We start from the raw sequence: 70,428 nt of genomic DNA, 5'->3' as shown, positions 1-70,428 counted from the left end.
TATCAGGATGACCAGTATCAGGAGGTATTTAAATTCATGTTCGTCTTGCATGTTTAGAATAGTGAATTTGTTCAAGCTTTTCTCAAGAGGTACAGATCAGTTTAGGTCTATGGAAGTTGGCTTGAATTTCTGGACTGCCTACTGCTGAAAGCCTGGTCCCAGTCTCCATACAGCTTCAGGAGCACAGTGTAATTCTAGAGTTCAATGGCTTCAGAAACATAGCAAAGTCTAGAGGCGAATCAGCAGATGGAAGTTCTAAAGTTGTGAGAATGGAATAAATCCAATTTGCCTCCTGGTGAACCTATCGGAGATAAAAATCAAATTATGCTCCTCCCCCCCCCTTTATAACAACCTGGGAGCGTCTGGCCCACCTGTTGCTCGCAGGTTCTAGGTGGAGGAATATGACACAAAGTTGCTCACAAAACTCATTTGCTGCATCAGGCTTCAGCCCTCCAGATATTTTAGACCACTGCTCTGAGCAGCTCCAGGCTATGGCTGATGTGCGTTGTAACCCTAAAACATCTGGAAGCCACAAAGTTGGCAAAGGCTGTGATATACAAACAAGGTGGGAGCTATCTCTCAAAATGCACACACTACAAATACAAACTATTTCCAAGCCTCTGTTATGGTCAAACTTGCTAAACTTCCAAACAAGAAGCTCTGAAAAATAAATTCTCTGTAGCAATGCAAAACATTAATTTCACGAGTGCTTTAATGGAAACCGCAACAGAGAAAATGGGCTGCTCCCACACTGGGGCTTTCTAGCACTACTGATGGACTGGGTATAATTCAACATAGTGCTAAGAAGTTTCCGGATGAATCCTTAAAGCTGGCTCTTTCAAGACTTCCCTCTCTTGTAAAGTGGCACTGCCCACCCCATGGCTCCAGATCCTATTGAGCTTAATATAGTACAGTGGTACCTCAGGTTAAGAACTTAATTCGTTCTGGAGGTCCGTTCTTACCTTGAAACTGTTCTTAACCTGAGGTACCACTTTAGCTAATGGGGCCTCCCGCTGCTGCTGCGCCGCCGGAGCACGATTTCTGTTCTCATCCTGAAGCAAACTTCTTAACCCGAGGTACTATTTCTGAGTTAGTGGAGTCTGTAACCTGAAGCGTCTGTAACCTGAGGTACCACTGTATTAACCATGAAAGACAAAGGTCAAGTCAACTTGATAGTAGTCAGCACAATTGTAGCACAATTATTCGCATCTCCAGACTGTAACAACTGAAATTCATCCAATAAAACATGGCCAGAGCTTGCTACAGTCACTTCCCCAGATCGTCTGGATTCATTTCAAGCTAGTTTAGGCCTACTTTGGGGACTGAAATGGCTTTGGGCAGTTCCCAATCACACTTTGATGCACCAATGATGCATAATGCAATCAGACCTGGGATTATGGGAAGGGCTTTCCTGAACTATGTTATATAACCAGTGAGATTTCTACTAGGGAGACATGATGCTCAGCACTTCATTTCTTATATTTCCCTGCACATTCACCCAGCAAGGCAACCTCCTCTGCGATGTCTACTTCCTTTGTGGAGCCTTAGCTGTAATTCCACAAACAGTTAACACAGAAGGACAGAGAGCTACAGTAGTGAAGAGGAGCGACCCAGGCGTACTAGGGCAACCTAAAGGCAAGACCAAAAACAGGGAGTGAGCAGCATTTTGGAACTCAATGATTCAGGGCAAGGGTGGATTTTCCCACCCCCTGAAGTTCACTTTGACAGGCGGATGGAGCCATCACCTGCCAATCACCTGGTGTCACTTTGATAGCAGGAAAGCCAATGATTCTTTTTCACTTGGCAGCCCAGCTTGAACTCAAGAGTACCCTACTATAAGTGGGATTTGCAGGCACCACCAGCTCCCTATATTTTAGCATCACATTAGATATCACGGGCAGAAGCATGTTACATTGCTCTGATGGACCCTTTAACAAGCCCAGGACAAAAAGCAGCTTTGGGAATCATAGAAGTGTAGAGTTGGAAGGGACCACAAGGGCCATCTAGTCCAACTCCCTGCAATGCAGGAATCTTTTACCCAACGTGGGGCTCAAACTCACAACCCTGAGACCAACAGTCTCATGCTCTACCAAGTGAGCTATCTTTCAGGGTGAAGACAAGGAAAAGACACTCAGGAGGAGAGGAGCAGCATGGGTGTGTTAGAGAGAGAGAGAGAGAGAGAGAGAGAGGGAGAGAGGCGCTTTGCTCCTGCTCTTAGTCATCTTTTTGCACCGTGGGGTTCCAAATAAAGGTTTACCTGCAAAATGGAACTGGTTCAAGATATAATTTAGCATAGCTGAAAAGGTATATTAGTATCGTGTATTAGTATCCTTTCCTTTTCAGAGAGAACAGAGAAGGGACTGAGGTAGCACTTCACACTCTAGAGTAGGTGTTGAGAACCTCAGGCCTGGGGACTGACTGTGGCCCTCCACACCCCTCTCCCCAAGCTGCACCCCCCTTCTCAGCCACCCCCCTCAACTGCCCTGCTTTGGAATGTGTCCTTGAGCTCTGCTAATGCCCTCTGGGTGAGGATAGAAAGTAGTTTATGGTACAGAGGTGAGATTTAGTTCCTTTGCTCTGGCCAGGTACCTCATTGGCCTGTGGCTCCTGGAAGGTTGCACAGAAGGAAATGTGGCCTTTAATTTGGAAAAAGATCCCCCAACCCTTCTCGTGGGGGGTGGGACTTGATGAAATGAAGAAAATTCAGTCCATTTCTGTAGTGGAAACTATCTTGTGCTCACTCCAAGCTAGAAAGCTCTGGTGTGGAGAAGAGATGGCCCAGGTACCCTGAGAAAAGCACGAGAGTGAAGCACACACAAAGGAGACAGTAATAGATGAATCCACTTGAGGCTAATTATGATCAGAAGCAATTGCTTCTGTGAAGATGTTGGAGGCAAGGAGAGGTAAGGAAACATGAAAGGTTAGGGAGGGTGAACTAATGACCTTTGAGTGGCACAAAGGCACTTGAGGAACAGCACAGGAGAGAATGCCAGCCACACACTGGTCAAGCCATGTAGTGAGTGGGTTGTTTTAGGGTGATACCAGGTCAAAATTGTGAGCTTATAGGACACCATGCTTCACTGGGGTATGGCAGCTTCAATAGGAGGCATCCATGTATTTTTTTAATAGGAAGTTTCAGCAGTCTCATAAGCTAGGGAGTATGTTAGAGAATTTGCATTGGTTCATGAAACCTTCACCTTTGGTACTGCCATAGGGAAAGTGGAAACTGGCAGCTAGTAAGAAGCACAAGACCTTTAAAATCATTATTACATGGAGGTGTGGCATCTCGACAGAGCCCCTTCCTTCGTTCCACTTAATGTCCCAACACCTCACCAGGAAGCTAGCTCAGATAATCCAAGAATTAAAAAGGGGGCACAGGGATTCAGCCTGCCTCAACTCCTAACAATCTGACTTCTCTATCTAGCTGAACTTTTTGTGGCCCTCCAGAAGTTGCTGGACTACAGTTCCCATCATCTCTGCACTATCTACTAGCCATGTTGTCTAGGAATGATGTGAGCTGGAGTTCAATGGGTTCCCCACTCCTGTTGTACATGAGCAAAGGGCCCTGCATCTCCTCCCTCCTCACCCATTTACCTGCCGCCTGCCTGTACCCCCAACTTCTCTCCCCTCCAACTCTTAATATTCCCACCAAATGAGACTGGTATCCATGAGGCATTGCAACAAAAGTCTTCCAAACTATCATTAAAATAATAATAATGGTGGACCACAGTACCATTGAGTGAATTCTGAGATGCTCAGATCCCTTTCGTTTTATTTCCTATTATGTACCACAGCTGGGGTATCTCACTTGCCAGCATCCAAGAGGCCACGTGTGCACATGTGCAGGGGGCTCCATAGCAAATCTACTGATGCAGAAAAGGCATCAACTGAGGTAGAAAGGACATCAATTCCCCAACAACAGGACATTTCAACTCTCCTTGTTGTAGGCAGCCCAAACTACCCAGTTACAAGAGAGAAACCCGTGATTGCATTGTGTGTGTGTGTGTGGTCATCCTTCTCCCCCCCCCCCCCTTCTGTTTTCACAATATAAAACCCCCTCCATCACCTTGAAGTTGCTGGGGTTGGGAAAATCCAGGTACCTGTATGATTTTGGCTCCCATGGGGCCACCAAGAGCTTGGGAAGGTTTAAATGCGGAGGAAAAGTGGGACTGACAGCGGGTCAACCACGTCCCCACACCAAGCAATGCTGCTCCAGCTCAACCCCCACGGCTTTTAAGTAAGTACAAATCCGTCTGTCAGGGGGACAGCAGGCCTCCCAAGTTACGTGTTGTTTAGCCCGGGCAGTTGTCAAAAACAGCTGTGCCAACCAGCGCCTTTTTTTAAAAAAAAGCAATGACCCCCGCCCACTCTCTTCGGCTTCTCCCCCACCCCTGCAAAATGGAAACCCTTTGAAATATAAAAGGGAAACGAGGAAGCGGATGAAAAAACAACCCAACCTCCTACGATTCTTGCAGCAGCAAAGTGTCAGCCAGGCCCCAGGAGGGAAAGCGAAATAAAAGCCGCATCGTCATACGAGGCTTAGGAGGAAAGGGGTGGGAGGTGAGGAGAGAGAAACCACCACCTTTTGTCCAGTTTTTAAAAACGAAACAAGTTTCTGAGTGGTTTTCCACCCCACCAGTGAGGGGTTGGGTCGGGTCCACCCTTTCAAACGTTTGTGTGCAACAGCAGCCCACAATATGCGTTTGTAACGGGGGTGGCGGGGAGAGTAGATGGGAACAACGGTGGCGTAACCAGGGCGAGAGGTGGGGGCGGGGACTGGAGCCGGGGGTCTTGTTTCCCCCCCCCTTTTTTTCTTCCTCTTTTTCTTATTATTTTTAAACTTCGATTCCCTCAGAGCTTGACGCTTTCCAGCAGCCAACAAGGAGGAGATTGAGCGCAAAGAATGCGAGACAATAAAACTTTCTCCCCCTGGGTTGTCAACTTTGCCCTCCAACGTGAGCTTGGGGGGAGACTACAGCGCCTCTTACAAAGCACTATGTGTACTCAGGGAGAGAAAAAAGAAGGGGGGGGGGGGAGAAACACCGAGAAAGGCAGGTCACGGCCCTTTCGCTGCTCGGCCTGCCCGGGCTTGCCTGGTAAAAGCAGGAGTTTTCCAACACCAAAGCTTGTGGGCAGGACTCTTCCCCACCCAGGCACCTCAAGGCCTCGCTCCATTCCCGGGGGAAGTGGCGCGCTTCCCTCCCTAACTGCAAAACCACAAGCGAGACCAGGGTGGGGAGGAGCGAGCAGAGCTTGCCAGGGGTTTTTGTGTGTGGAGGGGGGAACGTGGTGGAATCTTATTTGTTTGTTTAAGCCAGTCAGTTTCACAAAAAGCGTTGAGGGCTATTTTCCAAAGCGGGGAAGAAAGGAAGGGTTTTTTCTTCCCTGTGTGCGCGAGCAGAGCAAATGCATTGCAGTTTGGCAGCTCAAACAAGAATTGTGCAACGCAAACTGTGCAATGGCCATCGACCCTGCTTGCTGCTTCTTTTTCTTCCATGGCCATGCAGCTAATTCGGGTTAGAGCAATTTGCTCCCCAGTCCCCAGTTGAGGCGAACGCAACCCTTCTAGACAATGGGTTAGTTGCAGGCTTCTTCGGATTAGGCAGGCCTCTTGTTGGTAGAGGGCCTGAGCATCTTTCCCACGGGTCTGGGCTAGTGGAAATTGCCTTTTCCCCAACAGCAAATGAGAATGTTTTGTTCTGGTGTGTGCACAATCACTTCCCGCCTCCAGAACACCTGACCAAGACACTTGAAATGACTGGGGTGTCCTATGGGGTGAGGGACACATTCCTCTCTCACACCCCTGCATCCAGGGCCGTCTTACCCATTAGGGTTAGTGGTGCCCTGCGCCATGGCACCCACCCATCAGGGGTGCCCAGCAACAGGAGTCTGGGACCGACCAGGCACAGCTTCGATGGCATGCTGGGTGGCGGCGGCGGCTCTTCCTATGGCCAGCTGCGTTCTCTTGCTTCCTGCCCAGGAGAGCAGGCAGTGGCAGCGGCGGCACGCAAAGCTACACAGCGCCCTTCTCCCTCTTGCCCGCCCCAAGTGGCAAGTGAGCTTCAAGCTACCCAGCGCAGGGGGCAGGGAGGATGGGGAGGGGGGCCAAGAACGTCACCCTCCGATCCTTCCATCGAGGAAAAAGTTGGAGGAGGGATTCATTCAGATTTGGGGCGGTGGGAGGGGAATGCTGGGGGGGGGGCGCACTACCATTAGGACTCAGTTTGGAGGTAAGGATGGACTTGAGAGCGTGTTCTCCATGTTGGTGTGGTTAAAAACAAACACCAACAAAAAGTCCTTTAAAGACGGGGGCGGGTTTTAAGGTCCTATTGCTTTGGAATTGAGGACTTCATTAGATTTTCTTCATTTTATTTTGTTCTAAGGGCTTGTTAGAGATAATGTGTAAGCATGGTGTCAGCTCCCCTAAAAAAGGTCACAACTCTGGGGAACCTTTCCTAAAAAAGGTCAACAACTCTAGGAAATGGGGGGTGGGGTGGGCCTCAGCGCCGGAGGGATCTTTGCACCACGGCGCCGGATATGCTTAAGACGGCCCGGCCTGCATCTGCCACTTTGATTCCATAAAAACAAGAATCACAGAGCTGTAGAGTTGGAAGGGACCCTAAGGGCCATGTAGGCCAACCCCCGGCAATGCAGGAATTGCAACACAGAGTTCTCCAAGTGAGCCAGTTCCCAGGAAGCCAAACGCTGGCAATGATTGTGGAGAAGTTCCCTGGGCCCGGCTGGCATCAGGTCTTCCCCACCCTTCTGTACTGCTCGCCCCCTTACCTGGGCAGGACTCTCTTGCCTCTCTGTAGCTCTCTACATGGCTGGCAGCCATCCTGCTCCTGGCGAGCCAAGGCGCCATCACTCCTGGTCAACGCATAAGTGGGGATTCCCTTGCCCTGCCCTGTTGTATCCCCACCGGCTCCCCTGAAAGTTCCTCAGAGAGAAAGATAATGCAGGAAGATGCGGGTTGCAAGTTAATGGCCCCCTGAGGGCTCCCCTGAACGTTCCTCAAAGTCTCTCAAGGGTGCCCCGGTTGACAACTAATGAACTAGTGAGATCCTGTCCTCTGTTAGCCAGGAAGGATGCCTCTCTTTATTCTTAGTATTGTAGCACAGCTTTGCCAACTTGGTGCTGCCATCTGTATGGGGCTATGACTCCTGTCAACCCTAGCCAGAATGGCTGTAGTCCCAAACATCTAGAGGGCACCACCAACTTGCAGAAGACTGACTGCTGTAGCACCTGAGTGCTCTCCGTCGTTTCCCTGCTACCATCACAGGAGTGGTGCCCATTCACAGCTTTCAGCAGGCTGGTGGCATTGCCTAAGCAACTAGAAGAAGAAGATTTTGGATTTGATATCCCGCTTTATCACTACCCAAAGGAGTCTAAAAGCGGCTAACATTCTCCTTTCCCTTCCTCCCCCACAACAAACACTGTGTGAGGTGAGTGGGGCTGAGAGACTTCAAAGAAGTGTGACTGGCCCAAGGTCACCCAGCAGCTGCATGTGGAGGAGCGGAGACGCGAACCCGGTTCCCCAGATTACAAGTCTATCGCTCTTAACCACTACACCACACTGGTTCTAGCAATGGCTGAAATCCAAAGGGGTTGGTCTGTGTAGTTCAGCACTCCTCCAGATGTAGTTCCAGGATTCTGTGGCATTACTGAGGCTTATGGAATCACACAAGGGTAAACTTGGCCATTCCTGGTCCTCATCTGGATGTCCATATGCTTAGTGGGGTGTGGTTGATTCACTTTCAAACAACCACCTGGCTTAATTATAGCTGCAAGAATTGAGTTAGCTGGTAAGTGGAAATCTGTGGATGCAGTTTATATGGTGAGCTGGGGAGAAGATCAGGGATGGGAAGGGAGCCTCTCCAGAGGTTGTTGGCAGAGGTGTTCCAAGGCTTCCTTGCACCCTTGGCAAGGAACTGTACTGGCGCACGCACACACACACATGCCGTCCTATGTGCCCTTGGAGCCCCAATGGGCACTTGGATGACTGGGGAGGGGCCCTGCAGGGTTGCTGCAATGGCCCACATCACCTCTGCCAAGGTGCCCAGAGGAGCTTACATGCCTCACCTGGCTGTCCAGTGCAGTGGAGGAGCGGTTCAGGGAGTGTGCTGGTGTGCTCCTAGCCACTCCAAGCCAGAGTGATTTTTGCACACATGCACCTGGACCTGCGTCCTTTGCAGGTACCAACCTGACCAACCCCTAGGTATGTATGCCCCTGGTTGCTGGGTTCCAACTCTCAGCAGGACCAGTTGTCGGGGATGGTAGCAACTGGCGTCAACAACATCTGAAGGACTACAGGTTCCCAATCCATGAGGTAGAGCGCATTTGTAGAGTCAAAACTGATTGATCTTAATGATGTAAGAAATCTGAACATGACCGTAAATAAAAGCTTGCTGCAGCTGTAACAAGAGGTTTAAATCTGAACATGTATGAGTTGCATGCATTAGGGACAACCCTCTGCCCCCCCCCCCCATTCATAGCTCCCTTTGTAAGATTCATTTCATTCCATCCAAGTGCTGTGTAGCTCTTTCTGGAGCCAGCAACAAATCTACAGCATTTCAGAGGTTGGCTCCTTCTTGGGAAAATAATGACTGTGCAGAGGACTATTGAGGAGCAAAGGTTCAACACAATACAATGGCCCGTCATTTGGATCAGCATGATTATTACTTTTCTGTTGCTTGTTTACCATATTCCCCCAGCTGTCCTGCAAACTATCTTCCTTTCTCGCTGGGCAAACACCAACACCTCAAACTGCTCTCCCCTTCAGAGGAAAAATATACACATAAGCCCTCCTCTTTTTTCCCTCACTGGTTCTTGCCATCCTTTTATTTGTTGCTCTTTCTCTTCCATTGAGTACAGGGGTTGGCACAGAGCCATCTTGGCAACAACCTGCTTTCACTTGCTAATCATTCTAAATATTGAAAATCAACGCCTAGAATAAACAGCTCTGCAATGGGGCCCAGTCTTTGCTCAGTTTGGAAATGCTAATCTGCCCAGCTTTTGTTTCCTTCAGGAGGATTTGACGCCTTGCCTTCTGAGCAGGTCACAGCTGATGGTTCCCCAACCCCTACCCCCCCTTTACATTTTTTTTTCTCATCCTGAAAATTCGTCCCCTTCTAACATTACTCACTAGGGTGGGAAAAAATAAGGAATGGTGCAGGGGAGCAGAAGGGCTGGACACATGGTGCATAGTAATGAAGAAGTGTCCAAAGTTGAGGAATCCAGCTTCCAGTGCAGAGAAGAATCCAGAAATTCAGATATGTTGTTCAAATGCCCCTTTGCTTGGCAAAATGAAGCCAGAGATTTCGTGGGAATGGGCTCTTTTTCTTCTTCTTCCCCTTTGTTCTTTTTGGGAGTTCTTGTGCTTGTTCTCATCAGCTGGATAGTCTACATTTTAGGCTCTTAAAAAAGCAGCAAGTGTCTTGGGCTACAGTTCTAATCCAGGACCAAATGGGAAATGTTGAAGCTTAATAGCTTCATTGTTCAGTTTTGTTCCTCAACCAATTTTGGTTTGTGGGGCATTCTAGCCCAGCCCGCCCGCCCGCCCGCAACTGCCATAGGATTTACTAGATAAGAATTGCTCTCATATCTGAAGCTGAAGTCCATTTCACACATTACGCAGAAGCAAACTCAGGTTGGCCACTAAATGTGCACTCAACAGATTGCTGCAGGCAGAACTCCCCAACTAGTACACCTGCAAGATAATGTACTGCAAGCTTGTGTTTTAACATCTTAACTTAGGGGAGGTGGCTATGTAAGGAATTCAACCAAGCGCTAAGGAGATTGTTCCCCCAGCATAAGGATTTCAGCTTGCAAGCGGAATGATCTCCCGTCTATTCATGTGCTGTGTTCTGGGGTTTTTTTTGACCCATACACTGAACCAATAGGTAGGTGCAGGGGTGGGAGAAGAGATGGGAAAGCCCCATTGCACTAGGAGAAGTCCTTGCATTGGCTTCTGCTAGTGGGACTCATTAGTTGACTCTAGCCCGTAGCTCAGTGGTAAAGCCCATGCCTTGAGGAAGACATCTGTCTGGAACCCTGGAGAACTGCTACCAGTTCATCTACTGGGCTAGATGGACCAATGATCTGACTTGCTATAGAGCAGCATACACCTACAAAATGAAACTGGGTTTGTAAAGCAACAATATAGCTTGCCTCGGATACAGGTTACATTTGACTTATTTTCGGTGTTGTATCATCTCACAACATTTGCGAGTGACACAATTAGCGCAAGAGACAGACAGTGGAATCCTAAGTGTGTCTACTCAGAAGTACAAGTCCTAAGAGTTCAGTAGGTTTGCTCCCAGGCAAGTGTGTGCAGTGTTGCAGCCTCAGTGACATGTTTTGGTGTCTGATTTGAAAATAATCTATCACTGAATCATGTTTATTATCCTACCACTTCTAAAAAAGACCCAGCACTGGAAAAGATCTCATGAGTTCCCCAGGCCATTCATATTGTTGTCACAGCTGGAGAGCGGATCTAGGAAGGATCTACTAGGGTTTTCTGTTTTATTATCATTGCTTAAGGTCTAAACCACTGAGCCTTGGGCTTGCAGATCGGAAGGTCGGCAGTTCGAATCCCCGCGATGGGGTGAGCTCCCGTTGCTTGGTCCTTTCTCCCGCCAACCTAGCAGTTCAAAAACACATCAAAGTGCAAAAATAGCCCTTCACTTCTTAAATAGTATTCTAATACTATTAGAGTATCAGAATATGGAATACAGCCAATGATAATCTAGCTTGGTGTGCCACAAACAGGAGAGATCTCTCACAGGCTTGAAGGCAATACCTCCATATTGAGTTGCCAGCACTTGGGAGGGGGGATCAGCTTCTGTGCTTTTAAAGAGGTTTGCTTTGCAGTCATTAGCAGGTAACTGTGCCTATCACATGCCATTAATTTCCTTTCACCCACTTAAACGGGGTGTTGTTGTTTTTGCCATTGTCACAGGAGCAATCTGGGTGGACAGTTTGCAAGTGTCTAGTGCTTTGTATTTGAATGGATTGAACTTCTAGAGGTGTCTTGCTGCTCACAAAAGTTTGCACTGCCCTTGGCTATGCAAGAGAACTTCAGTAAAGGAAGCCTAGATGGTCCTAGAATGCCATTTGGGAATAAAAGGGCTAAGGTATTTTCCTCTGGTGTTGCATAGAGACTGAATTGGCAGAACTAGGAACCAGACGGAGGTTTCCTGCATCCAGAGGCTATCAGCTCACAGCTGGCTTCTTTTCCAGAACACTGTCATGCATTAAATCCTAGATCAGGCTGTGACAGTAAATCAGTCTTGTCCTCTTCACTCTTTATGTCTATTCCTCCTCTGTTGGATGACATTAACAAAATCCTCCTAACAAGAGGGATACTTTCCCAGTTGCCAGTTCCCACATAATATTAGTTCTGTTGCAGGTTCTCAAGGGAACAATGGAAGTTCCTGATTTTCCACATGCACACATACCTGTCTGTTTGCTTTAAATTGCATTCCATCCCCACTTCATACAAATTCAAGGACAACCCATGACCTTACACAGTCGGTCACTTGTCCTGAAATCATAATAGCAGCCCAAATGAGAAACCCCAACCTGATTATTTTAAAATTCAGGTATGTATGCATGATAATCATGGTTATAAATGTATATCTGAATGCTTACAGTGGCCTCCACAGGTGCCCCATGCTGGTGGCATTTCATTTTACTTTGGCCCTTCAAATCAAAGCTGCTAACCTGCAGCTTAGGTTCAAGTGTGCTTCAGATCTGCAGTTTACAGAGCCTAGCACAAAAAAGAACACCATCTGCTGTGGCAAGCGTGTGTGCTCAACCCAATCTCAACATCATTAGCTCAGAGCACTGTCTCCAGATAGGGAGTTTCCAACCCAGGGGATTTGCAGAGAACACACTGTGCCAGTGCTTGTGTGCTAGGCTTTTTTCTTTTTTCTTTTTTTTGGGTCCCTGTAGAGAGCAGTGTTTCAGGTCAAAGTATTTTCTCCAAAGCAGCTGTGGGACCGTTTGATTTTGTTTTCCAATGCTGGATCAGCATGCGTATTTACAGCTATGATTTGGATCCTTCATAGAGGAAAGAGGGCCCAGAGATTTTGAAGCTATCTGAAAGGTTGCCAACTGACCATACTGGTCTGTTCTCTGGTGCTTAACAGCTTTAACTGCAGAAATCAGCAGGTGACACTTTTCACAACATTATACAGATATAAGCACCACCCCCTGCTGATATCTATACAGCAAGCTGCTGTTAAAGGCAAGGGAAGGGCAATTTAAAAGTTGGTAACCCTACCCATGCATGTGTGTGCTCCATCTTCATTTTAATAGATGCATTTCTTTGTGACAAAACAAGCTATTATTTGGCATATATCTTAACATGTCGTTAAAAAACCCCAGCAGCCTTAAGGGTAAAGGTAAAGGACCCCTGACAGTTAAGTCCAGTTGCAAACAACTCTGCGGTTGCGGCGCTCATCTCGCTTTACTGGCCAAGAGAGCCAACGTTTGTCCACAGACAGTTTTTCCGGGTCATGTGGCCAGCATGACTAAGCTATTTCTGGCAAAACCAGAGCAGCGTACGGAAACGCCGTTTACCTTCCAGCCGGAGCGGTACCTATTTAACAAGTGGATTTAACAAGTGAAGGGCAAATGTGACTTGAATGCGCCCTGCATCAACTGCTGAGCGTAGGGGCTAAAACCAAGGTGGGCTGAGAGACAGATAGCCAGGTGAGGTTCTGCCACGTCACTGCGCTCTGCTGGCCTGCTTGGCGGCAGTCGAGATGCACGTCCTGCAGAGTGACCTGCCCCAGGGAGCCCGGCTCCTTAATTACTTCGCCTCCTTCCTTCCGCGTACCTTTGGGAGGCCAGAGAGGTAAACAAATATAAACAACATCCATGGCATCCAGCCGTTAACTGGCTGACGTGCTTCTCGGCCGAGGCAAATGTGTGGCACAATGAGGCTGGCAGGCCAGGACATGCCCATGAAAGGAAGAAGGGGCTTGGGAGAATGAGGCTACCAGTGACCTGAAGCCGCAGGTGCAGCCTGTCCCTTTCACAGCCAGCATGCCAGGAGAACAATTCCTGTCAGCTCTGGCTCCCTTGGCCCACACCCTGGTAGACACAGTTGTAGTGAACATCTCATGCACCTGTTGGCTCAGTAGGTGTGTGTGTGGTTGCCAGTGTATTCTCAGAGCCTCTAGAGGAGGGTCTCAAGCTATCCCTTCCACCCTCCCTCCCTCCCTCCCTCTCTCTCTGCCCCTTGGCTTGTGCACTGGCAACACCCTAATGTGTTCCTCCATTATTTACTTATGGGATTTATAAACTGCCCACCGTTTAGAAATATTGTGGTGGTATGTCAAAAGAGAAATAATACAGTGGTACCTCGGGTTACAAACGTTTCAGGTTACAGACGCTTCAGGTTACAGACTCCGCTAACCCGGAAGTAGTACCTCAGGTTAAGAACTTTACCTCAGGATGAGAATAGAAATTGTGCAGTGGTGGTGCGGCGGCAGTGCAAGGCCCCATTAGCTAAAATGGTACCTCAGGTTAAGAACAGTTTCAGGTTAAGGATGGACCTCCGGAACGAATTAAGTTCTTAACCCGAGGTACCACTGTAAATGCAAAGTTAAAACAATAAGAATGCATTAAATCTGTCTGTACTCTGTGTTTGTGGTGTAGCCCCTTTCAGCAGTTCTATGGTGAGAACCGTTAGCTATCTACTGGATGCCCCTTCAGGATTAGTTCCTAGGGGGAGAGGGGGGAAACCCTTTGATCCGACAGATGAATTACTGTAGTGCTGAATTTTGGTGAATGTTAATTCTGGAACAGTATTTTTCACCACCAGTCCCAGGAAAATATTTTCTCCACTTCCAAAATGTGACCCGACTTCACTGTCCATCACTACATTTGTAGGTGGGAAGACCCTTCATAAAGGACAAATGGTCTTCCGCATGGAGCCCCCCCTCCCGCCCTCTGATCCAAAGGAGTGTTACATTTAGAATGCCAGAACAAAAGAGAGATGAAATGTGATAATTTGTGTGAAAGATGGACTTTCTTTGGAACTGCCCATCTTGAGGTTGAGGAAAACTCAAGGTGCAAAGGTCTGCTTGCTGATGGTTCCTCTCTTTCCACCCCCCGCAAAAAGGGTTCTGGTACATTATTATATACTCAGCATGGATGTATTAACATCTGCCCTTCAGGATTTCAAAGATGAAAAATAGAAACACTTGTGTGTGTTGGCATTCTCACTTCAAGGATTATTGCTTGAGCCCACACTGCATTACACGTTGTTGAAGGCACTTCTCTGCTCATGGTTTATGCTGTGTTTATTTAATCTGCAATACAGCCTGACCTTCACCAGCTTCCAAAGGAACTTTCTTTAAATGCATACACTTTCTTAAGAATGTTTAATCTTGAGGTGGATCTGCTTGTATTTCTGACAGAATAGCAGGCACTCAAAACACATTTACCAACATTTGCTATCGGGGTAATTAGCAATGGAGAATACAGAAGGAAAACGGCGAAGTGGCATTTTTAGTTCATGCAGGGTTTGAAGGGTGAGATGTCACAACTTGTGAAACTTATGGTCGTCCACATGGTGCCAGAGTGCAATTTCCATCATTCCTGGCCATTGGTCATACTGGCTGGGGCTGACAGGAGTTGGAATACAACAACATCTGAAGAGCCACTGGTTCCCACTCCTGTTCTAAGGCAGAGGGTTGAAGAGGGGTCTCTGTGAACAAGTGTCTTTTCCTCTGCTCACTAGCAAAGCCAACAAAGGGTAAGTGTGCAATAGAGGGTCACTGCAGGAATTCGGCTACAGGAATCTGTGAGGCATGCATGCCTCATTTGCTTGGTTTGCAGGAGGTAGTGCTTTGCTGCGGCAGCTTTCGCCACGAGACACATTAACAAGGAAGAGTGTATAAATATCCAAAGGTCACTTTGCTCCATTGTATCAGAATATGATGAGGAGCTGCTTAGATCCGTTCGCAATTTATGAATGATCTGGCCATACTCTCAGGTTGTGCAGGGCAGGAGCTGGAAAAACCTGAGGAAATTGCATACAGATATCACACTGCAGTAAATAAATGTGCAACCAATCATTATCCTTTTACCCAAACAAGTTGACCATTTTTTGTTTTGGTTGTTTGACAATTGTAAATTGCAAAAATTATAAAAAAGAGAGGGAGAAAAAGTTCCTTCTGTCTACTTTCTCCAAAACAAACAAATAAACAAACAAAAAACCAAAAAAACAAGTGAGTTGTCTGTGTGGACTTTAATGTGGGCTGGTGGGCTGCTGTCAGGATTATTTCCCACTGCACAGCAGTTTACTGGTGGAATCAAGTTGGGACAATAGAGATGCCATAAGAGGTTCTTTAAAGAGATGCTTTAGTTGAGATTTCTACATTGCAGGGGTTTGGACTAGATGACCCCCAGGGTCCATTTCCAACTCTACAATTATATGATTCTGTAAGTTAGATGTTTTGACAGCTCTATCCACTTCTCCATGATAGTCTGGAGGACCAGCAATAGAAACAGTACAACTCCAATGCACGTAAACCCCAGTGTTCAATAAACACCTGTATTTCCCATTCTATTGCAAGTTGTAATCCAAAACATTTAGTGGGTACCAGGCTGGCGAAGGATGATCTAGTATTTATCATAACAAGAAGGATAAAACTCTGTATTATATTGGTGAGGCTTTTGAACTCTGAGCCTTGTTTCTCTTCCCTCCCTTAAATCAGGGATGCTGTTATTGTCCACATGGGAGAGAAGAACTGAAATTTTCCAATGTTTTGAAAACCTTGAGCTCATGATTTTCTGGGTAAAGAGTAATTGCCCTAAAAGATGATGACCCAGGTGAGATGGATAAGATTAGATTGCATGAGGGGAGGGGAGAGGAGATGGGAAAATGGCATAGTGGGCTCTCAGGCCGCCTGTTCTCACGCTTTGTATCACTGGGGAGGCGTCATGAGGTCACGCAAGGAGGGGGGATTGCAGGGAGACTGATGTGTCCTTGCTTGCAGCCAAATAATGAAGGTTTTGTGATTTTATGTTAAGCCACGTGAGGCTTAAATAGTTCTTGAGCTTCTCTCCCTCCTATTTGTCAAGCCCAATCATTGTTAATGCAAAAAGAGGAAGAGGCATTTGCAAAGCAAATGAGCATGCTGGTCAATTTAGGTTTCCACAAGTTAGAAGACAATTAACGAAGGTACTGCTGTATAAGCTGTGTAAGCAAAAATGCCCTAAGTTTACAACGTCTCAGGCAGAAAAATGTCTTGATCAGGCCCTGGACCAGGTGCAGAGCTGAGGTAGAAAATGGCAAGCATACAGGTTGGGAGATAGAAAAAGGCTCTAGGTGCTAGTAGGACAGGAAGAGAACAGGACCTGTATTGTGGAAGACCCAGATCTAAATGACTTGTGAACATTGGTTTCATCTACCGGTAAATATTGAATTATGGTGTTGGAGGAGACTCTTGAGAGTCCCATGGACTGCAAGAAGATCAAACCTCTCCATTCTTAAGGAAATCAGCCCTGAGTGCTCACTGGAAGGACAGATCGTGAAGCTGAGGCTCCAATACTTTGGCCACCTCATGAGAAGAGAGAACTCCCTGGAAAAGACCCTGATGTTGGGAAAGATGGAGGGCACAAGGAGAAGGGGACGACAGAGGACGAGATGGTTGGACAGTGTTCTCGAAGCTACCAGCATGAGTTTGACCAAACTGCGGGAACCAAGAACTAACTTAGTTGGTCAAATCAAATCAAAATCCTTTATTAGGCATAGCACACCACACATACATATCATACTTAGTTGGTCTTTAAGGTGCTACTGGAAGGAATTTTTTTTGTTCAAACTGCGGGAGGCAGTGGAAGACAGGAGTGCCTGGCGTGCTCTGGTCCATGGGGTCACGAAGAGTTGGACACGACTAAACAACAGCAACAACAAAATATTGCCAGCTTCAGATATAAACTGCTATGGTTTCATCTTGAAATACGAAGCGTCTGCTAGCTTTGGATAGGAACGGAAGGCAAAGAAAGCATCTTTCAATTTCTGCATCACCCTATTTCTCACAACAAAGTGGAATACGGTGACATATCAGCGGAGCCTTCACCATTGTGTGCCCATCAACCTCAGCTGTGTCAATTAACTGGGGGAAATTCTCAATCTGTGATTATACGCTTTAGTTGATCTACTAATTATCTTGATTAAATCTTGCCGCTGTAATTATTTCATTTTGCAGCAAAATAGGATCCCAAATGTGAGGATCAAATGACTGTGGCTATTTTTAGCCACACAATAAGATCAAAGTGAATGAGTCAGCCAGAAAGGCCCCCTTGTCCTCCGACAACATGTGAACCTGGGGGATTCGTCACACGCAATCCTGATCTGAAGACAGCATCTCCCACAAATGACATGAGTCTCAGTAAACATCCCAACGATATTATTTTCTTTCTTGCACAACGCAGTGCCTTTTGGCCAAACAGTACTGACAAACAGGTTCCCTAGTCGTTGTATAGACGTGGTGGCATGCAAATACACTTGCCTACAATTCACTTCTCATGGTGGCAATGAAACCGCTGCTCTTTGAATGAGAACCAAAGAAGTACAGGCACAACCTAATAGATATTCATCAGGCATGCCCTTCCTTGGCTCTCTGAAACAGTATGAAGTATGCTTTGGGCTCTCCGTAAGGCTGTCTGGTGGTCTAACAAATTTATTCGCTTCATGCTGTGAAAGGAACTGAAAAGCTCCACCCTACTTTCATATTCCCTTTAAAAACATAGAGCCTAATGAATAAAATTATAATTAAATTTGTATCTCACACTTCATTGAAAGATCTCCTGGCAGTTCACAACATAAACATACAAAATGAAAAGACAAAATTCACAATAAAACAAACCAATAGACCCTCTCCTGCAAGCACCTTTTAAAAGGCCAGAGAATGTTAAAAAGCCTGGTTCTAGAGAAATGTTTCTGCTTTAAATAGATATTGTTGTTGCTTTTATATAAAGAGGACATATTCTGAATCCACATCCTCTAGGCTCCATTGTGTTTCCCTTGAGATCATTGGGGTGTGTCACAGTGGAGTGTTTATGGCCCTCTGAAAACCTCGGACCCTCCAAACTATGTTGGCAGAGAGGGTCCTACCAATATTTGTGAAGTGCTATGGGTGTGGACAAGGCCATAGGCTCTGGATGCTGTCAAGGTGGTAACATGTTCTGAAAGGGTCTCCCTGAGCAAGACTTTCTCAGTGGGCTTATCTTCTCCTTGTGCCCATTGGTGGCCTGCACGAAGCCACTGTTCCTCTTCCTCTGAGCCCAATCCTCACCATTGCTTAGAGGGAGAAAGGTAGTCATGAGAGCAAATAGGGACAGCAGCAACAAGGAGGAGAAGTGGACATACTGTGGTAAATCGGGTTAAGTACTTAATTCGTTCCGGAGGTCCGTTCTTAACCTGAAACTGTTCTTAACCTGAAGCACCACTTTAGCTAATGGGGCCTCCTGCTGCCGCCGCACCGCCAGAGCACAATTTCTGTTCTCATCCTGAAGCAAAGTGCTTAACCTGAAGCACTATTTCTGGGTTAGCGGAGTCTGTAACCTGAAGCATATGTAACCTGAAGCGTATGTAACCCGAGGTACCACTGTACTGGGATCAAACTGAATATGAAGCAAACAGTTCAGACCCAAGATGCTGTGGCAACAGTTCTCTGGAATTCTGGTGAAGGAAGCCCCAGAGCTGTTATGTTTTCGACATCAGTTGATAGCTTTTCTTGTAAGTCTCCCCAGTTATCTATTCCCCCCCCTTTTATTTTTTATTTTGACAAAGTAATAATAATAAATAAGTAAGAATAAAAATGTGCACCCCACCACCGAGACCATTCCATTGTAACTATCCAGCCTCCCAAAATTTCAACCCCTCTTGAGTTGGTTTGACCCCTTTCCATTTTACATATTCTACTAACACTTCCCATATCTCCTCAAAATCATTTCTTCTGTGTATTCCTTGTCTTACCTTAATGGCACATGTTAATTTATCACTAATAGCTATATCCCACACCTCTTTATACCATTCTTCCATTTTATATTCTGCTTGCCCCTTCCACTTCCTAGCTATCATAATTTGTGCAGCTGTCAATAAATTTGTGAGCAAGTCCTTCATAGTGTGTGAACCTTCCACCACATTGTAAATTGATAATAATGCTACCTCTGGACTTTCGGTCAGCTTTAACTCAGTGATTTTTGTTATCTCCTTAAACACCCTTTGCCAGAAAAATTGAACATATTTACACCCCCACCACATGTGAACATAATTCCCTGTTTCCTGACATCCCCTCCAACATAACACCGAATATTCCTTGTTTATTCCCAGGGGAGCAGAAGGAAGCAGTAGTGTGTCAGCTCTTAAAGAAAACTTCACTGGATCCTTTAAAGGTAAAGGTAAAGGTACCCCTGCCCGTACGGGCCAGTCTTGACAGACTCTGGGGTTGTGCGCCCATCTCACTCAAGAGGCCAGGGGCCAGCCCTGTCCGGAGACACTTCCGGGTCACGTGGCCAGCGTGACATCGCTGCTCTGGCGAGCCAGAGACGCACACGGAAACGCCGTTTACCTTCCCGCTGGTAAGCGGTACCTATTTATCTACTTGCACCCGGAGGTGCTTTCGAACTGCTAGGTTGGCAGGCGCTGGGACCGAGCAGCGGGAGCGCTCCCCGCTGCAGGGATTCGAACCGCCGACCTTTCAATCGGCTGCTGAACAGCTTGGTAGGTTTCTGGAGGAAACATTGGCTTTAGATCCATTTCAGTCCGGGTTCTGTCCTGGTTTTGGGACCAAGGCAGCTCTGTAGACAACTGGATTGAGGCGGGTTGGTACTGCTGATTCTCTTAGATTTGTCAGTAGCCTTTAACATGGTTGATCATGATCTTCTGGACCACCTCCTTGCCGACGTAGGGATATAGGGCATAGCCTGAAAATGGCTGTGCTCCTTTATCTCTGGTCGGGGACAGAGGGTGGCACTAGGGAGGGAAATGTTGTCGCGCCACTCCTTGGTGTGTGGAGTGCCACAGGGCGCAATCCTCTCCCCGATACTTTTTAACATCTTTATGCGCCCCCTTGCCCAGATTGTCCGAAGCTTTGGACTGGGTTGCCATCAATATGCTGATGACACTCAGCTCTATCTGCTAATGGATGGCCACACCAACTCAGCCCTGGACACACTGACCAGATGCTTGGAAGCTGTGGCTGGATGGTTTCGTGGGAGGCGATTGAAACTAAATCATTCAAAGACAGAGTTCCTCTGGCTGGGTCAGGATGGCATGGGGATGAGGGATCAACTCCCTTCTCTTGCGGGGGCCCAATTAGTGCCGGTGCCTTCTGTTAAGAGTTTGGGTGTAATCCTTGACGCCTCCCTTTCCAAGGAGCCGCAGATTACAGCAACAGCCAAGACGGCATTTTTCCAGCTTAGCTGCATCAAGCAGTTGGTCCCTTACCTCTCCCGCTCCGACTTGGCCACAGTGATCCATGCGACGGTCACCTCCAGGCTTGACTATTGTAATTCGCTCTACCCGGGGCTGCCCTTGAAGCTGTCCCAGAAACTCCAGCGGGTGCAGAATGCTGCAGCGAGGTTCCTCACAGGGTCTCTGCCATGGGAGCATATTCACCTAGTGCTTTTCCAGCTGCACTGGCTCCCGGTGGAGTACAGGGTCGAATTTAAGGTGCTGGTTTTGACCTTTAAAGCCCTTCACGGCTTTGGACCCTCATACGTATGGGACCGCCTCTCCCGATATGCCCCATGGAGGACCTTAAGGTCCATAAATAGCAACACCCTAAAGGATGTCAGATTAGCCTCAACCAGAGCCAGGGCCTTTTCAACACTGGCTCCAGCCTGGCGGAACGCTCTGTCTCATGAGACCAGGGCTCTGCAGGATCTGATTTCTTTCTGCAGGGCCTGTAAGACAGAGTTGTTCCACCTGGCCTTTGGCTTGGAATCAATTTAATTCCCTCCCCCTCTTTATTTTTTCCTTTCTCCTTCTATGTTGGAACTCCTATTTGGGGACTTCCCTGGCTTTTTTCTGGCCCATGTAGGACCAGTCTGGATAGTTAGCCATGGTGAAGACTTGATGTTTTTATCCCCCAAAATGTTTTTGATTGCGTTCCACTGAAATGAGGTTGTATTTTAATGTTTTAATGTATTTTAATCTTGTTTTTTAAGCTGTATTTCAATTAAATTGTTTTTATATTTGGTGTTAGCCACCCTGAGTCCAGTCTTGGCTGGGGAGGGCAGGGTATAAATAAATTATTATTATTATTATTATTATTATTATTATTATTATTATTATTATTAGATTTAAATATATTTTATTTCTGCAGCTTTTCATTCTTGGTTCAATACAGTTTTATGATCTGTATTACATTTTATATTCTGTGTCTGTACATTACTCAGGTATACTCTGTCCGATTGCAGAGACAGTGTGGAAAAAGTGAATAGAGAAATGCTCCCCCTCCCTCATAACACTAGAACTCAAGGACATCCATTGAAATGGAATGTTGGACCATTCAGAACAAAAGAAAGTACTTCTTCACAGAGCGCAACTATGGAATCCGCTCCCACAAGAGGCAGTGATGGCCACCAACTTGGATAGCTTTTAAAAAAAGGATTAGAGAAATTCATGGGGGATAAGGCTATCAGGGGCAGCTAACCCTGATGGCTATATTTCACCTTCACTGTCAGAGGCAGAATGCTTCTGAATACCAGTTTCTGGAAACTATGGAAGGGGAAGAGTGCTGTTGTGCAAAAGTCCTGCTTGCAGGCTTTTCTTGGTGTCTGGTTGGTCACTATAAGAACAGGAAGCTGGACTTGGAGGCCTGCTGGCCTGATCCAGAAGGCTCTTCTTATGTTTGTATAAATTCTGAAATTAAAAAATGAGATTGATGCCCTCAGCAGAGGACGGTGTCTTGCCACAAGTGTCAACATGTCAACAGCCTGGTTGCCTTTTGTAAATGGAATGGTGGAGGTGCCATTTTGTCCTTTGCCTCAGGCAGCAAAATGTATTGGGTTGGCTCTGTATAAGGTAAAGGTAAAGGGACCCCTGACCATTAGGTCCAGTTGTGACCGACTCTGGGTTGCAGCGCTCATCTCGCTTTACTGGCCGAGCGAGGGAGCCGGCGTACAGCTTCCGGGTCATGTGGCCAGCATGACTAAGCTGCTTCTGGCGAACCAGAGCAGCACACAGAAACGCCATTTACCTTCCCTCCGGAGTGGTACCTATTTATCTACTTGCACTTTGAGGTGCTTTCGAACTGGTAGGTTGGCAGGAGCAGGGACCAAGCAACGGGAGCTCACCCCATCACGGGGATTTGAACCGCCGACCTTCTGATCGCCAAGTCCTAGGCTCTGTGGTTTAACCCACAGTGCCACCCGTGTTCCCTGGCTCTGTATACTATGTTGCAATAGCCCAGAACTATGAAATGTTCACAGATGGCGTTGGTGTGACATGTGAAGCATGATTCAAAAGATTATATTGTGTTAGACTGATATATGATAATTATCATAGCCACCACATTCGTGGCAGTTGTGACAGCCTGGCATATATAGATGGCAGAAGGGGGGAAATCTCAAGCGTGGATCTCCCCCTCTGAAAATCCAGGATTTTTGGCAGAGTTATTAGGAGCATAGTGGGCCCCCTTCTGCCCTAGTAGTTCAGCAACTTCTCTGTGTGGCTCGTAAGAGGCCAGCCGTGGGGCAGCTAATTTCCGCTCTTTTCTAACCCTCCTTCTCCTCCTCTTCCAGCTGTGACTTTGTTGCTGGGCTCCTGTCTGGCAAGAATTTGGCTCTTCACCTTTTATCCTCCAGAGTGTTTCTTTAAGGAGGACGAAATATGTGGTGCTTTAATCACTCCCCTCCCTCCTCATGCTTCTCTGGAGTAACAGCCTGGTTTCTTCTCAGGAGATATAATGCTTTGGCCAGAAATGAAAAAACTCCGGCCAGTAGCACAACAGTAGCTCCTGCTTCCCTGTTCCAGTCCTGTCCTCACCCTTTCCCTAGTCAAACACTCTGATGCTTATGGTCAGATAGTAACCAGAAAGTCCCTCCCCCAGGGGCTTGAGAACAAGCAGAGGAAAGAAAAGAATGCAATGTCACAAAAGGAAATGAAGCAGGCATTCCTTGCCTCAAAATCTGTGTTCAGGTAAACCTCACCTAGTTGGACACCAGCTAGACAAAAGCACGATACCCAGGAATAAAGAGGTGTGGGTGTAAAACAGGGCCCACACCTCTTAGTTATGTATGTGGAATATACGTGGCTATTCTTATTTTAGCCAGGAAAACATCATTAGGCCATTAGGTTGGTTTGTACATAACCTAGGGTGATTTGTAGGGCTGAGGGCCCATGTTCCTTCCTCTTTCCCCTTATGAGGGGTGCCATGTCCTAGGGGCCAAACTGTTTTGCCCCCCCCCCATATTTTTGTGGGGCGGGGTGGGTCCCCCAATGGCAGTGGCAGGAGCAGCAGCAGCAGCAGCAGCAAGGGGAGCTGTCAGGCATGCTGGCGCTGCGTTTGGCTCTGCCCCTGACACCTCCTGACATTGTATGTGGAGCCACACATGTAAATTTTACCTTTGTGCAGTAAGCTAGTTTATACACACACACACCTACCTCTTTATCCTCCATCCATGCAAGTGAAAGGCATCATCACAGATTGGGGACACATTCCAAGGGCACATTCCAGCCAGGCAAAAACACTCAAGGAGGGTGCAAAGAAGAGATGGAGAGGATTGTTACTTGAGAGAGAGTGTATGAGGTGAAGGGAATCCCATGAGTCAAATCAAGAGGACTGGGGGGGTTGCATCTGGCCCCCAGGGCTGAGATTCTTCACCCCTGCTGTGCATGTTTACTCAGAAGGTAGGCCCACTGTGTGCAGTTGGGCTTACTCCCAGGTAAGTGGGCAAAGAATCATAGAACTGCAGAGTTGGAAGGGACCACAAGGGCCATCTAGTTCATGCAATGCATGAATCTTTTTGCCCAACATAGGGTTTGAACCCACAACCCCGAGATTAAGAGTCTCATGCTCTACCAACTGAGCTATTCCAGCCCTCAGCATCTTGTGTGCTGTTAAATAACAGTTAAAAACACAATGGCAAAAAGTTGGTGCCAAGTGGAGCTCTCCCATTCTCATACCTGCATTGGTGGGGGACAATGTTTCATCAGATTGCAGCCAGGGAGGGAAGGGATAACCCCCATTCCTTGTGCCCCTCCACATCTATAACAGAATAAAGAAAAACTAGATGTAGCTGTAAACTACACATTTAATGCAATGTGAACCTTGGCTCTCACCACTCCACCTCATGATAGGGCCAGTGCTATTCCAGCTGATACCTTTCCTTACAATTGCTTTCTCACGTTGTGTCCCTAAACCAGTTATAGGGGAAGCTGCCTTCTGAACAAACCCTAAAATACATGTACGGCATAAAATGGAGTCTGGGTAACTGACACCTCTAGCAAAAAGTTTTCTAGTATAAGCTGGTACACTGCTGAGTGCACAGTCTATGAAACAATTGTACAGTGAATAGGATTACTGGCTTATTTCACAGAGGCCTAATCTGGAATAACTTTCCGCTTGTAACATCTCCATCTGAAAGAGTCAATGAACTCCCTGCCAGGTAGTGTATTTCCCCATTCTCCAACACATTATTGCTGTGTGTGTACTGCTGTTTGCTAAGTGGATTAGGAGTCAGGACATAGTATTTACTTTTATCTGAGTTGCATCAAAAATAGCTTGCCCCCTACCTGAAAGGAATGTCCCAATTAAATTACAAATGGCATATCCTAAGTGTAAGGACTGAAGTTTGATTGATTGGTTGGAACAAACAAAGCATTCAACCCTCACTATTCCCTCTTCAAAACTGGTACATAGGGGACACCTAGTGGAAAAGACATGTTGGTTGAGTACATTAAAAAACGAGCAAACCCCGGTTTTAGCATGTCACTAATTTCTTATTGCATTTGTAATATCACTAAAGTGGCATCTAATATTTGTTCCTTCTGTAAGAAGTAACCAAGGCTTACTGGTTGCAAAAAGCTATATGTTGTTACCCATTTGAATGCCTGAAGATTTGTGTCAAACCCCCCCCCCCCCATTCAGTGTTTAGAACCTTGATTACAAATAATGCACCCTTGTTTTTTCTCTCTAAGCATCCAAGCATCTTGGCATCTATGCCACAAGAAAACAACCACAGAAGGAGAATTGTCAAGAGGAAGCTTTTTGAAGTGTACTGATTTGAACTCCTAAAACAAGAGATAGTGTCTAGGGACTTATTCCCATCTCCATGTGCAGGGATTACAGCGTTCAGCTCTTTTTAATAATAATTGGCTTCATGTGAGTCAGCTATACCTCTGCAGCAAGTTGGGACCCAAATGGTCCTTTAACTGCCCATTTTATATCTAGAGCAGAAGAAACAGCTCACAGTGTACAACAGTAATGAATGTCCTTCTGATTTATTGTGGTGTTTTCCATCCAAGAAACGCAACACATGTAAAGGGTATGTGTTTGTAATGTGTACAATGCCCTGTGAGAATCAAACAAATGCAGCAACATCTTTTGCTTTAAAATTGTTTATTTCTATACAACTCCTTAGATTTGAGGACATTTTCACTGGTGACCCTTCTGTAAAAGTAGAAAGAAGTAGCACTGAATTTAGTGGAACTTAACTGGCTCAGGCCATCGCAAAACAGCTCTGCTCTTATGCATCTTTACTTAAAAGTCCCACTGAGATCAGAACCACGTACACCCAAATCAATGTGTGCCTAGGAGGATTCCTTTGTTAGTGCAGACTGCAGCTCTTGTGATGGTTCAAGCAATACCAAAGAAAGTGGCAGTTAGAACTGTGAGCCTGATAGATACGGTCCAGCATTTGATGGGAGGAAAATAGAAACTTTTCTTTAAGGTGAATGGTAACAAGCAAGCTGCATCTACAAGAGCTAGTAATATGCTATTCTAGGGAATTCTTGAAAATTAACATTTCTGCAAAGCTGAAGAGCTCACTTTCACATTTAGATGTTTATGCAACATCTAAATTTTAAAACCTTCGTAATTTCAAAATACAGCACACGTGCATGCAGTGCTCTGACGTCTAGTTCCCAAGTAATATTAGTATCTGTGGCTGGAACACTTTGAAGTTTGCAAAGAGCTTTGCAATTTGGGTCAGAATTATTATTATTTTTTTACATTTAACCAAAGCCATTTGAGAACTAGGCAGAATATAGACAAATCTGTATATAAGGCAGGCATATGAGAAAAGGGTACCCAGTTACCCAGTTAAGGCTATTCTTAACCTAATGCAGTCGGCTGAATAATTAAACGAATATGACCAGGTAACTAAACCAAGCTTGCTTTTCTCTGTGGTGTGAAGCGACTTAGGTACAACTAGCTCCACTTGTTTGGAGCAAAAACAGATTGCCACTGACTGCCGTCTCTGGGCGGCATCAGCTGCCTCTTTTAACATGGAGGCAGCCTGACAGCGTCCTCGGTTCTCAGGATTCCAAGCCCAGCCTCCTTCCGCGCACGCGCACTACCGCACCAAGCTCTCAGAACTCATTTAATCTCTCAAAAGTTCCGCGCGTTCCCCCCCACCCCACCCGTACGCGCTCGCGGGGCGGGGCTCCGTTCTGTTCCTGTCAGGTGGCAGCCTATCGCCCGCCACTCTCAAGATGGCGGCCGTCCCATGCCGGGAGAGGGCGGGGAATGAGGCGGAAGTGAAAGCGGGTAGTGTTGACAGAGAGCTATAGCTATTGAAGCGGCCTTTGCCTGCGGAGTTGCTGAGGGGGGAGAAGCGCCTTGGTGTCAGGATGATTCCGACGGAGGAGGCGTCCGCCCGGAGGAGGGAAATAGAAGAGAAGCTGAAGCAGGTGGGCGGCACCTCACTGTGCATCCCCCCCCAGCATCGTCCTCTCAGCCTCGCCCTCGTTGGGCTGAGGCGTCGGGCCCTGCTCTGCCCCCCCCCCGTTTAAAGTCTCCCCCCTCCAGCCTCGGTTCCCCCTGCGTGGTTCACTGCCTCCCTCAGAGACCACAGGCCCAAACCCCTGCTCTTACCCTGGGACTCAGTTCCACTGAGCTCAGGGAGGCTTACTTCCAAGTAAATACAGGACTGGGTTGTGAGTGATTCCCTGAAACCAAGTGGGGGGTAGGGAGGTGGGAGGGAAAGCCCACTACATGGTAAGATTGCCACTTGTTTACTGTACTTCCCCTGTAAACTGCCTGTGTGACACCCTGAAATAGAACTATTTTCTTGGTTCTCTAAATGAAGGGAAAATCCTCCCCTGTTAATTGTTTTCTGTGCTTAGCGGCACAAATAAGCCTGGCTGTTTTGTTTCTTCTTGTCCTTTACACGTTGTCCCAATAACTGGGTGGCTTCCAATAATAAAAGGCAAGACAGGATCGCAACACTAAGGAACTGATGCAGCAGAAAACCAGACAAAAACGAGTGCAACCGAGTTCGCAGCAGCACCAAATTATTGCAGACATTTAAAGTCCAAGAATACTACAAAGATGTAAAAATCAGAAAACGGTGTTAAGGCTAAGAAGGTTGACAAGCCAGCATTTTCGTGTTGCACGAACATGCTCCAAAATGTTTAGAGGTATTCCCAAGATTCAGGAGTACAGCCTTCCCCAGCACCCTTGACAAGAGAGTGTTTCTCTAAAGCTCTGTGGTTCAGAGAGCGTTGTGCCAAATTGGAAATACTTTAAAATATCATGAAAAGGTATAATGGTTAAAGCTGCTTTTTAAAATTTTGTTTAAATTCATACCCAAATCTTGAAAAATTTACATTAAAACATATAAAAGCAGCACCCTGTTACCATTTTCCAAGTCTGCTAAGCATCTAGAAAAGTAGTTCAAGAGCCAGAGTAATGGGTTGTGTCTTTCCTCCTCTCTTGCAATGACAGGAAGAAGAAACATTATCTTTCATTAGAGATAGTTTAGAAAAAAGTGACCAGCTCACAAAAAACATGGTAAGTTTGCATAACATGCATTTTATTTTAAAGTGGAGCATAAATATATTATAGGGCAATCCTATGTGTGTATGTACTGGGAAGTAAGTCCTACTGAATTCAATGGATCTTATTCCCAAGTAAATGTGCCTTACATTGCAGTCCTAATACATGTTAACTGAGAAATAAGCTGCATTGAGTTAAATGGAATTTAACTCCCAGGTAAGTGTGCATAAAGATTGCAGTGTAAATCTCAGCTTATGTTGTGTTTCACTTGATGGAACTGCAAACTAAAATACAGCAATGCAGGTGGTTATTGCTGAAGGAAATGGACCCCACTGTGTACATGAAATATCTCTGGTTTTGTTTTTTAGGTTTCCATTCTCTCATCTTTTGAAAGCCGTCTGATGAAGCTGGAGAATTCAATAATCCCTGTACATAAGCAGACTGAGAATCTTCAGCGCCTGCAGGAGAACGTTGAGAAGACATTGTTCTGTTTGGATCACGTTATAAGTTATTACCATGTAGCAAAAGACACAGAGAAAATTATAAGGGAAGGGTGAGTTGATTTTCAGGACCCTCAATATCTTTGTGAGGTCTGTTCTTTTTTCAGTGTCAGTCTCTTCACCTGTCTTTTACCACCATGAATAATCTAATTAATTTTAAGAATGGTGGTTGAATTACAGAAGGTAACTGGAGATAGGCATTTTAAGTTATAAGAAACATGGGATCCCCTTTTATTAGGAAAATAAACCTGACAGTGGTTATGAGCAGGCTTTCCCCAGTTGTCCCATTGGTTTTAGAAAAATATCTCTGAGGAGGTACATCAGAGCACACCCCTTTCAGGTTTCAGGGGATGAAAATTCAAGGCACAACTGTTAAATATCACCTTTCTGGTCCAATATAAATTGTGATCATTTTTAAAGCACTCTGCTGTTTTATGCATGCATTTATTATTGTAGATTTCATCACAAAACCATAGAGTTGGAAGGGACCCTAAGGGGCATCTAGCCCAAACCCTTGCATTGCAGGAATCTCAGCTAAAGCATCCATGGCAGATAACCATCCAACCTCTGCTTAAAAACCTCCAGTGAGGGAGAGTCCACCACCTTCCAAGGGTGTCCGTTCCACTGTAGAGCATTAAACATCAGATGAATTGTTTTATATTATTTAGTGTTGGTTTAAAGCACATAGAGCAGAGCATAAAGGGGGCTAAACTATATAAATAAGGTCATTTTGTTGGAGCATAGTGAAGTGATAGCCTGGTTTTTCCCCCATTGAGGACTTCAGATAGAGGCAGTTATTTACCCTTTGCCTAAAATTATCCCTACCACTTGTCTAGGCCAATGTCTCAAAGAAAACTGTTCTACTGAAGCTGGTGACCTGGCACCTAATGACAAATCATAGGTCCAAAGGTTGTTTATTTGGGCTGTAATGTATGCCAGCTATCCTTGTAACTTACATACTTTAATTCCATCAGTGATGGCAGACTTTCCTGTTGGGAAGAAAAATTACAGGATATTATTATTATTAATTATTATTATTATTATCATCATCTGGGAGAAAATGGTAAGCCAGCTTCATAGGGATTTTATGGTAAGCAGTTGCCTCTTCATGTAGCTTTGTTGTTGAACCAGATGTATTTTTAATTGCAGCCCTACAGGAAGATTGGAGGAGTATTTGGCCTGCATGGCTAAAATTCAGAAGGCTGTGGAGTATTTCCAAGACAACAATCCTGACAGCCCAGAGCTTAATAGAGTGGTATGTAAAGCAGTTGCACACGGGACTACTGACCTACAGATTCATCTCTCTTCAGAGCTCTCCTTGCTTTTTCCATTTAGGCTTTGCTCTGTTTGGAAGCAAATATCAACACATCATAATCTCTCTGAAGATAGTTATCCAGAATGACATATGAGCACACCTACATTTTGTTTTTGAGCTTTTCTCAGAGAAGCAGCCTCTGCAGAAGCCCCAAATTGTCTGTGTTTAAACCCTGTGTTTTAAAAAAAAAAACATGCACCAAAATGTTTTGATACAGGAACTTATAAAATAGAAAATGGTGCTCACTTGGTATTTCCCTTCTCCTTTACAGAGCGATTTATGCCAAATAGTAAAAAATGGATTTTGAGCAGATGATTTTAAAGTGGGGGGAAATACTGTATAGTACCGCTGGGAATCAGAAGTGGGGAATTCAGGCATTGTGGCCATTGTGAGAACAGGATACTGGGCTAAGATGGGCCATTGGCCATTGGCCTGATCCAGCAAACTTTTTTTGAAAAAGTTCTTATGCCAAATCTCTAGCTTAGGAGGTGAAAGAGCTATCTGGTAGTCCTGCAGGTGTGTCTTCTGAAAGGAAAACAGACATATTTGGGTGCAAATGCACTGTGCAGAAGCCGAACAGTGCTGTTTTACCACCTTAAAACCAATAGTTCTTACAGCTAATCTTTTTCATATATGTTATTCCAACCAGAAATTGTTGTTCGAGAAAGGGAAGGAGTCTTTGGAGTCTGAATTTCGTAGCCTTATGGCACGACACTCTAAACCAGTTCCACCAATCCTTATCCTGGATCTCATCACTTTGGATGATGAAATGGAATTGCAGGAAGATGTGACATTAGAACACCTCCCTGAGAGTGTTCTGCAGGACATTGTCCGTATTTCTGGTTGGCTGGTGGAGTATGGGAGGAACCAAGGTAAGTCGTGAAGTGATTAGTTGTCTTTCTTTTTCTTCCTTTTAAGCTTCAGGCAGTCAGCTAAGACCTCCTTATCTTGCTAAGCTTTCAGTGTGGGTTAAAGTTTGGTCTTGCTGTTTTTATGCTGAATTAATTTTCTTCTCTTCTTGAGTTTATTGTATGAAATTGATCTGAATAGTTTGGACAGCCTTACTGCATTTCGTGCATTTTAAGACATCAGCAGTAGTTGAGGTTACATTCTTCTATAATATTTGAATTAGTTGTTGTCACCTCATTTATGATACATGAACATATTCTAATATTTGTTTCCCCAACTGATCCTGTTAGCTTTGCATAATCCATGCAACTCCCAGGATTCTGTGGGGGAAACCACGACTGTCAGAGTGGTATAAATGTTCTTTAAATGTATGGTGTGGTTTGTTTGAGCCCCAGTTCAGGCATAATGCAAAGCCCAAGGATCATGGCTCCTACTCATGAGCGAAGTGGAAGTAAACCATGAACCTTGGCTTACCAGGACATGCAAATCAATACCACTGTGTGGCACAAATCTTCAAAGCCCTTATTTTAAAGTGACTAAATTTGCATGTATTATAAAACTTGTCAACCTAATACTAAGATCAATTATGGCTTATGCAGCAAAGGTGCATTTTTTAAAAAGTTTGTGTGTAGTAGGCAAAGATGCACAGCTGGACACTCCTGCCCTGGGTCTCATCTGTTGTTTTTCATCTGTAGTTATAATTCTACTGTGTGCACTTGTGCACTGAGCCTGAAATAGGCTCATTGATTATTTTTTTCACTTCACTAGTCCACAACCTTCAAAATCCCCTGGGTGTCTGTTTTTTGTATGTCTTCTGAGCAGAGGATGGTTATTTTTGTGATGATATTGCCAGTAGATGCAGGCTAATATGGAATAGAAAATGAAAACGTATCCTCTGCCCTGCATAACACTCCAGGCGGAACATTTTGTGTGCCAGCTTTTAAAAACAATGCTAAGCATTAAAAAGTGTTCTGGAGTTCATTATGCTTCATCTATTCTACACAATCTTGTTGTAATCCTTATAATGACCCTGTTTGATATATTACTATTAACATTAACATTATCATCATCATCATCATCATGATCATCATTATATTGAGAATGAAAGAATGAGAAAGGGTAGTAGTCTATTGCCTACACAAATTCAGAAAGGTCAGTTTACTTCTAAGGTGTTCCTGCTTCTATAAAAATTAACTGTCAGCTACTATTCTGAAATTCCTACTGTGAAACTCTAATTGCTCTTTGTGATTATTACAGTAATGTATTATTATAGTACTATGCGTATACACTGACTATTAGTTACTACAACCCTAATCTATGAAGCTCTCTTGTAGCCTGAACAAACCCTGTGGGCACCAGTTGTATGACATGGTTTTTCTTGTGGTGCAGGATTTAACTGGCTGTTTGAGGAGGAGCATCTGTCTGCAGGAGCCCAGAGAGGAAGCCTAAAGAGGGAGCACAGAACGGGGTCTTACACCAGCATAGCCTCTAGGGAGAGCACTGTAGGGCGAGAATTAGAACACAACCGTAGTAAGTGTAGGAAGCTTAGATTTAGAAAGCATCTGGGAGTGATGTAGAATACAAAACTACTTTCATGTGCACTGAAAAGAATTCTATAGCTTTTTTACAAAGTAACTATGGTCTAAACCACTGAGCCTAGGGCTTGCCAATCAGAAGATTGGCAGTTCGAATCCCTGCGACAGGGTGAGCTCCAGTTGCTCGGTCCCTGCTCCTGCCCACCTAGCAGTTCGAAAGCATGTCAAAGTGCAAGTAGATAAATAGGTACCGCTCCGGAGCGGGAAGGTAAACGGTGTTTCCATGCACTGCTCTGGTTCTCCAGAAGCGGCTTAGTCATGCTGGCCACATGACCCGGAAGCTGTACGCCGGCTTCCTCAGCCAGTAAAGCGAGATGAGCGCCACAACCCCAGAGTCGCCCGAGACTGGACCTAACGGTCAGGGGTCCCTTTACCTTTACCTTTCAACTAGTAGAAGTGGTCTGATTTTACTGTAGTAGTAATATGTTGTTGTTGTTTTTTTAACATATTGGTGTTAAAATATTTCTATCAACAACTAATGCAATTTTCAAACAAGTTTGCTTTGTTTTTCTTTTTTCAGCAGGATTTTTTACTAACTTAGTATCTACTGGCTAAGCCACACATTCATATGAATAAACCTTAAGATGCACCAGACATGCATTTTGATGTACTGATGAGGTTTCTTTTAAAATCAAGTTTATTTCAATTCATACTAAATAAGCAAGTTTTATCTGAACACAGAATATAAAATTTATAATTCAAATTTATGGATTATATTGTTTGAAGATTGGGGTTCGTTTTTCCATTAAGCAAGAAATGCTATCAAATTTTAAACGAAATTATTTTTGATTCCCTCCCATCACGATAGCTTTGATAATATCAAATGTCGTTTGGAACAAAAAAAACTAACTGCTGATGTACACTACTAAGTGCATGTATATTTCTTCCTAGACTTCATGAATGTTTACTATCAGATCCGTTCCAGCCAGTTGGATCGTTCTATCAAAGGACTGAAGGAGCATTTCCGGAAAAATAGCTCTTCCTCGGGGGTTCCATATTCCCCTGCCATTCAGAACAAGAGGAAGGACACACCAACTAAAAAGCCCATCAAAAGACCAGGTTAGTCCGAAGTGTTACATGCCAGTTCCTTAGATTTGTTCTGGAAGCTCCAGTCTTAATAGTCTTGCTTTTTAATCAGTCTGTTCATCTGATGGAGTTCTCTTTGTCTTGTGATGTTTGTTTTTCATTGGGTATTTTCTAGATGTTTTCATTTTGGTTGGATGCCTACATAAATTTCCAGGTTGCTGTGAAGAGCTCCTTAAATAAAAGCTGCATTGTGTTCTTTTCTTTCTTTTTTTAATGAAATGGTTATAAGGAAAGTGATGTATGGAGCACCCATCCTTCCCTGGACCACTTCCAAGACTACCCATCATATTTCACTGGCCCCAGTAGACATGCTTGCAGATACAGCAAGCATTTTAACACACTCTATGAATCTAGACGGAAGATCTGTGAATCTAGACAGAAGGTTTTTGTACTGTGTTCCTTGAACCATCAGTCTCAGCAAGAGTGCCCAGGTCTCATTGGGGGCAGATGGGCTCTGCTGTTGTCATTAGTATGAAAAAGCTAGAGTCTGTTATAATTCCTCCATTGTCACAGACCGTGCTGGCTAAAGAAAATTGCTTTTTTTGCCAAACGTTCATGCACATATTTCTCAAGTGTAGGTGCTAGAGTGATTTCCTTCATGGAACTTCCCACTGCCCACTGTTGGTGATGTGGAACCTCAATAAAATTGCAAAATAAAATTCCCTTTGCTGAACTTTCAGCCACAGCAAGTACTGTGTGGAGCAAAGGGCTTAATTTTAAGGGTTCCTTAATTATAGCAGTTGCTGTAAGTATCTTGCTACTTGCTATTTGACCGCTCTAGGCTGTTGGCCTTTACATCATGGGCATAGCCAAGGTGGAGTGGCAAGGGGGGCAGCTGCCCACCTAGATCAAATAAAACAATAGAAATACTTAATTAACTGACCAGTCACGTTGGTTCTCCCCAACAAAGTCCTGCCCCCCTAACAAAAATCCTGACTACACCCATGCTTTCCATACAAGTGTAGAGTGTAGCTGTTTTATTGATTAAAAATGTTAACTATCTGAAAGAGAAAATAATGTTTAAGGAGGTAGGTATTTTATACCAGCTTCATCTTCTGTTTATCCAGATCAATTCAAAGCATTGCATAGTGTGTCTGGGGGGAAAAGATAATAATATTACTGGATGAAACTAAGAATTATAAATGTTCTCCCAATCTATAGAAATAATAGACAAGTAGGAGATTTGTAGAACAGTCAGAGATTGAGTTATGAGGCATTACAATAGCATGTTATAATTGTTCTATGTCTTTGTTTTTGTTTTTATAATCCTTATGTGAATGACAGTCCTCATCCCAGGTAAAGTGTGTGTTCTGTGTGTCTCTTCTGCAGCTTGACAGACCTTAACTAAACATCTATGTGCTAAGATGCCATTGCAGACCTATTTCTAGTGCTAGCAAAGTCTGTGCTTGGGTTTTTTCAAGGGGATATTTGCCTATGGAGGGGCATAGTTACGATGCCCTGGAGTTCTTCCTGAAAGCTGACTGTACTAAGAGAGAAGCTGAGGAGGTTTGGGGTCAGATTTTTAAATTAAAGCCAGGTCCACTGTCCATGTGTACATATACATTGACTAGACTATCAGGCATTTTACCTCTCAGTAAGATGGAAGCAAATGTTAATTTACTGAGAGCAATATATCACTTACCGCCAATGATGTTTTTGTTTTTCCAACCCTGAGACTAAAACTGCTGTTTTGTCTGAGACATACCACTTTATCTGGTGTGTAAGGCAGTAGATGCAGTGAAGTCATCCTTGTCCGACTGCCTCTGATATTTCCAAACCAGTGGGTTGCTACAGTTGTGTGAAGTGTAGGGACAATTCAGTGGACCACATGAGACTAATTAACATCCTTAAATAATTTTGTCATGTGTGCTACCCATTTGCCTACAGCACCTAGAATGCCAAACTGAATGAAACACGTATTTCTGACATGCTGGATGTGCTCGGTCTGCTAGCTTTCTCAATTGGTGATCAACTAGAAACCTGGAAAATGATCAATCCCAACTAACAGTGTGTGTTTGAAGTAGACCTGCAGAGAAGCAAATCTTAAAACATAATGACAGATAATTGTGCTATATAATTATTTGGCAGATACTGAATCATTCAGTTTTATTTCCCAAAACTATTCAGCTTTCAAGGGCAGCTCTTCACGTGACATTCTAATGTCTCTGTCAAAATTGTCGCTCTTGGTTTCTTTTGTCGGAATGTAATCATCCCTTATTTTGTCTCTTATCTGTCTTGAATGATGGGCAAAGAAGCAACTGTTCCATTTTCTGTGCTGCTGCTTGAAAAAATCATGTTCACTCCACCACCCCCAGCCAATGTTTAGCTTCTAGTTAGTGTTCCATGGCTCTAATGGAAGGGTATCTCTGTACTACATGCCTATTTTAATCCCACACATTGAATGAGTTAAAACCTTGCCCCTCCCTCCTGAAAAAAAAGAAAAGTCTCATGGAGCAGGTATCATGAGCTGGGAGAATATGTGCTACAAAAGTGTTATATTCATGGATGTAAATGATAGAGCCCCACCAAAGTGTAACTGAACTTGAGAAGAGCTTGTCTTCTCAATATATGGATGTCGACCCTTTTACGCTGTTGCTCCCCCCCGCCCGCTCCAATATCTCTACATCATTCCAGACAAAATCTTGCAGCATCCAAGGATAGTTTTTAATGCAAAGAAATTACAAGGGGGCATGCTCAGTAAATGGATCACTAATTTATCGACTTAGGAGAGATGCCATCATGATGTTTAGACACATTTTTGCTTCATAATAGGAACAAAGCTGATAGTTTGGTCCTGAGCAAAGTGGGGGGCGGCTTTCTGCTGTGGGGTGACTTTTAATAAAAGTCTTTGAAGCCATTGCACTAACAGAATTATTTATGTTGAAAATATGTCTCTTCATGGGGAAAGGACCTAAAGTTCCCTCACCACTATGCTACAAGTAACCTAGATGTCTCCAAGTCCACCCCCACCCCCCAATACAAGAACCACTGGGTTACTGACTTCCCGAATGCTTGCAAGGAGATAATGTTTTGAGGACAGCTGTGTAAGCTTAGAAGTAACAGCCTGTTTCTCCTCTCTCGGCTTGATCACTGCCTCTACCTTGAATGTGATGCCTTCATTAGTAACCGCCATGCTGTCCCACTTGGTTCAAAAGTGCCTAATCGGGAGAAAGAAACCTAGAACAAAAGCAGTTGGTTTCCAATAGAATCCATCAAGGCCTAATTAGGATGCTAAGTACTCTGTTCTCCAGTAGCACTGATTTAATACCCAGAAGCACTTGGTGTGTCTGGAGGTAAATATGGCTAATTGTTCTTATGCAAATCAGAGGAAGACAGTGAGCCAAGGTCCCTTATCTGTAGAGAGTATGGAAGACTTAACCTTGTAGTTTTGCATAGGGAATAGCTCATACTGATGCTTGCTGAATACATAGTAGCTAGAGTCATATTTACATTCTCAACAAAAATAAGAGTGCTAATTTCAATTATGCACCAGCTCTTCAGAGCCTAGTGATGTTTTGCATAATCAGTGGTAAGGCTCAAAAAATGTAGCATGGGTAACCTAATTCTAGGAATTCAGGAAGCATGGGTCAATTGCACAGTTCAAAAAGCTTAAGAATGGCTTCATACTTTTGCAGGGAAAAGGGATTTTTAAAGTTCAATATTTATTAAATTTACACCCCACTTTTCCTCCCACAGGAGCCCCGGGTGGCCTGTGCCTCATTTAGCAATACTTGCTGACTGCTAGCATTGCTTTCAGACACAAGGCATGTAAAAATTAGGCATGTGCACACCCGTTTATGATCTTGTACTGCTCCACTTTAATAATACAGAATTTGAGCAAAATTTAAAATTTGTTGTTCTTTGCAAGCACTTGGAAGATACCGTATTTTTTGCTCTATAAGACTCACTTTTTCCCTCCTAAAAAGTAAGGGGAAATGTGTCTGCGTCTTATGGAGCGAATGCAGGCTGCGCAGCTATCACAGAAGCCAGAACAGCAAGAGGAATCACTGCTTTCACTGCGCAGCGATCCCTCTTGCTGTTCTGGCTTCTGAGATTCAGAATATTTTTTTTCTTGTTTTCCTCCTCCAAAAACTAGGTGCATCTTGTGGTCTGGTGCATCTTATAGAGCGAAAAATACGGTAACTTGATCTGGCTTTCTTAATGCAATGATTGGTCTCATGATTTATTGCAAAAGCATTATCTTAATTGGAACTGTCCCTTGTAAATGAAGTTCAGTGTTTACAGCATTGTTGTAAGTTGGCTAATATAGAGTGCCTGTGATGACTGCAAGCCATTTGTGGTTTTCTAAAATGTTTTAAAATATACTCTATAGGTTTAGTCAATAAACCTCAGCGCAGATTCTGCAGTATTAATGTTCTTGCTGTTAACCAGTTTTAAATATCTGGCAGGTGGAGAACAGCTTACTGTATCTTCTGCCGTGCTGTCATTATCCTACCATATGATGGCATTTGATAAATAATGCAGCTATAATAATATTGTCACAATGACAACTTTTGAGGAGAGATTTCTGCTGCCTTAGTTCTTTCCCTGAATACAATTCCACACATTCAAAGCTAAACTTACCTTCTTTGATGTATACTGCATTTGTATGCCCACAAAGTTTTAGGCAAATTGTTAAGTCAAATATTCTCTTGTTTCAGAAAAGTGCATTCCATTGATACAAGGTGTGCTTAGCATAAATAGAAACATAAAGGCTCGCAGCAGTGGCAAGGGTACTTCTTTCACCATTATTTTGTTACAGCACATAAAGTGCAATTGTATCATGATATCTGCTCTAGGTGGGGTACACAGTATTTGCAGTATTTTTAATCAGCAATAGGGCTAATAATAATAATTATTATTATTATTATTATTTATTTATACCCCGCCCATCTGGCTGGGCCTCCCCAGCCACTCTGGGCGGCTTCCATAGAAACCAAAAATACAGTAAAATATCACACGTTAAAAACTTCCCTGAACAGGGCTGCCTTAAGATGTCTTCTGAATGTCAGGTAGTTGTTTATCGCTTTGACATCTGCTGGAAGGGCCTTCCACAGGGCGGGCGCCACTACCGAGAAGGCCCTGTGCCTGGTTCCCTGTAGCTTTGCTTCTCGCAATGAGGGAACCGCCAGAAGGCCCTCGGCGCTGGACCTCAGCGTCTGGGCAGAATGATGGGGGTGGAGACACTCCTTCAGGTATACTGGACCGAGGCCAGTATTACATCTCCATTAGATTATGGGTGCTGGGGTTGGCTTGTTTGTGTGTGCATTGTAAGCAAAAGTGAAAGGTATTCTTAGTGATATATTACATAGTTTGTTCATTTTTACCATCATTGGAAAGGTTATAAACCACTTTATACCTTTCCAGATTTGTTTCTTCTGCGTCTGTGTCTAGAGTGTTGTTTGTCTGATGTCGAAAGCATTGCTTGCACTCTGGGTGTATATGTACCAGGGAGGGCGGGGGTTATGCCTATCTGCGCACTTGATTCTGTTGGTATGTTTTGTTGCATGTTCACTAATACATTCTCATGTAAAACTGAGGTTTGTTTGTGGACTGACATTTTAACGCTTTCTCTTGTGCTTTTTTCAGTGTTTCTTAGTTGCAGCATCCTGCTTCAGCTACAGTTTAATGCTTTCTTCGTTTTTTTGTTTTACAAAAACGTTCAATTTTTGTGATGTATTTCATTTGCATTTATTCAGAAGTAAAGTCCTAGGGGCTGGGGAGGGGCACAGCTTGACTTTTTGTCCTTTCATTTTGCAGCTAGGCAAGGGGGCTGGAGCAGATCTGAGCTGTGCTGTTAGCTTCTGCCTTCTATTTTCTACAGCTCTCATGAATGCTTACCCTGTTCTGTAAAGACTTAGCTTTCTCTTTACTTTTACTTTTTTCTCTGTCCATGGTGAGAATGCTCAGAATAACACACAGTCTGTAACTACTTTTGTGGCCAGCTGTTCCTGTGCACAAGGCCGTGGGTATGCCTTATGTGGCCATTGGGGGCAGGCATTCCCTGTGGAATGTGGTACCTGCTATGAAGCCTTGGGGTGCTTGGCTGTCATTTGTGACTTACATTTGTGCTGCTTCTGCTAGACTGGTAGGGGATTGGGAAAGAATTTCCAGGATTCAGTATATGGTGGTCTCTAGCACAGAGTCATGTGCCTCTCTGTGCATCTCCCTACCAGTTATCCTCGATATTCTTCCCTCATTTCATAATAGCAGAAAAATATCCGAAATCTTCTGCTCCCACATGCAGTATTGGAAACTATGTGAATTGATTTGGTTTGACTTCAGGCATTAAGTGCAATGTGGTTGATGCAAACAAAACAGAAAACAAAACAAAACCGCAATATTTTTGTGTGGCATGGTCTTTCTTGTTTGTAAATGGTAGCCTTGTGGGAAAATGGCAGACCATGCTTGTGCTCACAGACCTCATGGGAGGTGCTCTAACCTGATGCAATCCAACTGATGCAAGCAGTTGCTGCTTACATTATTATTATTAAATAATATTTAATAGCAGCAGCAATCCGTTATTAGTTTTAAAATTCTTAATGTCCTGTTTCTCAAGATTCAGAGCAGCTGACAAGGTAATAAAAACAATAAAGCCATCACAAAAATTAATAAAAGCAAAACAGATAGAAAGGATAAAACAATTAAAGCAAAAGAAGTCATCCAAGACTACAAATTAACAGAAACAACAGAAAATGAGGATTAACCCTCAACAGAGCAAGAATCCTCAGCTTTCCCACAAAAGCTTCCCTGAAAAGCCACATATAGATGGGATGGTGATTTAAAATTAAAGAAGGGACAAGGCTATCTTCCACAGTTTAGGCCCTGACCCTTGTATACACCTGCTTAACCTTAGCTGGTTGGGAAACTCAAGCAGGACCTCTGACTATGAGAGTGCACAGGGCTCTGCGTGGAACTCACACTGCAAAGAAATGGTCCTCCCCTTGTGGTGCTCATGCAGCATCTGTAATAAGCGAAGCCATTTAGGGCTTTATCCACTAGTACTAGTACCTTGAATTGGGTCTGGTAGCAGACGGTCCCATCAGGCTGCCCAACTTGCCAACCTAGCAGCTGCATTCTTCACTAACTGCAGCTTCTGGACCATTTTCAAGGCAAGCGCCACTTAGAGCACACTGCAGTAGTTCTTCAGTCTCCCTAAGGGGATTGGTGGCAGTATTAAAGGGCACATAACTGGGCATTCCTGAGTCTGTGTATATGCAGAGCATTCTCACTGTTGGCCAGCACTGCCATGCTAGGTTTGGTTGGCAAGGCACTGGTGGAGGGTTGCTTTGTGTTTTGTTTCTCTCTCATTCATTTCCAAGGTCTCTTTGTCTCTCCTCTCTTGTGGCTCTGGTGACAGGCACGATCCGTAAGGCTCAGAATCTTCTGAAACAGTATTCTCAGCAATGTCTAGATGGGAAAAAGGGGGCCTCTAACCTCATTCCTATGGAAGGTAATCGCTTCTCTCACTTTTCACTCTTGAAGGGGGGCATCTAACTTGGGTATTGGCCTTTCTTCCGCCTTCAAGGCTTCTGTTAGTCTTTAGCCCCACTGCCCTATACAATGAGGTTGCTCAATAAATATCCTGGCTTCTTGTGTCTTTGGGACACAAAAACTGCACAAAGAGCAAAGAGACCAATACAAAAAGATAGGGCAGCAGGTAACTCTTTGCAATGCTCTAAAGAGTTGCAGGCCACATAAATTTAGAGAGGTCCAATCTGTGATGCAGTTTGACTGGCTAACAGAAGTTCTGTTGTAGCTTGGTGTGACCTTTTCTCTCCATGATCTATCCTTGTTCACTTCATCTGGAAAGGTAGCAGCCCTTTCAACCTTGATCAAATTGGAATCGTTAATTCAAAGTAAAATGCCTTGCTGTCTCTAAATGAATTTTAGGGACTACATTTAGAAACAAAGGCAGAATAACGGTGGCGCTTGCTTTTAACTATGAACCATGCATTATGCCATATTCTTGATCATGTTTGAAACTGCTACTACTGCTATGGTACTGGAAAAGGGGGTCGTAGTCCAGGTTGCCAGGAAAACACTTGTAAATGTCTGAGACAAGCAAATAAAACCTGAAGAGACAAGCACTGTGATGGCCTGGATAAACCACTCCTTCTGTTAATGCCCGCTGACATCTCGCTAGGTCATGAGCATGATTTACGAGTTAAACACCTTTCCGACACCCTGAGTGACAAGCATGGGCCAGCTGCTGGTAAGTACCATATTAAAACTTAAGCTGGCTAATTTTATACTTTTAATTTTAGTGTTTCTTGAGGTATTCTCTTAGGACAGTTCTGGGTGAATTTCCTCTCCCACCCCAAATCGGAGTATCTGACTTTTTCAAGCCGCACCGGATTGTGCTGATCTCTGCTAGTCTGAAAGACAACATGGGCACAAGAAGGGTTGACATGGATGGATCCGTCCAAAAGAGTGGCCGCAGCACAAAGCTCCTATACTAGCTGGGACCTCTTTTCTTTAGCACTCTTCTCCACAACCCCCGAATACAGTTTAATCTTATAGTGCTAAGCCACTCATATGAGAGATGACTGTCTAGGCTGTTCTTTCCCATTTATTCAAGATTTCAGTTCAGTAGAACTTGTCCCTGGTATTTTTACGCATAATTATCTCTGCTGTGCAAGTTCTGCAAACATCCATCTTCAACTGAATGGTAGGTGGGTGGGTGTATCTCTTCAGTGGACATAAAACTAAGCAGATTATATGATGTCACAGTGCCAGTGGCAAGATATAAGAAGAAATGGAATAAAATAACATCGTATTGGCTAATGTCTTCAAAACCCCTATTTTAATAGTATTTGCAAGCATTTCTTTTTAAACCTGAATTGCAACTTTCCTCAGAATTGTAGAATACCTTCACATGCTCTGGTGATAGGTGTGTATAATGGCAAAATAGATGTGTCAGCTTCTCCCCACATCATAGCAGACATCATGGCACAAGGGTTTTGTAATATACTGGATACCTATTCCATTATTCAAGACAGAAGAATTGGCTTCTGGGGCGTAGAACTTGTAGAAATAATGGGGGAAAGAAGCCAATAGGAAATCCAGTAGCATCATGGGGAGAGGCACTGTTCCAAGAAGAGAGACGTGGAATATGTTCCTGGCCCACTGAGGGCCTTATTCTGCTATTTTTGGCATCAAGAACTTATTGACATTATTTATTCATTGAAAAGCAATTTTGTCTCACTCTCAGCTGAAAGACAGATTATTCTAGCATGTTGGAGGTATACTGATGTCTTGTGGCATTAGGGTTTTTTAAAGGCATTACCCTAGTTTTATCAGCTAACGTATTTTTTTTATGTTCCTGTACTTTGTTGGGCATAAATGTTTTAGGAATGGAATGTGCTACTAAATCAAGGCAAGGCAAGCCCTTCCTTTTGTATCAATGATACTGTTGCAAATAGGATAGATCCTTTCTGGGATGGAATTCTTTAGGAGAAATTCTGTTTTACAAAGGCACATGTCAATCAACACTAGAGACTGTTGTACAAATTTAAGGTGCTTTTAAGGTGTGAGTGAATGTGTTGAATCATTCACATTTGGGCTCCCCTTAAAGGCTTGCGCTTAGCTGCTTAAAACATTGTATCCTGTCAAGAAGAACATGAAATATTCACCTCCCACCCCTAGATGCACCCTGTGGGCTGGCATGTAACAAAATTTGGGTTATTTGTATAGTTTGAAGTCAGTGGTGCTAGACACAAACTGCTTCACTACAAATGAAAATATATATATTATCAGGTTGCCACAGGAAACTGACATCTTCTACGCTTGTGCAATCCCTACAGGGAGAGATGACATGTTGGACATGGAGATTGATGCTTACATCCACTGTGTTAGCGCCTTCATCAAACTGGCCCAAAGCGAGTATCAGCTACTGACAGAAATCATCCCCGAACACCACCAGAAGAAGACATTTGACTCCCTCATCCAGGTCTCCTTGAAACTTAACATGGTTTCTTCCTTTTGCGGAAAAAAGCCCATTTCCTTTTGTGGAAAAAGCCCATTTCTCTAATTCACCCAGGATTTGTTTTGCTGTAGGAGTCTTTAGACAACCTGATGATAGAGGGGGACAACATTGTCTCTGCAGCCCGAAAGGCCATCATACGTCATGATTACTCAGCTGTGCTGACTATCTTCCCCATCCTAAGGCACTTGAAGCAGACGAAGCCAGAATTTGATCAGGTTTTGCAGGTAACTGCCTATCAGTAAAACTCACTACAGTATTGCAAAGCAAGGTCATGTACAATTGGGGTGCAGGATCCAGTTATTCATAGCTGGATCAGGACTCCAGACAGGATTTTGTAACAGTTGAGAACTGGTAGGGTGAAGGCCAATTCACAACACAGATGTCTCTTCTCCTTTGAGAATTGCACTAGCTGCCTGTATGCAGCCCAGGACCCAAATATTTAAAGGATCATATCTCCCAATTTATGGTAGCCCATGCTGTGTGATCAGAGGGAAGAGGTTGTGGTTCCACCTATGAATGAGGTACATTCAGTAACGGCACAAAACAGGGCCCTATCTGCTGTAGCTCCTCCTGACTGTGAAACTCAACTGTCCCCCTCATTGGTGACGTTCTGGTGCCAGCTTAAGGAGTTTTATTCATGCATGCATTTGAGAGATAGTCAGAAGTGTGGGCCACATAGACAGATATTAGACTTTTGTGAATTAGGTTTTCTGCTGCGTGTATTGCTTTTAACAATGCTTTTAGAAATTTCATTGTATTTTACATGTTTTATGGGAATGTGTGTTGTAAACCCTTCTGGGGTCTGGCTAGATGAAGAATGGTTATAAATAAAAATAATAAGATTTCTAGAAACCAAGTGAAAGAGAAGTAGCTGGGACTGAAGCACAAATGTCCATTTAAGACTAGCAGGCTTGTTCCCTCTTTCAAGAGCCAGAAGAGCCATAACTCTGCAGTAGAGCATCTCCTTTGCAGGTTCAATCCCTAGCCTCTACAGGTATGGTAGGGAAAGACTCCTGCCTGAAACCCTGGCGAGTGGATGCCAATCAGTGCAGACTATCCTGAACTAGATTGGCCAACAGTCTGACTTGGTAGAAGGCAGATTCCTATGTTCTGATGAACGCACACAAGGCAGTGTGTTCCGCAGGGAAGCTTGAGTTTTACCTGCTGCTAACAAAGCTTGTGATTGTTTTCTTAGCACCAGCAGAATTGTGAGTGATACACTCTGTGTTCAGTAGATGATAGTAGCCCACACACACACACACACACACACACTTACACTTGGAGTTGTCTCATGTGCTGTGCTGGATATTTCAGGGCACTGCAGCCAGCACTAAGAACAAACTGCCCAGCCTCATAACCTCAATGGAAACCACAGGAGCCAAGGCTCTGGAAGATTTCGCAGACAACATCAAGGTAATGGCTGCCTTTCTGCTGTTTATCTATTTAGTAATCGACAGTAGTGCAGGAGATCCATGCAAATGTTCCATTAATTATGTTTAGGTGTACTGTAAAATCTTGGACGCGGGTGGCGCTGTGGGTAAAACCTCAGCGCCTAGGACTTGCCGATTGCATGGTCGGCGGTTCGAATCCCCGCGGCAGGGTGCGCTCCCGTCGTTCGGTCCCAGCGCCTGCCAACCTAGCAGTTCGAAAGCACCTTCGGGTGCAAGTAGATAAATAGGGACCGCTTACCAGCGGGAAGGTAAACGGCGTTCCGTGTGCTGCGCTGGCTCGCCAGATGCAGCTTGTCACGCTGGCCACGTGACCCGGAAGTGTCTGCGGACAGCGCTGGCTCCCGGCCTATAGAGTGAGATGAGCGCACAACCCTAGAGTCTGGCAAGACTGGCCCGTACGGGCAGGGGTACCTTTACCTTTACCTTAAAATCTTTGAAGTTATAATGGGAGGAGAGGGGGGAAAGCAACTTCCCTTCCTGGAATTTAAAATGTGCATTTATAACTAACTTGATTTTGATATAGTCTCTTTAACAGGCAGCATTGACAATCAAATGAGGGGAGTCCACATAAAGTTTTGTAAATGTTCACAGATCTTTTAGCAGAGAGAGGGAGAGAGAAGTGGTTATGGAGGGATCAAATAGAATGACAGTGGCGTCTGCTTAAAATCTATTTTTGTCCACACATCTTTTTTACAGTGACCAGTAGATGGTGCCCTTGACCTGTAGGGCTGTAGAAGTAGTTAGGTGGTTCAGGAAATATAACTGCATAATAACAAGAACCGGGTAGTTCTATGGAGTGCACATTTTTATCCATCTTATCAAATATTCTTTGGGTTTTTTTCCTCCCTAGAACAATCCAGACAAGGAGTACAACATGCCAAAAGATGGGACAGTTCATGAACTCACCAGCAATGTATGTGAAGCAATTCAGAATGTCCCTTGACTCCATGACTTCATCCTTGTTTTCTGTTTTTCTTTGTTGCATAAGGGTAATATTCTTGTTGAACCAGGAGAAATGGCATGTTTTAAACCTGGGCTTCCATAACTGACAGTGTCTGGGGTTAAAGGAAATTGATTGATATTAGGCCGAGCTCATCTGTGTGATGCCCATAGCTGCAGTAGCATCCTTCAGACCTTCCCCTGACATCTACAAAAGTCCGGAGCCCCTGCCCACTGACTTCTTTGTCATGATCTTCCTGAGATAATGTGTGCTCAAACCTTGAAGCACTTTTCAGGCACAGAAAGGGTGTGCATTACAGTCTGGCAGGCAATTTGGAGCCTCGCAATTGGGTGACCTGGTATAAATAGTAGATGCCTTACACTCTGCCCTTGCCAGCTCATCAGAGGAGTGCCTTCTGCTTGCTGTGCTTCAGACTCCAGATTCCAGCTTCAAAAATAAAATGTCCTTGAGATCTCTGGGCTGGCTGATGCATCCTATGAGTGGCCAGTGTCAGCCACAAATCTCATCTATTACCACCAGGTCTCATCTTCAAGCAATGACCTCTCTCTCCCTTTGCTTGCAACCTCCATGATCTTTGAAATTTATTACCATAGATTATGCATTCTTCCAGGATAAATGTAGGTATAATTATAGATAATTATAGTTTTCATAAGAATGCCCTCCTGTTTCTTTTTCTTCACAAAGTGGAGAATAACAAATTGATTTTTTTTAAAAAAAACACATATTCCTTCTTTTTACAGGCCATTCTCTTCCTGCAGCAGTTGCTGGATTTTCAGGAAACTGCAGGTGCCATGCTAGCATCCCAAGGTACTCACACACAGCTCCCTGGATACAAGAAACAACTTCCTTGCACTAATAAAGTCATTTCCTTTGCTTGCCTTGCAGTAAAACCTCCTTAACAAGGGTACAGTTTATGCCTCACCTCATCACCTGTCCAGCTTTATCTGGCACAGCAAAAAACCAAAAACAACCCACAGCCATCTAAGAAGTTATAAGAGATTCTAAGAGAGATGCCTCTGGTTTTTCACATTAGTTTGTTAGTCTGCTGCTAGTTCTATAATCCCTGAAGAGTGAATTTTGAGATAGCCTTTTATCTCCTAAGATAGGTAGCTTTCAGTGAGAATCACGTTAGAATATTGTTATCGCCACATGAACAAGTTGTTAACTGGTTTTGTGGCCAAGTCATAATACAGTAATATGGATTAGTCATATGTTTCTGGGTCAGTTTCTGTTGGTGGAAGACAGTGTAAACTTTTGAAATGCAGAGAGTTGTTGCTTTTGGCAGAATGAGAAGCTAAGACCCTGGTTTTTAATATGTGTACTTAAGATGTCACATCTGAAACCCAGGATATATAAAACTGTAGTTGACAATAATTTAGCAAGATACGTTTTTGCCTCAGCATTATGCAATGTTTATGTTCCTAGGCATATATAGGTTATGCAGTGGTGTATCACTATAAGCCAATTAAATCTCTTCTATGGTTGTTTTTGTTTGAAAAAGAGGTGAGGCCATTTTAAAGATTATAACGTTTAAAGGGGACACCAGTTTGTCCAGTGAGGTCCGTGCTAAGGAGGTTTAACTAAGCAAACTGCACCTTGCATGTCCTGTCCATCATCTGTCCTTTAACAGGTGCCTGTATAATACTCAAAACAGGATCCATTTCTGTGGCTGACTCACCAAAATCCCTTCCGCGTGCTCCTTTGCCTGCTTAAATTGGTAATGGGCAAAGACAGTTGTGGAGCCAACTCTTTCATGGGCCAAAGGAGTGGCAGTTTATTACCAGTAGAGATAGCTGCAATTCCTTTTTGTGTCTTTTGATCAGGAAATCATAACAGTGACTGAGATTATAGCAGCTGCCCAAGCAGTAAACAGCTTTGGACATATAAAGGAGTTTTTAAAAGTCCTAATGGTTAGCAGAATGTGTCTCTGCTAACCTGGCCAATTATTAAGAGGTTTGGGGCTTAATTCCAAGATTTCTTTTGCAGGGTCTGATTGCTTATATTGTCATTCTTGTAAAGCAAAATGTAGTAGATAAAGAGCTGGGGATTTTGTTGCTAATTTGAGACCCAGTCAAAGGCTAACCTTGTAAAAGAGCCACAGTGACCTTCATTTTTCAAGGAAGTTTAAACAGTTTCATGAGTGGGTGCCTGTGATCTCAAGTAGTTGCTTCTTTGGGTCACCTCTTCAGGATTCAGAATGCATATTTATCTTGTGTTTTGTATCCTGTCAGGTAAGGGAAAGGGACAGATAAATGATTTGTAGGGAAACCATTATGCACACACCCCCGGCAAAAAAAACACCCTTATGGATCTAATTACAGTTATTCAGCTTCTCTCATCAGAGAAAAGGAGTTAGGGGACAAGAGCTGCACTATAATGGCAGGTTCAGGCATAATTATAAACAGTGGCTTATTATTACTTACGGCTTTCCTCCTCTGGCACAGTCACAACTAGAAGACTGGGAGCTTTCTGTGCCAATTTCAATTAATCACAGTCTAGTATTGTATTCAAACCCTAAGCTGTAGATTATCTTAACAATGGTTAGTTAAAACAAACCAGCTTCATAAATTATGATCTGAAGTTGGCTTGTTTCAGCTAATCAAAGTTAAAGCTAATCACTGTTTGTCTGCAATTAGTTTGAAATGGAAGTAAACTTCTACACTCTTCTTCCTAGCTATGCCGGGCATGAGGAGGAGCACACAACCCAGAGGCTTGCTGCAGCTCATTCCTGCAACAATAAGACATGCTTTTTTATTGCATCCAAATAAGATGATAGATAACAACCCCTTCCGCAAATGATTAGCATTTTTCCCACAGACTTGAGTGCGATTTTCAATTAACCTTTTATTAGTATGCAAGTTGTGACATTCTTCACCTGTAAAGACATGTAGTGAATCTAGGTTGCAAGCCTATGCGTGCTTGTTTGAGAGCAAGCCCTTCTGAAACAGTGAGACTGAAATGAGACCAGGGAGATGTAGGTTCAAATCCCCGCTGAACCATGAAGCATACTAGATAACCTTGGAATTCTGTAGGGAAAGGAAGCAGAAGCCACTATCTGTGCCCACTAAAACCCAACAGAGACCTTCCTTCCTTCCTTTTTGAGTCTACAGCTGCTGTTGTCACATTATTGTGATTGCAGTTTTTGAAAAATCTATGCCCATCAAGGCTGGAAACCCCTGTTTTCAATGGAAGCTGAGATTTTTTGGGAAGTCAGAAGCCCTTCTGCATGGTGCACTGAATATAAGCAGCCTTGGCTATAAGTGGCCTCCTTAGAAGGAATGGCATATAAGCCGCCTACTAGAAACAGAGGTTTCCTCTGTTTCCTGTCACATCCATGCTCTAAAAAGGAGTGGCTCCTGCCTGCTGAACCCATGTAATGCTCTGTGTTGGTATCTTCTGCTTGGTTCTTGAAAGTATGGTTGTCTCTAACGTGTCTTTTTGCACTTTGCATTTCTTCCTTTCTCTTTTTTTCTTCCTATCCTTTTTATCTCTACTCTGCCTTAAATTTTATAGTTCTTGGGGACACATACAATATTCCTTTAGATCCCAGAGGTAAGCAGCAGGTGGTACTTGTACTACCCACATGCATACATAATACTACCTCTTTTTTTTTGCACCTGGTTACATATTTCTGCTTGTCTTTAACTGCACCCGATTAAAAAAAAAATGTCTTGTTTCATTTATCAGAAAATGTCAGAATGCAGAGGTGGTTCTCCACCCCACCCCCAAAAAGCTTATAACTTGTATGTGGATGCAGCAGCTCATTTTCAAGGAGGTTCAATGTCTGTAAAGCGGTAAATAGCTCTCTGTGGTTCTTGATGGTGGTAACAGACCACTCACTTTTGATCTAAGGAGTGTGTCTATAACTCTAATAGGCAAGCTATGAAAACACACATACACACTGATGCCCCAACAGCTAGTAGGGATGCGGGTGGTGCTGTGGTCTAAACCACTGAGCCTTTTGGGCTTGCCAATCGGGAGGTCAGCGGTTCGAATTCCTGCGGCGGAGTGAGCTGCTGTTGCTCTGTCCCAGCTCCTGTCAACCATGCAGTTCGAAAGCATGCCAGTGCAAGTAGATAAATAGGTACCACTGTGGCAGGAAGGTAAAAAACATTTCTGTGCGCTCTGGTTTATGTCATGGTGTTCTGTTGTGCCAGAAGTGGTTTAGTCGTGCTGGCCACATGACCTGAAAAGCTGTCTGTGGACAAACGCTGGCTCCCTCAGCCTGAAAGCGAGATGAGCGCTGCAATCCCATAGTTGCCTTTGACTGGACTTAACCATCCAGGGGTCCTTTACCTTTACCTTTTTCCTGCCCAACAGCTGTTTTTTCTTAAGACAATCAACTCCAGGAGACTGGGATTTGAAGCTGGAAAGCCCATTTTACTCCAAACTGAATGACACCCCCCCCCCATTGTTTCGCTTCTCATTATGCACCTTCCTTTGCAAACACACAGCTGGGACAACAGGAGATGGGAAAAGGGAGCAGCTAGGCAGGGGAAAGTAGCAATGGCTGACCGGGCAAAGGGTTAATTACCCTTCCTGTATTTCTCTCTTCAATAACCTCCTTCAAGCTATTTTTGAACTGGCAATTAAGACTTTGTTACAATGGTACCTCGAGTTAAGTACTTAATTTGTTCCGGAGTCTGTTCTTAACCTGAAACTGTTCTTAACCTGAAGCACCACTTTAGCTAATGGGGCCTCCTGCTGCTGCTGCACCGCTGGAGCACGATTTCTGTTCTCATCTTGAAGCAAAGTTCTTAACCCGAGGTATCTATTTCTGGGTTAGCGGAGTCTGTAACCTGAAGCGTATGTAACCCGAGGTACCACTGTATATATATTTGCATATACAACACACAGGCTCAGTTTCCACATAGCAGTAACCCAAATCATGGCTTAGTGTGAACATGTAGCTTCCTGGAGAGGAGAGGAGGTTGTAGCCACTACATTCCTCTCCTGGTCCTGCTGCTGCCATGCTCTCTGGGGGAATCAACATGAAGTGAAGGTAAAATCCAGGCATGCTCAAGGTAAGCCTCTTGGAGGAAAGGTGCCTGTATCCCTCCCCCAGGAGCAGGTAACACACAGTGTACCTGCCCTCGTGCAACAATAAGCAAACAGGGCCTGTGAAGGGGCACTTCACCTGTTACCAACTTCTCCCTTGAGAAATAGCAGCATAAGATGTTAGGCAATATCAGGTGAGCCACTTCAGCTGGAAGAACATGTTCTACATAGAGTGAGCCCTTGTAAGCCACATCACTAGCACCTGCCTATAAGCCAGCTAATAAGTACAAAGCCCGGGAGTTGCTTGCAGGCCAAAGACTTGGACGAGTGCAGTGAAACAGGCTCAGCCCTAGACCCACCATTGGCAAAACCCTTGTCCCCTTCTTCTGTAGGCCTTGGAACATCACCAAGCAGTCATATGTGGTTTCGGTATCAATTGGCTCTGCCAGTATGAAAAGTTCACATACACTTCAAATAAAGTTGAGCCAGCTGATGGCTTCTCATCAAATTTAACACAGTTTCAGAAACAATTACAGCACTGCTTAAAAGTAAGTTGGTCATATTCACAACAATCCCACAGAATATACACTGCTAATGAAAATCATGTTTGCGTTCATTCAAGCAAAACCTTTTGATAACCTGCCTTGTTTATATAACAGAAAGCTTGGCTTCTAACCTATAAAGTGTCACCCGAATCTTGCTGAAGTCAAACAATTGCTTGCATTAATATGAAATGTTAGCTCAGTTTTTGTGGTTTACCAAAACAATGTTTTGTTTTTATCCTAAAGAGAATATCTGAGACAAACAGATTTTCGGGTTGGGGGTGGGAATGTTTATAACCAGTATCTTTTCTCTGTAACGGCCTTCACTATATCTGAACTTAATAAGATTATGGTAAAGTAATTCATAAGGTTGTATAAGCCTAAGGTGACAAAGGTTCGGACTGAATGTAACTCTATTCTCCATTGCATAAAATGAGCAGGGGCAAATTTAGACCAGCCTTCCCAGCCTTGTGCCCTACAGATGTTTTGGACTAGCATCCCCAGTCAGCATGGCTAGGGGTTTGGAGATTTGTAGTCCAAAACCATCTGGAGGGTACTCTGTTAGAGTGAAACTGATCTAGTCTAGAGTTGAAGCAAAGCTGCTGTTTCCATCTCATAGTACACCCAAGATTAAAGTTTTAGCTGAATTTATAGAAGTAGAATGTTGCTTGAGTAGGAGACAAAGTAGCCATATAAAGAAATATAATAATTGATTTAATGTTTGCTGCCTTTCAGAGACCAGCTCTTCAGCCAGTAGCTACAGTTCTGAATTCAGTAGACGGCTGCTCAGCACCTACATCTGTAAGTAACTCTTCACCACTTTGCTACCTTCTTCCTTCTCACAGCCTCCAAACTATGGCTATGATTGGCCCATTTGAATTTAAAACATGGTGCTGAGTCCCGGCAGTCCCTACATTCAGCTGAGGCTGAGACTGATGCCAACCAGTTGTACAGAAAGGATTCCCCACCCCACCCCCATCCCCGTTTACCTGCAGCCATGCTGGGATGCAATTGCTGTTCCTGTCAAAACAGTAAGCAATATATGAAATGTAGATTAGTTCCCTGTTTCAAGGAAAATAAAATATAAAAGATGGCATTTTAAAAATATGTTATGTTTTTTTGTTAATTAAGGCTGCATTCAAACTGTTGCACCTTTCTGTAGATATCTTATGGGTTTATCTAGGTTCCAGTATATGTCGTTGGTGTATTAAGAGTGTACCTTTATAACACATTGCAAAGCAAGTGGGTACATTGTGATAAATAGCAAGGGCACTGCTGCAATCTTGCGCAACAAATATGATTTAAAAACAAACAAATCTTGGACTTTTTTTCCATAAGAAAAATGATGAGAATGTTGGCAGTGGAAAGTTCAGAATAATAAACATCCTATAAACTGTGTGCAAATTTTGTATATATATTTTTAAAAAAGGATTAGGATGACTGCTAAATATATACTTCATCTGCAAGTGGCCCCAGTGTTGGTTATCTCACACTAGATGCCAGGATCTTCAAAGAAGCATCTTCACTGAGACTTTGTGTTATATAGATTGGTTAGAATTTAGCCAGCCAGCTAAGTGGCATAGGCAATCTACTTAAGAACTTTACAGTGGTCTTCTTGTCTCGTACTCATGCATCCTTTCTGTTAAGGCAAAGTGTTGGGCAACTTGCAACTAAACCTTCTCAGTAAATCCAAGGTTTATGAGGAATCTTTAAGTGCCATCTTCCTGCTTAACAACTACAATTACATCCTGAAGTCCCTTGAAAAGTAAGTACTTGGATATTGTTTATGTACGTGCTGGAAGACTGGAATTTCTGCCACTATAATTGAATTTGTGCTTATAGGATTCTTTCGTTAACTCTCTGGCAGAGCACATTTTGTACTCCAGTTTTTCTGCTTCACTCATGCTTTGCTCCCCTTCAGAAAGAGCCCTTTGATGTCTGTCATTCCTACTGTAAGCAATGTCTTACACAAAGGAATGGAAAATAAAAGCAGCCAAAAGGGCTGTGATTGCATCAGACTCTTTTATCTTGTCAGCCGAAAGGCTCTTGTTCTGGAGAGCACTTCCCAATAAATCCAAGAAATAATTTACTGCTGGTTGCTTTGCATGACTCAAGGGCAGCTACTCGGACAAATAACAATTAATGTAAGCCCTTTGCATTTTTACATTCCTGCAGATGATCTTGTCCACTACTCAGTACTCAAGCTTTTATATATCTAATATTTCTACCTGCATACAATAAGTTGGTAGTTATCCAGATTATGGTGTATCAACAGGTGGCACAAAGCACACTGCCATCAGGGAGGACCATAGTATGTTTGGTCAGACAAAGTGAGGAATTCTAGTCATTATAGAGGGAAAGAGAAAATTCCAGCTAGTCTGTCCTATTGTAATTATGGTGGTGAAATCTCCATAACCACTAGCCTAGCAATCAGCTTTGTCAGAGTATGACAGCGGATGGCACTGTGGTCTAAATCACTGAGCCTCTTGGGCTTGCCAATCAGGAGATTGACAGTTCGAATCTGTGTGATGGGGTTAGCTTCCATTGTTCCGTCCCAGCTCCTACCAACCTAGCAGTTCGAAAGCATACCAGTGCAAGTAGATAAATAGGTACCACTGCAGTGGGAAGGTAAACGGCATCTCCATGCTCTCTGGCTTCCATCATGGTGCTCTGTTGCACCAGAAGTGATTTAGTCATACTGGCTGCATGACCTGGAAAGCTTTCTGCAGACAAACACCATCTCACTCGGCCTGAAAAGCAAGATGAGCACCACACCCCATAGTCACCTTTGGCTGGACTTAACTATCCAGGGGTCCTTTACCTTTTTACCTTTGTCAGAGTGCCTAATGTTCCTAAGCTTCAGAGCCTTATATTTCATTTTTTAAATGTGAAAACACCTATTAGTTCTACATCCCCAACAGCTGCTCTTCATCTCTAGTGCCTCTCTTACCATGCGCTCCAATAGCGCTTGTTGCTATTGCTTCACTTTTATCTTAAAATTGCAACTGATGGAGGCTACTCCCACCACCCAGCACCATCACCTCTTAGATTGCTTTGATCCCCGGGGTTTGGAGGATGAAGGGTTAAGGTATGTCTGTTGAGAGTCTAGTGCACAAGCATGCGTATTCTGGCTTGTTAACTTCTGGTTCTGCTCATTTCCCCAAGACCTGACTAAAAGTTGTAACTTCACAGGCCTGGCCTCCTGTGAAAGGAAGGGCAGTATAGAGATGCAATATATAAATAAATAACATTTCACATGAACCCAGAGCTTGCAGGCAAACCTATCCATAAAACACAGCGCAGAGAAAGGACCTTAGCAATTTAACATCCGTCTATGGCTATTCTATCCCATCCTGCATTCCATCTTTGCTGCTAGTGCTCTGCAAAAGAATGGGGGGTGGGAAGTGTTTTGGGGTTTGATCCTGAGCAACACCTGCCAGTTATTGAAATGCTGGGTAGAAATGAATGATACAATGCTGGGTTTAATTGGTTTTCAAGATAAGACTTCTCTAATGTGCTTGCCATTGGTGACTATATTTTTTTTCCTGCTCAGAGCCTTTGCTTTTCTCCCTAACCTGGAGGAGGAGGATAATTATAATTATAATAGTATTATTTGTACCCTGCCTATCTGACTGGGTTGCCCCAGCCACTCTGGGTGGCTTCCAACATATATGAAAACATAATAAAACATCACACATTAAAAAGTTTCCCTATATAAGGAATTCCTTAGACCTTGTACTGTCTTCAGAAAAGCTCAGGAAGCAGTGCATTATCTTGGTGCTTTCCAAGCCTTCCCAAAGTCAGGGCATGATCTGAGAGACTCCATGCCCAGATCTAGGCTTGGAAGAAGGAGGAGAGTCTTTCTGTCCTTGTGCTGAGGCTTGAAATACAGCGAGACGGATTGTTGCTTCCCAGTCATTTATTAGTCACAGAATGTCAGCTATAATCACAAAGCTTGCTCAGGAAGGAGTGAGTACTTACCCCCATAGTTGCGCTGAGCCTCTGGTGTGTCTGGAGCATCTCCTGAAGCTCAATGTGATGCCACAGTCAAAACTCCTTCCCCCATGGGGCAGTGATGAACCCACATTTTGATAACTATCAAGGCTAGCCAACATATGTGGGGCCCTGTTTCAACTTTAAACTACAGGTGGACTAAGCAGCTGTTTTGAAAAACTTGAAACTCTATCCTCAGAAAAGTACTGATGCCTTGTGACCTCATTGTTCATGTAGCACTGCTTGTCCTTGTTCTTCCTCCTAGGTCTGAGCTAATCCAGTTGGTGGCTGTGACGCAGAAGAATGCGGAAAAATCTTATAGAGAACACATTGAGCAGCAAATCACCGCATACCAGCGCAGGTCAGAAGAATGTGGCTGCTCCTTTCCCATTAGAGTCAGGAGGACCTCAATACTATAAATAGCCTATAATCATTGTCTATGTGAAGAGGCCTTTCAGTAGAACATTATGAAGTTGGAGAAGGCAATTTGTCCTTCTTGGAAATGTTATTCAAGTAAAAATAATTGGCATAGATCTCAGTTCTGACTCAGCAACAAATTTCATTCCCACAGCTTGCATGCAGTAGGGTACATTGCTCTTTCCAGTATTTGCCAAAGGTTAGTTTTGCTGATGAGATAGGAAACCAGCATGTGAATGGATGGCACTTAGATATGCTTAATTGAAAAGGTGCTGGGTATCTATACATACGCAGACTGATAAGCAGCTCAGAGGCTGCCTTTCCATATAAAATAGGTATTCAGGAGGTGAGGAGTTGAGCTGAACGGAAAGCTTCATTTTTATAAGGAACAACTTAGGTGTGTTGACATGCTAGTCCTGAGGTCCAGACATCAGCTAGTACCACAAGCCTTCCTGTCCCAAGTTGTAGACTTCAAGGAACTGATTTGGCAAAAGCCAGCCTTGATCCTAATACCCCGTCTCCGGCCTTTTAAAATTTATTTTTATATACAGCTTCACACTTCAGCAGAATGTTCCCAAGCTGTGCCTACCCACTCAGTATCTGATATCATATATGATGTGTGGGGCACATAAAGACATGAATCCCTGTTGCAAGAGGGTTTTCCAGGTGCTGCTGATCATTGGTGCCTGCCAACTTCCTGTACCTTTGCTCAAAGGGTTTGATTTCCCTGGAGGTTTTTAAGCAGAAGTTGGATGGCCCTCTGTCATGGATGCTTTAGCTGAGATTCCTGCATGGCAGGGTGTTGGACTAAATGACCCTTGGGTGCCTCCCAACTCTTAAGATTCTATGATTTCAGACTGCAAAGCAAAGCAAAATGTCATGGTGATGCTCACTTGTCAGAATGGCCTACAGGTGCTGGAGGATGTCAGGATGCAGCCCACTGGTCAGATCCATTTTCGTACCCCTGGAGCAGCCTAACAAATATTATTATTCTTACTTAATTTCTGTATCACTTAATGCCCAAATAACACAAGCTGCTTAAAAGCACGTCTTCTTCTGAGCCCTGGATGTACAGACAGATCCATGTTTGGAGCCAAACATGCTGTGATAAAGGTCTAGACCAGTGTTTCCCAACCTTTTTTGGGCAAAGGCACACTTGTTTCATGAAAAAAATCTCGAGGCACACCACCATTAGAAAATGTTTAAAAAATTAACTCTGTGCCTATATTGACTATATATAAAGTAACTCTCTTTAATAGGAATCAAATAAACACAAATAAAGTATTTTATAATTACTTTATTATGAAATAGTAAGTAAACAGAAATATGAAAAATTATAAAATACTTTATTCAGTGAACCTGTGAGGGCCCGCCCTTTGCGGCAGCCGATTGGCTGCCGCCGTGGGCAGTGAATATTAATGATGTATCATTTTTGTGCTTCATGCTGTGGCCACAGACATGTGATCTGATGGTGAATTTGGGGTGACCCAATGCAAAAATCCTGAGAATCCCTGTGGATCCATGTTTTGTAACCACGTTTTTGCACCATTGCAGCCCCAGGCAACAGTGGGTGTGTGATTTTGGGGGGGCAGGCTGTAGCCATGGACATGCTATGTGATCTGATGGTGAATTTGGGGTGACCCAATGCAAAGATCCTGAGGATCCATGTGGATCCATGTTTTGTAACCACATTTTTGCACCACTGCAGCCCCAGGCAACAGTGGGTGCGTGATTTTTGGAGGGCAGGCTGTAGCCATGGACATGCTATGTGATCTGTTGGTGAATTTGGGGTGACCCAATGCAAAGATCTTGAGGATCCATGTGGATCCATGCTTTTAAACCACATTTTAAGTGGGGAGGGAAGGAAAAACACAGAACGGACAAGGAGCACGAGAGGGGTGTGCAGAGAAGCAGCTGGCTAAGAATGCAGGAGAGGGGTATAACGGGGAGGGAGGAAAGGAAGGCAAAAGTTTTCCCTCACCTACTCACCCAAGCCAGCCAGCTCGCACGCTCTCTCTCTCTCTCCCCCTCCTGCCTGCTTGCCTGGAGGGGAGGGGCTTTCCCTGCTCTTTGTTCCGTTTGAGCAAGCACAGCAAGGAAACAGAGGCGGGTGGGCAGTAAGACCCTGAGGCAAGTGCGGCTTGTGCTTGCTCAGCAGCTTCTTCACGGTGCTCCGCGGAACGGTGTTCTTCATCCCGCCGGCGGCGGCTCCCTCTCTTTCCTCTCAAGCAGAGCGGCCTTCCTGCTCCAGCCGCGCCTGCGCCTGAGGAGTTTCGAATCTGCCGCCGCGCGCAGGGTGACGTCACGGCCGCCGCCGGGCCAATCCGCCTGCTCGGCCCCGCCTCCCTTCTTCTCGCCTCCCTCACGAGAGGAAGCGCCTCCCTCGCGCACGGCGGATGCAGCCTGAGCAGAGTCCCCTCTCCCTTAGAGCAGTGTTTCCCAAGCGGCACACGAGGCAACGTCTTGCGGCACACTAGTGTGCCGCGGAACACCGGTTGGGAAACACTGGTCTAGACCCCCTATTTGGATCCCCTATATATTGGAGCATATATAGCACATGCATATGTAATTTGTCACTTATTTTATTCATTTGTTTGTGTGGCCATCACACCCATGTTGCTTACTCTTCTTTATGTCTATTTCAGCTGGTTGAAAGTAACTGACTCTTTCTTGGACAGAAACTTGCCTGTCGTCCAACCTGGAGTCAAGGTGAGAACACTTCAGAAGTAGCTTTCTGTGTTGGAAAGTTAGGATGTATATTACACACACACACCTATATAAGAGTTTGTTGTGGAAATCACATTAGAGCCAAACTGTTCATGGTATTGAATGTGTTTAGTATTCCCTCCCAAGACTCTTATCAGCTTTGTGAGGAAGGCCAATTTTGGCAGGACTGTGTCATCCAGGAAAACAAGCCACCCCTCCAAATTTGTGATGATCCAGATCTTGTCCCATCACCAAAGATTTTTTAAAAATTAATGGCACATGAAATGCTTATATGCAGTTTGCATTAAAAGCCAGCTGGAATAAGGAAGTCCTTGCTAACTGCCTACGGAACTCTCATGAGAGGATATTTCACAGGCACCGCCACAGATAACATCCTGTCTCTCATACATTGTTTCCTAATCTTACCAGTAGACAGGACAGAGAGCAGGGCCAGCAAGATCAATCCTAAAGGCCAGACAGGTTCATATGGGTGCAAGTGGTTTCTCAAGTAATCTGGTCCTAAACTGCCTAAGGCTTTCAAGGTCAAATTCAGCACTGTAAATCAATCCCAGAAAAAATAAATGGGCAAAAGTACAGGTTGATATAAGATCAGAGTTACCCTCTCCAGATAATCGGGCACTAGCGTTTTGCATTAATGAAGTTACTATTTTCCAAGGCAGCGCCACATAGAGAGCATTGCAGTGAAAGTAACCTGGGCATGGATAACTGACCCTAGTTCTTTGAGTGTGGTGGTTGCCAGAGGGAAATATTGCCTGCTTTGTGCTGGGAAAACCTTTAGATCCCTGTCTATAGTGCTCAAACAGAAGTGTGGGGAGCAGCTTTATTCACATGCCATTACGCTATAGCAAAAGCAGAAATACTCATTGAGTATTAACTGAGTGCATGTCTGTAAGGCCTGTATAAGACTCCTATGAATGTATAAGGCCTAGCATCAAGCTAAGTGCTCCCAATTAATCAAGAAGCATTGGAATATCACCCCTGGAACAAATTAGTCTGAGAAGAAGAAATAACCAGAAGAGCTCTTTTTCTCAATCTCCCACAGCTCAAAGACAAAGAGAGGCAGGCCATCAAGGATCGCTTTAAGGTAATTGGCCTAGACAGATGTTCTTGTTCTTGGCTTTGCACCCATTGTGTTAACTTTTCCAACTGCTCTACAGAACCAAATGCATGCTTAACATTATCTTCTCTCTGGGAAAGGGTTTTAATGATTGTCTGGAGGAGCTGTGTAAAATCCAGAAGGCTTGGGCCATCCCTGACACAGAACAGAGGGACAAAATCCGGAAAACCCAGAAAAATATTGTGCTAGAGACCTATTCTGCCTTACTAAGCAGGTAATTATTTGACCCACAAAGATGTCTTTGTTCAGAGAGTTTTGACAGGCTTTGAAAGTTGTGTTCCTGTGTTCCTGTTTTGAAAGCTATCCTTGTCTGTGATGGGTTTATAGATATGTGCAGAATTAGCCCCTCCCCCGGTGTCTGAGGGTCCCCAAGTTATTAGTATGCATTGAGAGGATACCTTTGAAACGTGACTATGAATTGCCATTGTTGAATTTAGTATTTTAGCTTGTTGCCTTTTTTCCACTCTTCACTTCTCCTACACCCCCAATTGAAATAAATGGATTCTGACCATAAGGGTGGAGGTTGCCAACCTGCCACCTGTGAAGGCCCACATTGGCACACCTGAACAGGAACAATTGACTCTGAGCTTTCTTTTCTTCTTTTTTTTTTGGGGGGGGGGAAAGGTCTCTAGCTCTTCTAGAAAGAAATTTATGAAGCAAAATGTACGAGCAACTTTCTAAGCTGGGGATCTAAGCAGAAGGACAGGTATAATACGTCTTCTGGCTCTATAGCAGCCCAGAGCACTTGTTGGAGTTGCAAAGGCTCACCCACTTCCAACACCAATGGGCTGCGAGGTTAACTCCTTTCCTCATTTTTGGAAGAAAGGATTTGCCTAGGCAGTTGTTATGGGAGAAAGATGGTGAGGAGAGTTAGTATAGTTGCTACCCCTTTGTGGGTTTTTGTCTGTACCAGTAGCTGGCTACATTTGACTGTAGGTGGATCAAGAAGGCAACATTTTGTGCACCAAATGTATGTAGTTGTAGTTGTAGCTCAGCCTGCATCACGTTAAACTCCCAGCACTTGGAATAAACCCAGCAATTCTTTTTCTCTTCAGCCTTGCTGTATAACAGATCTTCGACCGCTTGTAGCAGTTCTCTAACTTGACTGGAAATGAATAGATTGGGGGAATTCAACACAATGCAATGTTGATTGTTCTGTCAGTACAAGTGGAAGTTTTGCCACCTTTGCTCCCTGAACCACTTTCAGGGGGCACATGGGAGAGGAAGATGGAAAGCCCCATTGCACCAGCAAATATTCTTGCACAGGCTTTCGTTAGTGGGACTAGTTAGTTGAATCCTGCCCACTGCATGTTGTTCTGGCATCTGGTGAAGAAGGGGAGGGGAATTGAGGAGTGAGAAATCCTGTCCATGCTTGTCACACCTTTTTCTCCCCCTTGCTTTTCCCTCGGCAGGTATGGCAATGTACCCTTTACCAAGAACCCTGAGAAATACATTAAATACAGGGTGGAGCAGGTGGGAGAGATGATTGAGAAACTGTTCGACACATCAGCATGACCTCCCTGCCTGTATGTCTCAGTACTTTCTCAGTCCAGTATGATGGCCATGAGTTATGCTTGTATTTATCAAATTTATAAATTCCTAAGAACATCATTTATGGGTTGTCTCTTACTTCTTAAAATATCATTGGTTGAAATCTTGCTTGGTGGGTAGGTGTTCCTAAGATACTAGTAATATGTATAGAATTCTCTTTTCTGCACAGGGCTAAATCCTTCGATATAGTGTGCACACAAGTGCAACCTATAGCTTAAGGATGAGCTAGTTTCTCCTTCAGAGGCACTGCCCTGGCCATTACTATGTAAGCTTAAAACCCAACTCTCCCTAGTTTTCCTTTTTTATTTTTTTTTATTTTTTTTAGTTTCAACAGGACTACAAGGAACATACAAACACCAACAAACAGTTATCCACAAACAAAAAATCTACTTGTAGATGGCACTTGGGACAGCTGCATGGTGTTATAAGTGGAAAGATGCTGCCACTCACAAAATACAGCAAAGCCTCAAATTATTAAAAATGTCTATAGAGATGGTCAGACCGAAATGGGAGCTAATTGTCTGGAGGTCACCTGGTACAGCCAGCCCAATAAACAAAAATCAAGAAAGGCCATCAAGTATCTGCAGGCTTACCCTGCTTAATCAAGCCCTTGCAGAGTCCGCTCTGCTGAGTTATTTTGGCTCAGTTTATTTCTTTCTTTCTTTTTTAATCTAGGGGTTCTTGCCCTCTTTCCTTGTATGCCCTGTTGAAATGTGTGAGAAGTTATTCCCGAAAAGAAAGGGGGAAATCACTTATTGATTACTACCAGTGGATATGTAAATGGTAGATAAGTATCCTGAAAGGCCAATAATTGGCAAGAAAATAGGGTAATGGATGCAATTGTAAAATAATCTCTTCCATGCCTGCTTCAGCATTTTATAAGTGAGCCGGAAAGTTCAGTGGAGATTTTCCTGACATGAGGTCTTGTGCTGACAGTGTATCTTGGTCTCTTTTTTCATTCCCTTCTCCTCTAGGGACAAGTAAGACTTGGATGTATTTATTTAAATTTTTTCTAAGCTGCTCTTCCTCTAATGGATTCCAGGACAATGTACAAAGAGATATTAGCATAAAAGCAACACCTGTAACATCTTTCATAATAACTTAGCAATGGGGAGGCAATCAGAGACTAAAGAAACTAAAAGCAGATTGAGGCATCTTACTGCTTTCAAATGCCAACACCACATTTTATCCTGAACCTGGGAACATTATACTCTGGGCATTGTACTACTTTGGGGAGGGCATTCCAGAGTTGGAAAGCAGAAAGGCATTTTGTGCTGGCTTGGCACAGAACATATGTAGCCATATGCAGACATGCCTTAAGATGTATCTGATAGTATATTTACTTGTACTTCTTGAAAGGTATTGAATTGCTCTGTTAGCCATTTGGGGATCTCTACATCATAGAATTGTAGAGTTGGAAGGGACCCAAAAACTATCTCTATGGATTTCCACTTCAATTAGAGCTCTTAGCTTCAAGGTGTAATTTTTCAATGGTAGATTCAAGAGCATCACCCCTTTCAAAAACCTTCCTTGCAGTGCAGTCACTCCAGAGTGCCTGAAGATTTGAAATAATGTTACATGTTGGTTATCTTAATGGCACTCAGTAAAGAGCTGGAAAGGTCTCATAGCTGTTCCCTGCAGTTTTTGAGTGTTTTTCAGTGGTGATGATAATGCCTCTTCCAAAGAAAACCTGCAGATATATTGGATTGTTACTTTTCAACTACTGGATCACAATGTTCTGCTTCTAAAAGAATTGCCGTCCAGGCAATTGATTTCTCTAAACTGCAGTAAGAGCACAGATTTCATCAACACTTGAGGCATTTTTAATAGGGGTCTGATTTTCCTATTTAAAGTTGAAACAGCCCTAAAACTTTAAGTAGGAAAATCAGACCCCTGTTAAAAATGCCTCAAGTATTGATGCAATTGGTGCTCTTACTGCAATTTAGAGAAATCAATTGCCTGGATTACAATTCTAGCATTATCTGAGAATAACTATTATCTAGTCCTATTGACCTAGAAACAAACTTGTGGGAAAGAATGAGGAAGAGTGCCATATTCTCAAAGCGTTGCTAGGAAGTATGGATGACCTGCTTGTACTCATTGTAGACCAGCGGCGTAGCGTGGGTTGTCAGCACCCGGGGCAAGGCAAGTAATTTGCGCCCCCTAACCCGGGGCAAGGCAAGTAATTTGTGCCCCTAACCCCTAACCTGCCATCGCTGCCAGCTTCTTCTTGCTGCTGCCTGGGCTGGGGTATTTATGGTAAGGTAGCCGCCGCGGCGGGTCCATGTCAGGTGATCTGAGGCGAGTTGCCGCTGGCACTGCCACCCAAACGACGCCGCTTGCCCGGAGGAGGGCAGAGAGGCGAGGAAAATGCAACATGGCCCAGCAGCTGCAGCAGCAGCGGCAGCAGGGCTGTGAGGAAGGGCTGCCTGGCGCGCCCTCCGCGGCCCGCGCTGAGAGCTGCTGCCTGCCGAATGCCTTCAGCTCGGACGCGCGCACAGCTCGTCGGTTCCGCGAGACATGGGGCTCTGCTACAGCCTGCGCCCGAGGCTCTTCCCAGAGTGCCCCCCCCCAATATTGCGCCCGGTGTAGTTGGCCCCCCCTGCACCCCCCACACTACGCCACTGTTGTAGACTTCCACAATTCCCATGACACAACCAACTTTTCTCACCTAACCAAGATACAGAAAAGTTAGGACAAGAAATAGAAAGCTGCTTGAGCTATTTAACACTTAATTTAACAGCTCCTGTGTGATCCCATTGCTGCCTCTGTCTTCAATATTATTAAAAACTCAACATTTGTTTATTAATGGTAGGTTACCCCCCTCCACTATTTGGTTTTCTTACTAGCGACCCCTACCTTTTATTCACATTTGCACGTCTGCTTCTTGCAAGACTCTGATTTGACTTTGTTAGGCCCGTTCATATGGCACATGCTCACTGCTTGAGTCATGTGTTGTTGAATACTCACAGCTGAAGATATGAACAGACTCCACTGAAATGCACTGTGCCTGAGTTGGTAAGCAGGTTCTGTTTGCAGTGCTTGATCTCTGGTCCCATTCACACATGCAATTTGTAGCAAGGGCAGCACACGCAGCAAGTGGTGAATGTGTATTTGTGAGCCAGATAACTTGGATTTGGTACAGTTCCGGCTTTCCACCTGCATGTACCTTGCACCTTTACTCTTCTCTCAGTATTTGTTCTAGCTAGTTCCTGAGTCATGTCTCTTCTGTTGTCTTTTTGGGCAGGTGAACTAAGACTGAATGTTATTCCCTTAATCCATCTGGTTGTTTTATCATGGCAGCATTAAAAGGCATCACCTGTACTCCTTTTCTTTTTGTACATTAGTAATTCTACACTGTCCTTTTATTGGAAAATGCAGATCTGAGGGAAAGAGGAATAGTACACACAAAGATTAATCTAGGTTTAATTGGAGAGCCACATTTCAGTAACTGTACGATGCTAGTAACAGCAATACACTACCCAGATAGGTGAGTGAAAACTACCTGGGCTTTTTAGGAGCAGGGTAGCCCTGACTACTGCTCTGTTTTTGTCTATGTGCAATATTTATCGATTGCAGGTGAATTACTTTCCCCTTCCTATATTTCCCTCCTGCAGACCTGCACACACCCCTAAACCTGCTCCAAACAGTGCCACCACAACTCTCCAAAGCATATTTGGTGGACAGGCAAGGGGTTGCAGGAGAGAAGTGAAGAAAAGGAAGCCCTGTTGTGTGAGCAGAAGTCTGTTGCAAAAGTGGGCAGACACAACTGGGTATCACTCATTGTTTCTATTGATAAAATGATTGACAATAATTCAAAAATGCAAATAAACCTAACCTATACACAGTAGAAAAATAGTACCACAAAGCAAAAATACATAATATCTCCACTAATCCCCAGATGTCCAACAAAATGAAAAGGTTTTCACCTGCCCACAAAATAATATCAGGGTAAAGCATCTACTGTACTCGAGAACATTTGCTCTGCAACATACATGAACTAGGAAAACTCTCCACATTTTTTAGGGAGAAGCAATCATTTGTGTCACATCTAAAATACCATTTTCAATGTAATCTTCCTTTTAAAAATTTAATCAGTTCAAAGAAAGATCTGAAGGCACAAAATGCATCTCCTGGAAGACTGCTGAATGCACTCCATTTTCCATAAATCTTTAGATCAAAGCAAATTATGCAGATACAGGATTGGCAAATATGCATAATTCGGTACAAAGCAAGGCTTTAACGCGGCTTTAAGGGTGGCACCATTATTTTTGTTCCCATTTGATTCCATCTAAGTAGTCTTCTCCTGGAGGCTTCCCTGATTCGCATTTCCAAAAGAGCCAGAGTGCGGAAAACAGGAGATGAAACACAACAACCAGTCCAAAGTAGATGAAGAAGAAGAGCCTGTCCACATGGGCAGAAGCTTGTTTGAGTTGCGATGACTCTTCAGTTGCCCCACAGTCTGAAAGGTAAAGGAGAAAGACGAGCTGAATGAATGCTCAGCTTGCAAACTTCATATGACCAAAGCACTTGGGGGGGAATTCAAGTGATCTCTTATGCAAACCCTTTCGGGTGATTGCCGCAGAAAACAAAATAAGCAGAACCCGAGATGCTTTTGAAAGGTATATTTGAAGTATTACCGATGGACTTTGAGAAAATAAACAGCTGGTAATTGATGAAATTGAATTCAAACCCCTTTTATATATTTAATACATTCACAGTTCTAGTGTAGATCCAAACCCCTTTCCTAAGCATTGGTGTTTGTTTGGGCCCAGATTCTGCAACAAATGAATTTTGCCTCTGATCAGAATTCAGAAAATGATTGGGCTTGTTAAATTCTGAATAAAGGAGGTCTTGTACTTTAAGTAAGTTCTTTTCTTTGCAGGATAGATACTTGCTTGGTAAGAGGGAGGACAAAACTGGGACAGAGTTCTCCTGCCTTAAGGCTTCAAGGGTGTGTTGTTGAGGCTCTCATGTTGCTGCAGCTGTCCATCTATTGATATTCAGAACCACCTTTCTGTTGCAACACTATAGCAGAGTTTGGGAGAGAGTGGGGTGTCCCTGCTAGCAATTAATTACACTTCTGATTCTTTTCAATCATTCTTTGGCACTACACCATCTTCCTGCCACAAAGCCTTCAGTGGATCTAGAGGCTTGCCTGCATCAGGATGTTGTATTGTTAAGACCAGCTTTCCCCAGCCTGGTGCAATACAGGCTGGAGCTGATGGTAGTTGAGTTCCCCATGTTTGAGAAAGGCTATTGCACACTGAAAGTGGCTTGCTACTAGTCACCTTGCTTGGGGAATGTCATTCTGTTTTATTTCCCGTTAGCACCTACCGCTTTTCCCAGGATCTTTTGTATGTTCAAGATTATTGCTGTGGTCTTTAGGTAGCATAGTGGTAGCCTTTCCCTTTCCCCGCTGACATCCACAATTCAGCCAGATATTACTGTTGTCAGTAACCAACTTTGTCACCAAAACAGTCTCAATTGTGCTAAGGAATAGTAACACCAGGAGACTGATGTAGTAATAACCTGGAGTTTAGAAAAAAGAGGAAATTAATTGCACAGCTGTTGAGCAAATCACTGGATAATTGTTCTAAACAATTGACTTCAAAAAATTGTTTAGCATAGCTGTAGAATGCCAGAGGGAAACTAGCAGACATGGACTGAAAAACTCAAAATAAGCATGCACATAATTTCCAGTGAAACCATCATTTTTACAAAACATTATTGCCAGAAAGGAGGGCTGGAGCTGCCTGCTAGGCCTTGATGTTTGGTCTTCGTGACCACTCTTTTGACGGCATTACATTCCTTAGTGATAATGTGCTGCAAAGTAAGGAATTTTTATAGTAGTGTGAGCTGAGGCTTAACCAAGAGGTTTCAACCAGGATGAAGAAAACAAGACAGAGCTAAAAGATTGAGCAGAGGAAAAGCATGAAGTGATTTCAAAAGATGAGGGAAAGGTTTTTGTACTGTATTGCAAAGGACAAGAGAGCCAGGCACAGGGAACAAAAAAGTGACAGGTTTGAAGAGGCACACGATGACGGCAATCCTTATAGTGTTATTCATTGCAGGAACAGGAGTAGTAAAGAATAGCATTTCGGAGGGAATGAGCAAGTGTTTTGGCAGTATCAGAAAATGATGAAGTTGAGCAATAACTGGAATTGAGTTCCATCTGTACTGACAATTGCTTACTTGCAATTCCTACCATCTATCAGCCTAAACCAGAGAGGGAAAACCTGTGCTCCCCCAGCTGTTGCTTTACAACTCCCATCTCCCTGACCATTGGCCATTCAAAGAGGAGGCTGCTGGGAGTTGGAGCCTAACAACATCTGGAGGGCCAGCCCATGTGTATTCCAGACATGTTGTTAAACACATCGTTCTCATGTCCCCACCCCACCCCATTGTAGGAATAGCTAAGGCCTGAATCTCACTCACACAGGCCTACTTTTAAAAAAATATTTTGTAAAAGAGGACACTGATGATGTGTTTAGCATCAGGGGCAGGCAGACTTTTAGTTTTGCACATTGTATTCTATTAGAATGTCAGGATCTACAAGCCAGTGCCTGTTGCAAAATGGTGTGTGCTTAGAATTAGATAATTCTGAGCCCAGGTATTTGCTTCTAAGTTCCAGAACTGAACAGAGCTCCTGGTTCTTCAGTACAAAAATCCATACCTAGTTACCTTAAACTTTCTTCATTTCAGCAATATCATTTAGGATGGGTAGTGGGGGAGTCATAGAACAGAATAATATAATTATAGTGTTGGAACGGACCCCATGGGTCATCAAGTCTGAATCTCAGAAGTATTGGTGACATTTTGTTGCTATTATTCTTAAACAATAGTGAGTCAGACTTCTGGTCAATACACCACAAATCACCCAAATCACCCAACAGATCGACCTTCTGCCTATCTCTATTAATATGATATTTAGTGTGGCCATGTGCATGGATGTGGAAAAGAAAGAAACCTTCACTTTGCAGTCTTGTAACAGCCATTAAAACTGGTCTGGGAAGGAGCATGAGTCACGGCTCATGACTCATCCTAACAAATGTCTCTTATTCATCAACAAAGTCAACCATGTTTGAAAATCAAGGTGTGTGTGTGTGTGTGTGTGTGTGTGCGTGCGCGCGCGTGTGTGTCCCTGCCCATGTAAGCAGCCTTCTCTTTTGCTCCTCTCCTGCCCTGACTCCATACAAATCCAGAGTTGTGATGAGGCACTACAAATGCAGTGTATAAAATGGTGAATAGAAGGATATTGCTGTTTGATGTAAGAACCATTTGATTAATCTTAATTAAGAGAATTTAGGCTCTTGTTCCACAGCACTCTAGCTCATTCCTGTGCGCCTCAGTGCACAATGAAGGATATTCTGAGTTAGGGTGAAGAAATGTGTGCTGGGAGAGGAGCTCTTAACTAAATCAGCGCATTGTTTTTCTTATTCACAAGAAGTGCTTGGGGAAGCACTGCAAAGTAGGAAGAACACTTAGCCACTGACCAAAATGACATCCCTCTGGCAAGCTCTCCTTCCCACCTCTGTGACCTATAGTTCACGATACTCTGTCTTGATGCTGTCTTCCATTTCAAAATAAAAATAAATAAAAGTCTGCCTATTTCTCTAAAGAAACCCAGGGCTCATCCACACTTACCTTTTGCCCTGCACTTTCTAGGCACAATTCCACACTTTAAAGCACCATGTCTGAGCATTATTGCTTTATTTTGCCCCAGCACATTCCCTGTGAAAACCTGCTCTTTAACGCTGAATCAGAACAAACGGGTTTCTTATGGATAGCCACATTTGCTGGGATTCAGCTTTTAAGAATGGGTTTTTGTGCTCAGACACGGTGCTTTAAAAGCACAGGCCTGTGCCTAGAAATGCAGCCTGACAGGAAGTATGGATGAGCTCTCGAGGCGACTTACAAAAACAAAGCAACCCCTAACACACTAAAATTTAACAATATCCAGTCCCTTTAACAAATTGCAGCAGCTAAAACACAGAACTTATCCAGCAAAAATTAACTAAAGGCACTTTGACAGGAAAGACTATTGTAAGTACAGTGGTACCTCGGGTTAAGAACTTAATTCGTTCTGGAGGTCTGTTCTTAACCTGAAACTGTTCTTAACCTGAAGCACCACTTTAGCTAATGGGGTCTCCTGCTGCCGCTGCGCCGCCGCCGCATAATTTCTGTTCTCATCCTGAAGCAAAGTTCTTAACTTGAGGTATCTATTTCTGGGTTAGCGGAGTCTGTAACCTGAAGCGTATGTAACCCAAGGTACCACTGTAAAGAAATAAAGAGTAGTACTATTTCAGGAGAGCCAGTGTGGTGTAGTGGTTAAGAGCGGTAGTCACGTAATCTGGGGAACCGGGTTCGAGTCTCCGCTCCTCCACATGCAGCTGCTGGGTGACCTTGGGCGAGTCACACTTCTTTGAAGTCTCTCAGCCCCACTCACCTCACAGAGTGTTTGTTGTGGGGGAGGAAGGGAAAGGAGAATGTTAGCCGCTTTGAGACTCCTTAAAGGGAGTGAAAGGCAGGATATCAAATCCAAACTCTTCGTCTTCTTCTTCTTCTTCAGTGTGATAGGGAAGGTTACCATGAAGTCCGGCACTTCAAGACTGATCATGACTGGCTTCTCTAAGAGAAGGCTGAGGAGTCTTCAGCTCGCCAGTGCTCTTCCCCTGAAGCCATGCCCCCTCCTCAGGTGACCAGGAGGGCTCAATCCTCATGCTCCTCCCCACATGCCACAGAGGGGATGGAAATCAAGTTCTCCTGGCTTTTCACCTAAGGAGAGGGAAAGGCCTAATCCTGCTACTCAGCCTGCTGAAAAAGAGACAGCGTTTGTCCATTGCATCTCTGCTGATCTCCAATAAGCTGCTGGGGGCAGCTTTTATGTCCATTGTGGTACATCAGCTGGGGGGGGGAGTTAACCCCCCCACTCACTGCAGTCCATAATGTGTGTTTTTCTCTCTAATTGGTTACCAACTTTACAGGGAATTGCGCCACAGGCCGCCATTTTGGGCTACGGCCCCATGTGGCTTGTAATACGATTCCGCCTGCAGTTTTGCTACTTAATTTTTCCTGGCCTGTTCAACTTACTGAGCAATGGGTTGCAGGAAGAAGAGCCGGGCAAGGAGCCAATGAGCGAGGAGTGGAACACCAGGTAAGCCAACAGCAAGGTGATCATGTATGCCAGCCTGTCTTTGAGTGGGATAAGGAAGCCACAGAGATCAGCTACCACAAGTGCCAGGCTTGGCACAATTACAGAGAGGACGATTCGCATTCCCGTGTTTTCTAACTTCACCTAGAA

The 70,428-nt window shown here is 44.1% G+C and overlaps 2 protein-coding genes across 20 annotated transcripts in view; one reads left to right on the top strand and one right to left on the bottom strand.

The window, feature by feature from the left end:
* The first annotated feature begins 26,645 nt into the window (after positions 1 to 26,645).
* Positions 26,646 to 61,182, top strand: EXOC7 (exocyst complex component 7). 19 transcript variants are annotated; one of them, XM_083725661.1, is made up of 23 exons: positions 26,646 to 26,887; positions 27,924 to 27,989; positions 28,343 to 28,527; positions 29,624 to 29,729; positions 30,439 to 30,661; positions 32,088 to 32,228; positions 33,185 to 33,352; positions 34,664 to 34,675; positions 40,740 to 40,832; positions 41,526 to 41,594; positions 43,186 to 43,331; positions 43,439 to 43,591; positions 44,682 to 44,780; positions 45,669 to 45,731; positions 46,520 to 46,586; positions 49,293 to 49,331; positions 52,055 to 52,120; positions 52,967 to 53,084; positions 55,578 to 55,673; positions 58,375 to 58,438; positions 59,499 to 59,540; positions 59,654 to 59,787; positions 60,986 to 61,182. In XM_083725661.1, the coding sequence occupies exons 1-23, from the start codon at positions 26,828 to 26,830 to the stop codon at positions 61,086 to 61,088; spliced, it is 2,313 nt and encodes a 770-aa protein (XP_083581787.1). In that variant the 5' UTR covers positions 26,646 to 26,827; the 3' UTR covers positions 61,089 to 61,182. The 19 variants fall into 19 exon arrangements, with proteins under 19 accessions (XP_083581787.1, XP_083581798.1, XP_083581802.1 ...); XM_083725672.1 differs by lacking the exon at positions 34,664 to 34,675 and having other exon boundaries at positions 26,647 to 26,887; XM_083725676.1 differs by lacking the exon at positions 40,740 to 40,832 and having other exon boundaries at positions 26,647 to 26,887.
* Positions 61,183 to 65,273: 4,091 nt separating this feature from the next.
* Positions 65,274 to 70,428, bottom strand: part of ZACN (zinc activated ion channel) — a 14,371-nt gene continuing 9,216 nt past the window's right edge. Inside the window, exons 8-10 of the mRNA XM_083725696.1 lie at positions 70,218 to 70,422; positions 66,462 to 66,656; positions 65,274 to 65,586 (exon numbers count right to left, since the gene is read on the bottom strand). Of these exons, the coding sequence (XP_083581822.1) occupies positions 65,390 to 65,586; positions 66,462 to 66,656; positions 70,218 to 70,422 (597 nt within the window). The 3' untranslated portion in view covers positions 65,274 to 65,389. The remainder of the gene's footprint in view (positions 65,587 to 66,461; positions 66,657 to 70,217; positions 70,423 to 70,428) is intronic.

This window comes from Podarcis gaigeae (assembly GCF_964106915.1).
Source record: "Podarcis gaigeae genome assembly, chromosome: 2".
Classification (NCBI taxonomy): Eukaryota; Metazoa; Chordata; class Lepidosauria; order Squamata; family Lacertidae; genus Podarcis; species Podarcis gaigeae.
Note: the sequence above shows the minus strand (reverse complement) of the source record. Positions and strands in the feature narration are given on the sequence as shown.

What these genes read in the sequence shown, in the direction of transcription:
- EXOC7 (XM_083725661.1), top strand. Translation starts at nt 26,828, where the DNA reads ATGATTCCGACGGAGGAGGCGTCCGCCCGGAGGAGGGAAATAGAAGAG. An exon ending in AGAATTAGAACACAACCGTA is followed by an intron (nt 32,229 to 33,184) that starts GTAAGTGTAGGA and finishes ATTTCTTCCTAG; the next exon opens with ACTTCATGAATGTTTACTAT. An exon ending in ATCCTGAAGTCCCTTGAAAA is followed by an intron (nt 53,085 to 55,577) that starts GTAAGTACTTGG and finishes TCTTCCTCCTAG; the next exon opens with GTCTGAGCTAATCCAGTTGG.